General features: G+C 45.4%; 2 protein-coding genes and 1 pseudogene across 2 annotated transcripts; 2 read left to right on the top strand and 1 right to left on the bottom strand.

Moving 5' to 3' along the window:
- Window positions 1-8,337: 8,337 nt before the first annotated feature.
- LOC8028826 (glutathione S-transferase 1) lies at window positions 8,338-10,141 on the top strand. Its single transcript, XM_040208699.3, has 5 exons — window positions 8,338-8,652; window positions 9,051-9,109; window positions 9,173-9,314; window positions 9,390-9,554; window positions 9,956-10,141. The coding sequence occupies exons 1-5, from the start codon at window positions 8,512-8,514 to the stop codon at window positions 10,085-10,087; spliced, it is 639 nt and encodes a 212-aa protein (XP_040064633.1). The 5' UTR covers window positions 8,338-8,511; the 3' UTR covers window positions 10,088-10,141.
- A 9,838-nt stretch (window positions 10,142-19,979) lies between these two features.
- Window positions 19,980-22,650, top strand: LOC115318296 (annotated as a pseudogene).
- Window positions 22,651-28,014: 5,364 nt separating this feature from the next.
- On the bottom strand, window positions 28,015-52,321 carry LOC8033980 (calpain-A). The gene is made up of 19 exons (XM_029977974.4): window positions 51,961-52,321; window positions 49,989-50,168; window positions 49,288-49,357; window positions 42,178-42,436; window positions 40,999-41,167; window positions 39,392-39,457; window positions 39,223-39,311; window positions 39,050-39,127; window positions 38,026-38,198; window positions 36,291-36,454; window positions 35,221-35,432; window positions 34,454-34,496; window positions 33,392-33,593; window positions 32,719-32,777; window positions 32,070-32,138; window positions 31,242-31,320; window positions 29,668-29,781; window positions 28,744-28,802; window positions 28,015-28,110 (listed from the first exon to the last, which is right to left on the bottom strand). Exons 1-19 carry the CDS (start codon window positions 51,991-51,993, stop codon window positions 28,084-28,086), a joined length of 2,145 nt encoding a protein of 714 aa, XP_029833834.2. The 5' UTR covers window positions 51,994-52,321; the 3' UTR covers window positions 28,015-28,083.
- Between the last annotated feature and the right edge of the window lie 19,582 nt (window positions 52,322-71,903).

The following is a 71,903-nucleotide window of genomic DNA, read 5'->3' as shown; positions in this document are numbered from 1 at the left end:
CGGTACAGGCTCGTGGCGAGTTTACTTTCGTCTATCTTAACGTTGACGTCTAGGAAGTTTATTTCGGTTTGAGAGTACAAATGTGTAAAGCGGATGCTCGGATGAGCAGCATTGTATCGACCTATGAAGTCCACCAGCTCCTCCTCAGTGTGCGACCATACAATAAATATATCATCTATAAACCTTTTGTATATTAGCGGCTTTACGGGACATTCAGAAAGAAACTGAGATTCTAATTTTCCCATGAATATGTTGGCATAGTTCGGGGCCATTTTGGTGCCCATCGCGGTTCCGCTAACCTGCCTAAAGTATTTATTGTTAAATTTTGTTAATTTGTTTGTTTGTTAAAATTTGTTAAATGTTAAACTGCCCTACGCTTCCCTCTCTCGAAAGCTTCAACCGTCACCCCTCCGAAATTTGGACTCGACCGTAGCATTGTATAAATACCACCCGCGTTCATCTGTAAAAGTTCTTCCTGACGAAGGCCGGACTCCGGCCGAAACGTCGAAGATTAAATCGTCCGCTGGTGCTGTTTTTCACTAAGGGTTTTTTTCTTCTCAGTTTTATACCCACGCCTTCGGCCTCCCGCCACCATGCCCGTTGTTTCCAGACCGGCCCCCGGCGCACCCAAGGTGGAGCAGCTAACACGGATGTACCCCAAGCACCTGCCGACCTCCGCTGTCATCGGGAACTCGCAGACCCGATATCTCCACCAGCACTTCGACCCCTACGATAGAGCCGCACCCGCCTTCATCACCATCCGTGGCGCATCCACGTTCGACATCGAGAAGGAGCTCGCCAACCTCCCACGTTCTGTCACGACGCTCGTCTTTCACGTAGGGACGACCGAACTGGAACGACACGGCACCGACGAGACGCTACGACGGTGCTGTCGCCTGGTCAACAACACGCTGCGAGCACGTCCGGAGCTCCACAGGCTTATTGTGTCCCTCGTGTTGCCTCGGCACACCAATCGACGCCTGGATCAGTCGAACCACCGCTTCGTCCACTGGTTCAACACCGAAGCCCGGAAGTTCAACAACACTGTCAAGGGCTACTGCAGGAAACCAGGCAAGGTGACCTTCCTGGACCACGACTTCACGTCGCTGCCGCCTCTTCGAGTCCTGGCGGCTGACGGGCTGCACCCGAGCTTCACGGGAGTCGCCCTCCTCGCGGCAAACCTGAAGTCTATCTTGCAACGTGGAGCAAGTACGACGTCGCCAGGGTGGTCATCGGAGATCCCCACCGCCGCCACCGCCAACTGCACCAGGAGAGCCGCATCAGAGGAACCCAGGCGCCCCGAGGGTCCCAGGTCCCGCCACGCCAGTCCAGAGAGCCCGGCTGCCCCTGTGGGGATCGCGGGAGCACCGTGCCCGGCAGCCAGCGAGAGCATCGAGAGCCCAGCTGCCCCTGTGGGGACCCCGCGAGCACCGTGCCCGGCAGCCAGCGAGAGCGTCAACTACGTCGATGAGTACCCGACACCTGCCGAGAGTGTGTCACCGATGCAACGCCCGCAGCAGCCGAGAAGTACCCCAAGGCAGCGCTACAACCTGCGAAAGCCCGCCGTGGAGAGCTCCCCGCACCCGAAGAAAGACGAATGACGACAGTTCGGTGAGTCCAGTTCCTCCACTCCAAACTACAGTACCACTTTTCTTAAAGTACGAAAGCTCTCAGATAAACGCATTAGGCACGAACTCCATAAATCAACCTTGCTAGTGTACCTTAACGCAGGCATTACCCCGAAGGGCATGTCGCTTTCCCTTCCGCCCGCCTGCACAAACCTCGACCAACATGACCGATCGGAATGGCAACAAGTTCTCCTTGAAGGTTCCCTTAAACTGGTCCAAATAGCGATTCAGCATAGTGACAAGCAAGTGAAACAGTTAACGACCGCGACCGCTACACTTCTCCGTTCAAATGGCCCCTTATCGACATCCGAAATTAGCGCCCTATCTGAATTTGATAAAAAGAAACACCATGAACTCGCAACAATCAAGCTACGTAAGCTACAGCGCGATAAGGTTCCTAACCCTGTTTTACCTCAGCTCACGACATCTTTTAACTATAACGAACATACTCAACCGGCCATTAGCATAACAGACGATAGGTCAAGCACTAGTGCCCCTTGTGGCACTACAATTGTTAATCTATCTGGCGTGACTATATCAACAGAAGAGGAAAGACTCCTTTCGAGGGGATTAAATTTCTGTCCCGCCACAGGTTTTGTTGACGAATTTCAATTACTACGCGACCTCGACAACTTTGCTCGAAATTTAAGATTGCGGGAATACTTCTTGGACAAAACTTCTAGCTTTAACACCTCTCAGCAGCGTGCAACGAGCGACTGGACGCCAAAAGCTAACCGTGATGATTGTCTTGACTTATACATAGCCGCTGTGCAAAAAGACATAATGTGGGAATATCGCAGGCAGGCGGGAAGACGGGATAACCTCACTAAATCCGAACGGGCTAGCTTAAAAACCCTAAGCAATAGGACAGACATAACGATAAAACCAGCCGATAAAGGAGGAGCAATTGTGATTCTTAGCACTTCTGAATACATCCGAGAAGGAAACCGCCAACTAAATGACTCAAAGTTTTATGAACCTCTCGCGGATGACCCTACGGCGCACCACACTCAGATTGTGACCTCGGTTCTTAAGGATCTCCTAGACGAGGGCAGAATAACTGCTAACGAACATAAATTAATGAAACCGGTACAGCCTTCTCCGGGCCGCTTCTATATGCTCCCTAAGATTCACAAACCTGGTAACCCAGGGCGTCCAATCATATCCGGAATAGGTACAGTAACCGAACCCATATCAGGATATGTAGACAGTTTAATTAAACATATACCTACAATTCTTGATTCGTACATTAAAGACACAACTCACTTCTTAAGAGAAATATCAAATTTATGCATACCAAAAGAATCATATCTCGTTACACTCGATGTGTCATCGCTGTATACGAATATTCCACATGATGATGGAATACTCTCTTTAATTGACATGTACGAACTCCACAAACAACCGGATACCCCAGATGGACACGTCGTCGCTACTCTAGCGAGGCTTGTCTTAGAACTAAACACGTTCGAATTTAACAATAAATACTTTAGGCAGGTTAGCGGAACCGCGATGGGCACCAAAATGGCCCCGAACTATGCCAACATATTCATGGGAAAATTAGAATCTCAGTTTCTTTCTGAATGTCCCGTAAAGCCGCTAATATACAAAAGGTTTATAGATGATATATTTATTGTATGGTCGCACACTGAGGAGGAGCTGGTGGACTTCATAGGTCGATACAATGCTGCTCATCCGAGCATCCGCTTTACACATTTGTACTCTCAAACCGAAATAAACTTCCTAGACGTCAACGTTAAGATAGACGAAAGTAAACTCGCCACGAGCCTGTACCGTAAGCCAACAGATCGGCAGCAATACCTTCATTATCAAAGCGACCACCCACACCATTGCAAGAACAGCATTCCCTATAGCCAAGCTCATCGTTTCAAACGAATTTGTTCAAAAGAGACAGATTTTGATGCGAGCAGTCAAAATTTAAAGTCAGTGCTAGAGAAACAAAAGTATCCACCCCGTATAATCGACGATTCAATCAGAAAAGCCAAACAACTGAACCGCGCAGACCTCATCAGCCCGCGCCCCACGCAAAGCGCCACACAACGCACAAATCTCTGTCTAACTTATAGCATAAACCATCCTAATGTAAATAATGTCTTGAGACGACATTATAACATTCTCGAACAAAGCGAGCGCCTTAAACGCGCGTTTCCATCCGCCCCGGGGGTAGTCCACAGACGATCGCGTAACCTCAAAGACGCGCTAGTAAACTCTCGGATAAATTCATCGCCACCACCTAACGAATGTAGGCCTTGCAGGCACCCAGGATGTCTAATCTGTAAACAGATGCAGCACACAAGCACGGCCAGCAGCACGCACTCGCAGTTCTCGATCAAAATTAAAGGAAACTTAACATGTGCCTCGTCGAATGTCATTTACTTATTGGAGTGTACGGTATGCAAAATGCAATACATAGGGCAGACTAGAACGGCATTTAGACTGCGCTTTAATAATCACAAATCTCACGCCATAAATCTTCCGGCACTGCCTTTATCCAAACATCTCGCTCTCCGAAAACATTCTTTTGATAAATTGTCAGTGACGCTCCTAGAATCTGGATTTAAATCAAATCGCGAACGTGAACAGCGTGAATCCTACCTAATTTACCGATTTAACACTATTAAACAAGGAATAAATGAAAGCCCCGGTACTCTGGCATCGATTAAAATGCTAACAGACGAATAGCAACAACAATCCAAAAACATTTTTTTTTTTTTTTTTGTAGATTTTGTTGTTAACAGTGGTACTGTGTTTGGGGCCGGAACTGGACCATCAACTTCTCTTTTATTTCCAGGTTCTGATGTCTATTGTATTTCTTTTTACTTCTAGGTTTAACATTGTTCCCTTCCAGGTTTGACTCATGTATGCCGGCATGCACACAAGTGACCGTGCCGCCTTTTTTTTTTTTTTTTTTTTTTTTTTGAGACAGCACTTCAGTTTGCGCGTGTAACTTTCGTCTATTGTACGCTATCGTCTATATAGGTCACCGCTGCCGGCCCGGACACAAAGTCACCCTGCGCCCCCTCTCAAGAAGCTACAACCGTCATCCCGCCGTCCTTGAAACTTGGCACCGACCGTCAAGCTTCTTCACCCGGATAAGAACTGCCCTACGCTTCCCTCTCTCGAAAGCTTCAACCGTCACCCCTCCGAAATTTGGACTCGACCGTAGCATTGTATAAATACCACCCGCGTTCATCTGTAAAAGTTCTTCCTGACGAAGGCCGGACTCCGGCCGAAACGTCGAAGATTAAATCGTCCGCTGTTGCTGTTTTTCACTAAGGGTTTTTTTCTTCTCAGTTTTATACCCACGCCTTCGGCCTCCCGCCACCATGCCCGTTATATATATATATATATATATATATATATATATATAGTATCCAACCAATAACTTGGTTATTTTTTAAGTAGTTCCTCAGTTTTTCTACGAGCTTTGCATGCGACACCTTATCGAACGCTTTCGCGAAATCGATAAAGATGACATCTACCTGACTTTTCTTGTTCGGGGCGGAGGTAAAGTCATGAACTATCTCAAGCAATTGAGATAGTTCATGTCGGAGTTACTAATTCGAAGTTTATTACGACGTTTCGAGCGGGGACCGCTCTTCATCACCCGCTCGAAACGTCGTAATAAACCCCGACAGTACGCATCTTTCACTTATTAACTTTTCCCGGTCCATTGTTTTTATATTTACCTTACTTTACCTATATATATATATATATATATATATAGATATATATATATACAGGTTTTTTTTTAAGCTTAACAGATTTGTTTAAAAAAAAGCCGTGAAAGTTACACTTATGCCGCTTGTGGAGGTGAGTTATACGGCCAAGGGGACATATTATAGGGGGCTAATCGTAACGATCAGTCACCTAATTAATGAAAATTCGTTAATTAACTTTTTAATTATTGAAAATAGACACAAGGTTCCAATTAGAAACTTGCTCAGCTTCATCGAAAACCACTAAATCAGTCGTTTTCAGAAAGACTTTCGGCGCGTGAGAAGCGTAGTATTGTACTAAAGTTACCACTCGTGGAGCAGATACAAGGCTGGGGCTAGATAAGAGACGAAAAAATCGCGCGGGCGCCTTATCGCAACCGCTAGCTTTGTGCCTGCTCCACGAGTGGTAACTTTAGTGCACTACTACGCTTCTCACGCGCTCAAAGTCTCTCTGAAAATTACTGATTTAGTGGTTTTCGATGACGCTGAGAAAGTTTCTAATTGGAACCATATGTCTATTTTCATTAATTAAAAGTTAATTAACGAATTTTAATTAATTAGCAGACTGATCTTTACGATTATCCCCCTATAATATGTCCCCCTGGCCGTATAACTCACCTCCTCAAGCGGCATAAGTGTAACTTTCGCGGCTTTTTCAAAACAAATCTTTTAAGCTTAAAAAAAAACACCTTGTATATATACACACACACTCCAGGTGTTCTATTTTAATTCGAACAGATTTATTACAAAATATTCGTGAAAGATGCCCTAATACGGTGTGTGCAGGGGAGTTATGTGGCCAGGGGGACATTATGTGAGTGGCTAATCTTTGTGATAAGTCGGAAAATTAACTAAACTTCCTGAATCAACTATTTAATTAGTTAGATAATCACATGATTTCAATTAGGAACATGCTCAGCATAATCGAAAACGACAGTATCAGTCAATTTTAGAACTACTTGAAGCTCGTGCAGGGAACGGGGAAAACATAATCGTTATGTCGGTGCTTCTGTCTAATGTTCTTAAGCTTGGCAGCTTCCTGTATCAATCCGTTGCCTGATATTCTCAGTGGCTGTTTCTCTTCGTGTTATCTATTTAAACAGTATTGCAGGCCGGTGGAGACTGTGGTAGGAGTGGGGTCTCAAGTGTAACTTAAACAGCAAACGTATGAAGACAAGTTACAAAAAAAAAAAAGGATTAAAAACAAAACATGCAGTCATTCAGCCAAACATAAGAGAAGGAATTAAGAATCGAGCAGCACGATGCTACACCACACTCATGCAAACAAAATTATATAAAGTTAAACGAATGAAGTACTGTCGAAACATATATCATAATCCTAAACTGAGCAAACAACAAATTAAATTTGGGAGTTTTACGCGCCAAACCAACGAAGGGCATCTGGCACGCCCCGGAAGCTCGGTTGCACGGCGCCTTCTCCACAATAAGCCTCCGTCAAATTGCGGGCACCTCGGCCGGGATTCGAACCTGCCACATGGGTATCCGTAGGCCGGCGCTCTCGCCTCGGAGTCACCGAGGCGGCTACTGAGCAAATATACGCACTTCAAACAATGACCCTATTTACGAGACAAAACTTTCCTGTACAATTTGTCCAAGAAACAAACCATAGCTCACACGAATTATTTATTTATTTATTTATTTCAATACCCTCGGGGCCCATAGGGCATTACAGAGGGGGTGGGGCATATAAGAATTCACTCAAAAGAAAATACAAACGTAAAAGGCAGCGATTAAAACACAATCAATTCGACAAAATATTAACAAAAGTGATTAGTAAGCGCTTCTTTAAATAAATCAAGTGATGGGATAGCTGCTAAAGATGCTTGAAGGTGGTTCCACTCAGAAGACGTTCTTGGTATGAAAGAGTCGTTGTATGCTGATGTCTCACAGTGAGGAATGCCGACCTTGAAACGATGATCAATGCGTGAAGAGATATATGCGGGGTTAAGGAATAACTTATCCTTTAGTGAAGCGTTGAAGTGATAAATTTTGTAGAAAAGGCATAGACGAGATATTTTTCGCCGTAAGGAAAGAAGAGGCAGGGACAATGAGGTTTTCATAGATGATAGAATAGATAAAACGTACTCCACGATTTTGAACAGCTTCAACGTTAGTCACAAGCGTTGCGTGACCGGGGTCCCAGATTGATGAGGCGTACTCTAATTTTGAACGAACTAGAGTTCTGTACAGAAGCAATTTTAATGATATTGGGGTTAAAGAGAAGTTTCTTTTCAGATATCCAAGCATAGAGTTAGCGCTAGCGATAATAATATAAGAAAAGTCCCGATATTTTCTTATATGTTGTGAACACATATTTCTTTGTTACAAACTAGGAGCATGGATATATTTACGCAGTCAGCGAGAGGACTTCGAAATAGATTAGTATGAAGCAGTTCAAATAGTAAGGAATTAGCTAAATATAAACATATTAATCAAACCGTGGCCTGTTCCTCAATGATAAACTGTAATTAATGTCGTCTTTATAAATCTTCTCAGTGTTTTTCTGCTGACGCTTTTCCGGCGTCTAGAGGGCTCAGAAATTCTCGCAGCACTGTCGTTTTGTTCTTTAACATTCAGATGACAGTCGCACTATTATAATCAATCGGGCTTCTCATATACGATGACTCTTTAGGACGGGATTCAGCGATTCCGCGCGCACGAGAAAGAAAAACAACAAAAGGCTATTTGCGATATTTGTGCAGTGTATCAGGCATGTTGTTCCGTAAATTCGGCATTGTCACTGACCTGTACACAATAAGCCAGTACTAAGAGCACTGGAGGGGTAAGATTAAATAAACAAAAATTCAATTGTTGAGTCTGGTGTGCATGCAACCAACCTTTCTGATGTCGCACAAATTCTTCAATCAACACATCGCTGATTCACGAAATCACTTTTTTTTGCTTGCTACACGGTGGCCCTCTCCTCGCGCGTGCAGTGACTAATGAATATGCAGCAACGAGCCCAGTCGTTTCGCAGGGATGCTCCTTCCGGTGTACATGTGACTTCCGCTACCAAGACGCCTACAAAAGCGAGTGCCTGTTGCGTTCTTTCCGCAGTCTTCCTGGAATCAGTCCGACGGTTGTGATCCTGTTCTCCCTGACTTCTCGCCCTTGTCGTCGTCATGTCTGTGATACTCTACAGCTGCGAGCCCAGCGCGCCTTGCCGTGTGGTCAGGATGGTGGCCAAGCACATCGGCCTTCCGCTCACAATTAAGGAGGTCGACATTCCTGCTGGTGACACCAAGAAGGAAGATTTCCTCAAGGTAAATCAAGGCGAAAGTCCAGCACCCTTCCTTGCGCTTTGAGGAACCCTTCATCGTTTCGTCTAAAGGAGCCTGCCCTCGGATACGTTACAGGCTGTTTTCTAGGATTGTCGCAAGTCTTCTCATATCCTTAAACGTTAGAGGGTTGAGAGGATCCAGAAGTGGCTGGAAGGCGTCATTTTCTTTCGTCATAAGCGCGTAGACAATGAAAGACGGATGTACGCGTGTCGGCGAGCTGAGGATCAAACGCAGTTGGACGCTGTGTCTGGAGGTGCCCGCTGCTTGAAGAGCGAGCTGTTGCTTTTTTAAGCATTGTTTTTCGTTTCCTGGTACCCGAATGGCCAATTTCATGTTTCGCTAATAGTGATATTATTCGCCTGTTTGTTTCTGCTTTCTAGCTTAACCCAGCCCACACTGTCCCTACTATGGTCGATGGCAGCCTCGTACTGTTCGAAAGGTATACTTATTTCCGACGTTCGCCCACCTCCCCCATGCTTGAACGGTGCTCCTTTCGTCGCAGCCGCGCCATCGTTACCTACCTGGTGGACAAGTACGCTGCCGGCAGCCCCTTGTATCCCCAGGACATCGAGAAGCGCGCGGTGATCAACAATCTGCTGATGTTCGACATTGGCACCCTCTACAAGACTATGTCTGCCTACTTCGTGAGCACTTTTATCTCGCCTCGTTTTTGTTATCGTTTCTCTGGGCTTATTTCTATCTTTATTTCTTTGAAATAGTACCCGGCCCTGCTTTTCAAGAAGGAATACGACCCCGCTACCGAAGCCCCCATGAATGATGCTCTGCAAGTTCTCGGAAAACTGCTGTCGGACAAGCCTTACCTGACCGGCTCCGACATCAGCCTTGCCGACATCGTTGTCGCTGGTACCCTCTCCTTCGTTGACGTATGTCACCTTTTTTGTTCCGATTATCCTTATTGGTAGGACCTGCCCGCATTTCCGCTCTTGGGTGATCTGTGTGCCGTCTAAAGCGTAGGGGTCCAGAGCTGCGGTCTCGTTTGTAGGAACTCGATCGTGTACTTAGTTCCTTTTCTTACATTTCTCTTAAGTCCCTACGCTACTGCTGCTACGAGCTAATGCATGGTAGCGATGAGGTGGTGTCTCTACCGGAAATCGCTAGTCTCCTTGCTTTTATGCTTTGCTGAACAGTGGTGGGCCTCGTACTGAAACTGTGCACGTTCCTTATTTCCCGATAGCTGGCTTACTGCAGGTATTCGGAGGCCGAGGTTTGGTTCTTTCTGTCCTGCTTTGTCCTGCCGCTGACGACGGTTATTCCCCCCTTTCAGGTCGCCGATTACAGCCTGGACGCCCATCCCAAAGTCCGCGACTACTACAGTGCCCTCAAGAAAGACCTCCCGTACTACGCCGAGGTGAACGACAAGGGCATCGAGATGTTCCGGAAGTACTCTCAGAAGTAACCATGTACCGTTCTCGGTTGCAGTGGCAAATAAACATCCCCCTCGTTTACTTTCCTTCCTTTGTCTTCGATCCCTGCTGTTTTCGCCCTTCGGTGGTCTGGCTCCTGCCTTCCCTCAATGGAGTACCGTCCGTCTTCAGATTCTTCTCCCTGGGTGCCATGGCGGTTTTCATGCGTCACTCCGCGGTGGGCGTCCTGTGCAGTGCATCTCGCATAACATAAGCTGTCGTTTTTTTTTCTCCCTTCGCCTGTGCGGATTACACTCCGTCTCCCCTGCTGTTATAAGAACTGTACCAGACGCGACAAGCTTCAGTGGGCACGACAGCTTCGCAAGGGTAAAGTCGGTTGATATGCCAATGTTATTTACCATACAGGTTAGTACTGAATCCTACTCGTAGAAGCGATAATCGGTACCTCATTGTCCTACCATGCCCCATGGTGTTTTAAGGTTGTGTCTTGCATTGATGTGAAATGATGACTTTCTGCTGATGTCGAGCTGAACCCGGGCCCAGAAACAAGGACTGAAAAATTATCGCCGTACTGCTAGAAACCCCCCAAAAAAGAATAAGCGATGACACCATAGAAAACCAAACTAGCTTCAATGGAAGAGTAGACGAACTTTCAGAAAACATTAAACGGCTTGAAACTTTTGTCTAGAACAGTGACGCCAAAGTCAGTGGCCCTGAAGATACCGCCAAAAAGTTTAATGCGACCATTCAAGCACAACAGGAGAAACTTGTCGACATTGAAGATCGTAGTCGAAGAAACTTGGTAATCTTTGGCATCCCTCAGAACCAAGACAAAAAAACAAACAAACTAAAAAAAAACAACAAAGACTTAAAATCGAAAGTAGTCTCAGATGTTCTCTAAAGCCGCCTGGGAGTTACAGTACAGTTGATCGCACAGAAGCAACCCAACAGAATTCGGCCAGTTATCATGAACTTTGCTCACTTCAGAGAAAAAAAAATATAAATCTTTCCAAACTGCGGAAAATTGAAGGGCTCAAGAATATCTATTTCAGACGACTTTTCACCGACCACGATAACCAGATAAAAGATGCTCGGGAAAGTGCGAAAGCAGCGAGGGATGATGGCGCGCATGTACAGCTCGTTAAATATTACAATAGGATAAACGATGATTTCTACTCTCGGTATGACGAGGAAAATTGCCGCTTCAAACTTAATAGGAATATATCCAACAATAATAAATGACTCGCTGAAAACAAAAAAAAAAAAAACAACAAACGAGGAATTACGTGTGATTAATCTAGACGCGCGCAGTCTAGCTAATACTCATTGAACTCGAGCAGGTACTAATGCTTTATAACCCCATGTTGTCGTAGTAACAGAAACATGGTTACACCCATAAATAAGTGACGGAGAGTTACAACCACCAGATTATAAGATGGTAAGAAAAGATAGGAAAACCACAGGAGGCGGCGTTGCATTGATTCTTAAAAATAATATCGACTACGTAGTAATGAAAGACATTCAGGAAGTTGAATGTAGATGGTGTAACATGAACTTTTATAATACACACTACGTTGTCTGTGCATTTTATAGTCTCCGGAGGCTCCTAATTTAGTCTTGGAAGCATTACACGATTACCTCAGTGCTAACGTTAGACTCGGAATCAGACTAATTACTGCTGGGGATTTCAACTTGCCCGGAATTAATTGGGATGAGCTTGATGCAGGACATGGAGATGGCATTAATTGCGAACTTCTCAATATTGCATTTAAAGGGACAATGAAGACGATTTTATTTAATTTTTTTAAATGGTGTTTTTATGCTTCTTGGGAACATAGCATGCTGCCCAATTTTTTGTAGACATTTGTGACGCGTATTTCTGTGCCTAAGAAAGAAGTAAAGATACAGAAACTGAACAATCTTCATTCTCGTTTCTGGGCCTCCGAAAGCGGAGGTGACGTAGGGAGTGACGTCAAGTGTGAATAGTCGGTATCGGTGGTATTTAGGAGATCGAGACTCTTGTTACCGCGGTGGGTTATAGCAGCGCGCTGGCGCGGTGGCGCGGCCGTTTTGTCGAATCTGTCAACATAGACGGCAATGCCGCTCTCGCGAGCGAGTTCGAGCTTCCCTTCTGTAACCCAACACAAACGGAACGGGAGTACGTGTGTGGCGGCCTCCGCCATCACCCGAGGGAGACCGCCCAACCGATAACGAGCGGCCCGCATGCCGAAGTGCCCATAGTTGCTCGGTGGCCGTTTCGCGTCCAGCGTAGCAAAGAAAAAAACAATTATGCTGCTTTATTTACGGTTTAGTAATCATTTCCGGTCCGATTTATACTTTTCATGGCTATTCAAGCGGAAATTAGAACAGTATTCCTAAAAACTGAGAATCAAAACGTGACCGAGGGCGCGTCTCTCGTTTCAACCAATCGCTGAGGCGTCTCTTGTGACGTCGCGCTTCTTGGCCTCGCATCGGTCACGTGAGCTCCGCTTCTCCTGGCCTCTCCCGCAACTCTCGGGGCGTCGCTCCAGTCGATTCCGGTACGATTATTACGGCGACTGTTTAATTGATTTGCGCGGCATACAAGCGCCGGTTTCGGCTGAAATTTGGGCAACGTGGCCTGAGATGTGCCTGGAACCCAGTTGAATCGCCAAAAAGATTTCCGAAATTGTCTTCATAGTCCCTTTAACAATTGTCTGACGCAACTTGTTACGGGTTTCACTCGTGACAAAACGGCTTTGGGACATCCAGGCTGAACCCGTATTCTTAGAAACGAAAATGATGGGGCTCTCGCCAGCGGACTGCGCCTGCGGGAACTTTGACCGAAATTTTAGGGAAAGGAAACACAGCCCGAGGTTTTTGAAACCAAACAGTGACTCACTTAGACACTGGAGTTGCGAATCCGCCTGTAAACACGAGGAAGACATGGAAGCGTGCTGTTCACTGAAAATATATATATATATTTTTTATAATTTCTAGACTGGCAAAATTTGTTCAGCTGAGAGATTGTGCATTAATATTTCGTGTGACGTCTTGGTTCTAATAGGGTTGGTGATCAAGAAAGAATATCAAGTGGGTCATTCGGTCGGATAACTACCCTCATCAACCAGGAGTCTTTGAAATGTACCCAGACGCAAGTACCGCATCTTGGTCTCACAGCCAGTCCGTTTTATTAGGTAAAGCAGCCCCTCTTTAGGCAACATGCAGCGAACATAGAAAAACCATACCTTCAAGGGAATCGTGTTCTGAAGCTCGCCGATGCCAAACTCGGACTAATTCGAATGGTGTGCGTGCCTCCACCGCCCAAGTGCATTCGTCGCATGTTCATGAAATTTAGTTCTGTCCCGGTTGGACAGCGCAAGGCTCGCTTATTTCGAGCAGTTGTACTTTATAGAATCGTTCTCCTAAAATTAGGAAAATTATGAAATTATAAAAATTATGAAATTATTAAAATTATGAAATATTATGCAAATTATGAAAATTATGAATGATGCGTAGGTAGTACTGAATCTGTTGTATTTCCGTTTTAATTTTGATGGGCCCAAAAGTTTTCCATTCAAACGCTCAGTAGTTATGTATGCCTTTTTCGTGTTTCTTTTGAGCATCGCATTGGTAATCGAGTGAAGTAACGAAGTAATTAATCGACTACCTCTTACGGGAAGTAATTTGTAACGGTAATCTATTACTTTTTAGGCCAAGTAATTGTGACTGGAATTAATTACTTTTCTTGAAATAATGGGGGCGTCTGCCGCAGAGGCCGGCGGGCGGCCCGCCTCTGCGGAGGACAGCGGGCCGCGCTACTTGTAGGAATGCGCTGAGTGTACGAATGCTTTCGCATTCCTACACGTAAACAGCTTAAGCATCCTCATGGAATTTTTTGTACTCACAGTTAAGCCCAACGTCGGCGCATGAACTTTCAAGAAGACGTAAATAAAAAGTAAATAGATCGGCTGTACGACTGAGGCCCCAAAACCGTCCCCTACTCCTCGCTAATCCTTTTTGGACGAGCCTTTACCGACGCCCAATGGTGGGTTTAAAATTATCTCGGCATACTCAGTCAGGAAGAAAACAAGCACATAACAAAGCTTATGGCCATTAGCAACCGTCAAATACGCTTGGAATGCTAGTTAGTTTGGCGCATCGCATAGGGGTTCACGCCCGTGAACGTGCCGTCCGGCGAACGGTGCGACACTCTTCACGCAAGTGCTCGCTGTTGCTTTCTTTGAAACGGTTTGTATGTGAAAATGGCGCCTATATATGATTCAATGATTGCAGGATACCTTCATGCGCACACGCGATATTGAATTTGTAGAAGGCCAAGCGGGTGGGGACTTCACTTCGTGCAGTGCTGCGGGTCAGTACAGATAAAAGATAAGCAGTGCGTTCGATTTTTAGCTTTTCAATGTTGTCTCCGAGTTTTACCTCAAACAGTAATTTCAAAAGGTAATTTGGTCAATGAACGTACAAAACAAGTGACAAACTTGCTGACCAGCAACACTAATGTAAAGGTGCGAGCTCGGTGTACGCGTACTTATTGGTTGTTACAGCGTGTTGTTTCGTACACAAGCAAGATCCCGGAGCTTCCCAGCGTCGAGATTCCCAGCACTGGCTCGTCCACCCCCCATACATCAACACTAACAGAAAGGCTCAAGTACAAAAATGCAACAAGCCTGTGGTAATTGACAAACTTTACATATGGTTCGTGCTAGAGCTTCGAGGTCTGGCCATTTAGGTTATTTTAAAGACCAAAAACAAGGCTCACGGGAGAAGGAAACATGAGATAACGACGATAATAAACCTGGAGAAGGGTAACAAGGGGGACAAAGGACAAACACAAACCTCCAGACACATAGGTGACTGGTGCGCGACCGAAAAAATCCGCCTGATCCTTATTATCGTCTTTCTTGTCCAGCTCGCCTGCACCTTTGCATTAATGCATTATCATCATGAGCTAACGGTTGTTTACAGTCCACGTTCTCTGTAAGATATCTTACCGACGTTTCGATCGAAACCGAAACCATGCAACTTTCCTCCCTGATCACCTAGTTCCCAAAGTCCAACGTACGCAGTGCTGTACGCTTGCAGGGATTTATGGATGTAGTTTATTTGGGCAGGACTGCACAGCATAGCAGGGCTTCCTTGCGTGTGGCTCCTTTTTCCTATGGCTGGCAAAAGTGTTTATGTAACTATAAAGCAAGCAATTCCGTTCTCGTCACAACGATTGCGCCGATATTTACCTTTTCTTAAGAAGGTCGGGGTCAGAATGACAATATTTTTCCCCTTACATCTCGCGCTTAAGTATTACGTTTGGTGCACGGTCGCTGGTGCAAAAGAAAACATGGATCCAAAACCACTACTAAAACTGATATGAACTTTTCAGCACATTGAGATATAATGTGATACCTGAACGAATAATTCGGCATTGACCCCTTGACGTTGAGCTACCAGCTGAGAGTATCCCTACTGAAGGGAGCAGCTACACACCTTTGCTAATCTCGAGCTCTAAACTAATGACAGCAAAATGACAAATGAAGAAAGAAACCCGCCTTCAATGTAGTAGTGAAAGTTTCGGCTGACTGCTTGGCGAGAGTGAACTGGCATTTCGTTCGCATTCAGCCCGTTGTAACCAATCCTGATTAACTTTTACCGGCATCGGCGAATTTGGTTGCGATTACAGGTGGATATCGGGCATATGAAACTATGACATTGTCACTTTCGATATATAAAGTATGACAACCTCGTAACCCTTACACAAGTGTTAATTGTTTCTCGCTCCCTTCATGCCTAGGCTACATTGGCCCTGGAACTCGTGGTTTTCGTGCTTGCCAGTTTGCCCCCGCAGTACGTCCTAGCAAGTATGCCCGAGCCGTACTCTTGCAATTCTGGGGAAAGTTGCTACATAAAGTGCATAAATGGGATGTGTATAAGCAAAACGCTGCGCGTTCCTGTATACGTCTCCATGGTGTGGTTCCAACGGCCAGGGGGGTTTGAGGAGTTTTCAGAGGCCGCTATATAACCTAACCTATCGCTGAGAAATGGTGTTTTCCCATGTCTTTGGAAAAGGACATTGGTAGTGCCAATACACAAAGCCGGTGACGTGTCTAGAGTAAATAACTACCGCCCTGTGTCTTTGTTGTGTTTTATTTTCGAATGATTTAGGGATAGTCTTACATGCCCGTCTTTCTTTTTACTTTCGTCGAAAACTAAGCACTGTTCAGCATGGATTTATAGAGGGGCGTTCAACTGAATCGAACTTTCGTTCTCTCCTTGATTATACTGTTCCATTTGTTTTTACACGTGGGCAAGTTGATTTTGTGCATTTTGACTTATCAAAGGCCTTCGATAAGGTAAATCATGACCTACTCCCGTATAAGCTCTCTTCATACGGTTTTTCGTCGTCTCTTTGAAACTTGTTTTATAGTTCTCTGTCGGATAGGAAGAGTACAATATAAATCTTAATAGCTTATCAAATGTCTTTACTCCAACTTCGGGAGTCACTCAGGAATCCAATTTGGGGCCGCTTCTTTTCCTTATATTCATCAGTGATAAAGAATTGTCCATACAAAATGCAAAACTGCGCTTATTTGCGGACGATATTGAGCTTTATCTGAGAATCCAGTCGGAAGATGATTGTGTTCTTTTGCAAGAAGATGTATCACGTATCTCAAACTAGTGCTCATGTAACTTTTTTCTGGTCAGTCCAGATAAAACAAAAGTGCTGTCTATGTGTAGAAAGTGCGAAAAAAATTTCAGATCAATATTTTATCGGCAATTCTACTATCGAACGTGTGGAACAAGTTCGTGACCATGGTGAGCGCATGAGTCCTTTGAGATTATGTACTGTTTCCTGTGTTTTTTCGTGCGCGTTTTTTTCCTGTTTTCTTTTTTAACTTTTTATGTGCCACCACACTGTAACCAATAGGTTGTTCTGGGGCATGATACAAAAATATTATTATTATTATTATTATTATTAGGTCGTCTCTAATAGAGGCCAACTTGATGTAATCTACTTTGATCTAAGCAAAGCGTTTGATCTTGTAAATCACGACATGTTGCTGGCAAAGCTGTCAAGGCTTGATGTCCACAGGTCGTTACTTTTATTGCTCAAAAGTTACTTGCGCGATAGACTGTGTTTTGTCAGCTCGAATGGTAATTCGTCTGCTGCTTATCAGGCTACGACGGGTGTACCTCAAGGTTCCGTTCTCGGCCCCCTTCTGTTTTCAGTTTTTGTGAATGATGTTTCGGCTGTGATCCGTCACTCTTCCTTTCTACAATATGCAGATGACATTAAGATGTTTATAGAGGTACGAGACGAACGCGACTGTGTTCTGCTACAAAATGATGTATATGCATTCGAAAACTGGTGCAATCAGAAAGCCCTAAAACTAAATAGTTCGAAAACTAAAGTCATGTCCTACACTAGAAAGACATATAATATTATATTCTCTTATGACATTCAGTCAGTTCTTTTGACACGTGTGAATGAAATCAAAGACCTTGGAGTTGTATTTGATAGTACATTACGCTTTTCGAGTCATGTTGACCATATTGTGAGCTCAGCTTTACGAACGCTTGGTATCACGTACCGCATTACTAAAGAGTTTAATAACCCTAGTACTTTTGTGACACTGTACAGTGCTTTATGTCGACCACACGTCGAGTATGCCTCTGTTGTATGGAATGGAATCTGCGCGACAACCTCGGCTAGAATCGAACGTGTTCAGAATAAGTTCTTATGTATCTACAAACATCGTTTCTCGTCGCGCAATGCGTCCACCTCAAACGATGATCCAGCAGTCCCAGTCCAACATAGCTTGGCATTGCCCACCCTGCGGCGTAGGAGAGAACATGCCGACATCCTATTTCTGTACAAACTTATTCATGGCATCACTGACTGCACATCATTGATATCAAATGTGCGTTTGAAAATTCCCGTAAAAACTACAAGGCAAAATGCATCCTTCTACAATGCTCCCGTAACTAATCTTCACGACCCCGTGTCGAGAATTGGGCACACCTGCAATTCCTCTTTTACAGACTCTATTGATATATTTAACAATAACACACCGGAGTTCATCAGAGCGCTAAAGTTCCTCACCTAAATTTGGCTTCCCATTTTTTGCACCTGATTAAGTTGCTCAGAACCAATTTTTAAACTCTCGCTTTCCTTTCCTTTCGCTATCGTGGTGGTATAGCCTAGCGAGTTTATGTGACATGTGATCTTTTTTAAGTATTTTATTGCTTACTGTTTGTTTGTTGTGTGTAGTGTTGTTTTTCATGTTTCCTGAGTGCACCTGTACTAAGACCGCAAGGTTGTTCCTGGGCACTTCAATAAAAACATTGATTGATTGATTGATTGATTATCATTATCATATAGAAAAGAGTGTGAAAACGTGGTTTGCCTCGTGGCCGCGAATGTGTAGCAAGTGTCGGACGAATCATGGGCCGTAGCCACGAACCGTCTTCTTCCTCCGACCTCAGGCCCGTCTTTATAACAATGCAAGCAGTTCAATTTGTTTTTCGCCCTTGCTATATCTCGTCGTCTTATCATGGAACGGAGCTGCAGAATCACGGAAAAAGGTTCTCGACGCCGACCCCCGACTGCGAGAACATAATCGTATATGTTATTGCTTCTGTCTGCTGTTCTTAAGCTTGGCTGATTCAGGCATCAATCCGTTGGCTGATCTTCTCAGTGGCTGCTCCTCTTTGTTTTGTTTTTTGAAACAGTATATATTTGAAAGAATATCTCAGGCTAGTGGAGAGTATGGTAGGAGTGGGGTCTAAAATTTAACTAAAACAGCAGACATATCAGTACAAGTTAAAAAAAGAGGATTGAAAAAACAAAATATGCCGTTATTCAGCCAAATATAAGAAAAGGAATTAACAATCGAGCAGCACGGGGCTACATCACACTCACGCAAACAGAATTATATAACGTTAAATGAATGAAGTACTGTCGAAACATGTATAGCAATCCTAAACTGAGCAGACATACCAACTTGAAACAATGACTCTATTTACGAGGTAATATTTTCCTGTATAGTTTGTCCAAGAAATATACCATAGCTTGTACAAATTATATAAGAACAGTCCCGACATTGTCCTATATGGTTATTGAACACACTGTATTTTTTCCACTAGTTATGAAAAATAATATATTCAACCAGTCATCAAGAGGACTTCGAATAGGTTAGTATCAAGCAGTTTAAATAGGAAGGAGTTAGCTAAATATAAACGTATTGATGAAAACATAGTTTGTTCCTCAATGATAAACTGTAATTAATGTCGTCTTTATAAATGTTTTTAGTGTTTTTTTGCTGACGCTTTATCGGCGTCCAATAGGCTCAGAAATTCTACTCGCAGCGCTGTCGTTTTGTTCTCAAATGACAGTCGCATTATTATAATCAGTCGGGCTTCTCGTATACAATGACTCTTTAGGACGGGATTCAACAATTCTATGCGCACAAGAAGAAAACAAAAGGCTATTTGCGATATGAGTGCCCTGTATAAAGCATGCTGTTCCACAAATTCGGCATTGTCACTGTCCTGTACGCAATACGCCAGTACTAAGAGCACCCGAGGGATAACAATAAATAAACAAAAATGTAGGGGTTAAGTCTGGTGTGCTTGCAAGCAACGTTTCTAATGTCGCACAAATTCTTTTTCAATCAACATATCGCTGATTCACGCAATCACGTTTTTGCTTGCTACATGATGGCCCTCGCCTCGCGCGTGCAGTGACTAATGAATATGCAGCAACGAGCCCAGTCGTTTCGCAGGGATGATCCTTGCAGTGTACATGTGACTTCCGCTTCTAAGACGCCTACAAAAGCGAGTACCTCTTGCGTTTTTTCCGCAGTCTTCTTGGAATCAGTCTGACGGTTGTGGTCCTGTTCTCCCTGAGTTCTCACCCTTGTCGTCGTCATGTCTGTGGTACTGTACAGCTTCGAGCCTAGCGCGCCTTGCCGTGTGGTCAGGATGGTGGCCAAGCACATCGGCCTTCCGCTCACCATTAAGGAGGTCGACATTTGTGTCGGGGACAACAAGAAAGAAGATTTCCTTAAGGTAAAGCAAGTCGAGAGTCTAGCATCCTTCCTTGTGTTTTGAGGAACCTTTCATCGTTTCGTCCAAAGGCGCCTTTCCTGAGATGCGCTATAGGCTGTTTTCACAGACGATCGGAAGTCTTCTCAAATCCTTGGACGTTTGAAGTGTGTTTTAAAGGATCCAGTAGGGGCTTTCGTCATAATCGCGTGAAGAAGGAAAAAGGGGTGTGCGCGTGTCTGCGAACTGATGATGAAACGCAGTTGACAATGTGTCTGGAGGTGCCCGGTGTTTAAAGGAGCTGTGCAACGATATTCAATTGAAATGTTTTTCTCTCTACACGAGCTTACTGGCACACCTGGGACTCAAGGATACTCACACGCAACGCCATTGGTCAAGAAACTCCTTTGTTGTGGTGTAATTTCAAGGACAAAAGCGATTATTTTCATTCAATCTCTCCTTTGCAAAATTTGATGACGTAACTCGGGGATCGCAGTACACCCAAGTGACGATATTTAAATGCGGTTCATAGATTGGACCCGAGCATTGCGTGGGCACTCGACTTGGGCTCGTGACAATTGCTATCTCGAGAAGCATTCGGGTTGTGACCCGTGTCCAATCGCTGCAACGACGACAACAGCCGAGCCATAACAATGTCTGGAACTCAGCGCGTGTCCTGCGCTTTGCCAACCCCAGCGCGTGGCTATGATCAACATTGGCGGCATATAAAGGGGTATTCACACGAGGGAGAAATCCCGGGGATTTCTCCCCGGCACGCGCATCCCACGACGAAAACGTCAGGCTTTGCGATGTGCAAAAGCCTCGCGCTTTCATCTCGTGATGTGCGCGTGCCGGGGAGAAATCCCCGGGATTTCTCCCTCGTGTGAATACCGCTTAGTCGGCTCCAGATCGCGTGGCCGCTTTTTCTGGCTGCGAGTTGAGGGGGTGAACGCTGCTCGTTTTTCTTTAATTTTTTTCGGGGGCTTCTATTGCGTGGGGTGAAAAACGAACGCGTGTTTCATAGGTCATCAACGTTAGGGATCCGTTTTAAGCGGTATTTGCGCAAAGTAGAAAATGCATCGCTCCTTTAAAGAGCAAACTCAGTTGCTTTATTCGGCACTGTTTGTTTTTCGTTTGCTGGTACTCGAATCGCCAGTTTTATGTTTGGCTAGTAGTGGTATAATTCGCCGTTTCTTTGTTTCTGCTTTCTAGCTTAACCCGGCCCACAGTGTCCCCACTATGGTCGATGGCAGCCTCGTACTGTTCGAAAGGTATACGACTCCTTATTTCGGACGTGTGCCCACCTCCGCCTTACTTGGACGGTGCTTCTTTCGTTGCAGCCGTGCCATCGTTACCTACCTGGTGGACAAGTACGCTGCCGGCAGCCCCTTGTATCCCCAGGACATTGAGAAGCGCGCGGTGATCAACAATCTCTTGATGTTCGACATTGGCACCCTCTGCAAGACCATGTCTGCCTACTTTGTGAGCATAATTGTCCATCTAGTTTTTTGTTGACATTTCCATGCGCTCAATTCCATCTTTCTTTGAAATAGTACCCGGTTCTGCTTTTCAAGAAGGAATATGACTCCGCTACCGAAGCCCCCATGACTGATGCTCTGCAAGTGCTCGGGCAACTGCTGTCCGACAAGCCTTACCTGACTGGCTCCGACATCAGTCTCGCCGACATCGTTGTCGCTGGAACCCTCTCCTTTGTTGACGTATGTCGCCTTTTCTGTTTTCGTTATCTTAATCTGTAAGGCTTGTCCCCCATTAGCGTCACTGGGCGTTCAGTGGGACGTCTGCATCTAGGGATCCCGATAGCTGCGGCTTTGTTTATAAAAGCTTCATCGCGGACTTCCCCCCCCCCCTTTTTTTTTTCATTTTACTTAAGTTAAACGCTACCCATTCCACGAGCGAATGCCTGGTACTTTTGAGCTGGCCTCGTTGGCGCAATTCAGTAGTCCTCTTGCGTTTACGAGTGGTTCAACAATGGTAAGACGCGTAAAAAGACGAGACAAACACAATGATAGCTGGCTAATGGCGCTGCTGGGTCCCTTCAGCTCGTATAGTCTGTTGCAACTGAATGTCCAGAGAGAAAAGGTCGGGGATCGGGAAGCAGACAGAACGCTGGGGAGACGTTCCCTCGTCTCCAGGGTTGTGTCGCTGCCTTCTCTGCGGCCTTCCTTTCCCTCGCCCTACGCTCTGGAGCTGTAACTTTCTATACCGTTGGCTGCGTCTGCACTTGAGGTGGGACGAATTCTATAGTGCCCCATCTATACTACTGACTAAATCTTGTGGTCGTTTTTTTCATGTCTCTTAGTTCTCGCGCATACGCGAGACGTACGGTCTCGCGCAAGGTGACGTTTGGTTTTCCTGTTCTGTTTTGTTTTACCCCTGACGACTGGCTTTTTCCTCCTCTCAGGTCTCCGGTTACAGCCTGGACGCCCATCCCAAAGTCCGGGACTATTACAGTGCCCTCAAGAGAGACCTTCCGTACTTTGCCGAGGTGAACGACAAGGGCATCGAGATGTTCCGGGAATACTCTCAGAAGTAGCGTGTACCGCTTCTATACTTCCAACAGCAAATAAACATCCCCCTCCTCGTTTACTTCTTATTTTGTCTTCGATCCCTGCTCTAGCTTTCCCTTCGATGGTGTGACTCCTGCTTTCCCCCAATGGAGTCCGGTCCGTTCTCTCATTCTTCTCCCTGGGTGCCGTCGCGGTTTCCCCGCGTCACTTCGCTTTGGCCGTCCTCCGCAATACATCTGAGATGCCATAAGCTGTTGCCGTTTTTTTCTTTTCTTCTTGACATGTGTGAATTATACTCCGTCTCACCTCAACTCTCAGCGCTACTAACGTTACGATCCAGCAGTCCAGTTGGACCAAAGGCATCGTATACCGGCATGCTTCGCAGATGTTGCTGCCAAGTTGATCTAATCTCGTCAGTGGAGTCTGTGCACTTGTTTGTTTTATCACTAGCACTTTACCCCCTTCAGACGTTAGATGAAACTAATTGTAACGCCATCGTTTTTGAGTGTCTTCGTGCGTCCTGCTTGGACTGTCTGCAGCGCAGTGTGGGGTGGTTTCGATTTTATGTATTTATCGAAGCTATAATATTAATAATTAGCTATATTATTTAATGGGAATAATAGCTGCTCCCATCAGCTATGAGCTGATGGGAGCAATGAGACTGCGTCAGAAGCGCCGATCCTGGTGATGGTACTAATTTTGTACCTGTTCCATCATCGCTGAACCAAACAAAAACTGTTGAGTGACTTGCGCTTATTAATTGGTCCCATTACCTCGTAGCGTCGGTTGTTTCTAAAGAAATATAGAAGTTCGGGAAACAATCTGGCGTTTATTGTAAAATCGATAAAAAATAAAAACAAACAGTGTCTTCGACCTTGACGACGACACTGACGATGACACATGCGACGACTCGAACGACGACATCGCGGTAGCGATCCCGACTACGACTTCGACGGCGACTGAAGGACGACCCGGACGATGACTTTAAAGACAATCCCGACTGCAGCCTTGACGACGACCTTGATGACGAACCCGATGACGATACCGACGGCGAGTGTGATGTCGACAACGAAGACTAACAGGACGACGACGCTGGGTTGGTCACTCAACGAGCGGAGGAAGTCCGCCAGCTCAGCCGCATTTTGATTCAAGCCGCACAACTTGCTCACAATGGCCGGTACCATCTTTGTCGCCACGACGCCGAGTTCCTGCCCGGCTACCGAGTATGAGTCTGAACACCAATACAGTCTTCGCAGCGAGGATCTGTTAAAGTGGTGCTTTGGCCTCAAGATTATTCGCTGCCTGAGGGACCTAAACTGCAAGCTGTTGCCCGACCGATCATGAACATTGTCACGACGCCCCCCGCGACCTGAAAGTGGTTCACGTCGTCCGACTCTAACTGAACTATGCTTGATAGGACTGTGAAAACCTGTGTTTTAGGTGACTCTGAAGTTTGGCCTTCTCTTGTTTTGAGTTTTCAATTTCATTTTGTGTTGCATCGTCCCGATGCGTTTTTTCAATAGGGGAGTAATGCCGCATGCGAATAGCTGAGTCAGCAGCGTGCTCGACTCTCACGCCGCTGACTGGGTTTCGATCCCCTCCAGCGCTTGTCCTTTTTTTGTAATCTTTGCTTGCACGACTGGAATGTTCCAGATGACTCGATAATCTTGTTTGTTCGAGCTCGAAAACTTGTAAATACCCACGCGCTTACTAAAGAAACTTCGCATAGCTGTTTGAGTCAGGGTTTCTTCTCTCGCCGTCAAATATGTACGGTCTTTGTTACCTAAATGTTTTTTGGCACAAGTTCGCCGTATTAAACGTTAAATTTAAGTTTTGTTGATCAAGTTTCTTTTTATTTGTGACAATATTAAAGCCCACGACCACTAAAGTCCTCCGCCAGAAGGTTCTTTTTACGCAAACCCAGTTTTCGATAGTGAATTTTCTTTGGTCTTTAGAAACGTGAAAACTTGGCAAGGGATAAACCGTTTGCAAACCAACTTGAACAAACAATCACGGGGGCACATCAGAAAAACCAATAAATAAATAAAGGACTAAGGAAGAAGTAGATGATATATTATTGTATGTTTAACACAGGCGAAATTGCTCGTATCAATCGCATATGTAACGTAATTTTGTAAATTTCCAGGCGTGCTTGTTGCAACGCTTACGTAAATGCCATGAACTGAAAGTTTTGATAATGTGAAGAGCCGCTCATATATTGACGACGTTTTGGGTAAGATATACCAGGTGATTTATTTTAATTCGAACAGATTTATTACAAAAAATCCGTAAAATATCCACTAATGCTATTTGTGCAGGTGAGTTATACGGCCAGGGGGACATTATGTGGGTGGCTAATCTTTGCGATAAGTCGGCTAGTTAATTAAAATTCGTTAGTTAACTTTTTAATTCGTGAAAATAAAGATATGGTTCTAATTAGAAACTTGAAGAGCATCATTGAAAACCACTAAATCAACACTTTTTAGAACGACTTGAAGCTCGTGGGAAACTCGGGGACGCTCCAAAGTTACCACTCGTGAAGCAGGCGCGAAGCCAGCCGTGGCCGAACGCGGATTAGATCATTATCGCGTTCAGCAACTGCTTGCTACCTTTCCGCCTGCTTGACGAGTGGTAACTGTTGCGCGTCCCCGAGTTTCCCACGAGCTTTAAGTTGTTCTAAAAATAGTTTATTTTTTGGTTTCGATGACGCTCTCGAAGTTTCTAGTTTCTAGTTTCACCGCTTTATATATATATATATATATATATATATATATATATATATATATATATATATATATATAAAGCGGTGTCCAGGGGCTCGTTTGACGTGCGATCGAGCAACAGGTGGTCAATATTAGAGCTCGACAGAGCTTGGTCATTGTGAGGTGCCGCAAACCCACCCGGTTTCTTAGTAAACAATTGTTTTCGCACTCTTCTGTTCTTGGCATTGAGACTTTGCTGATGCAAGGGTTGAGGTCAAGCGGTTACGTGAGATGATTACGGACGATTTCTTTTTATTGAGTTTCTAGCTGACGGGGAGTAAAGTTTCAATTTGCCGGTGCATAGTTGTCCTAGACACTTTGATACGCGAGTCGAGCACGGTTGCGCTGCCAGCTCTATAGAGACAACGACATGTCTGTCTTTTTTTTAGATTGGACTCCTCTCGTTTTGTGACAAAAATAGATTGCCGCCAGTGCCGCCAGTCTACGCTCAAATGCTTTGTTTCCGGATTTAGCCGGGGTTCGAATAGCTAAGCCGGGTTACTATGTTCAAGCCGCTCCGACGTAAACACGCGGACCAAGGGTTCCGGTTTCTTCTGGACCAGCTCCAAGATGTTTGCGGAATTTGTTGGGCGAAGGACCCGCTCACAGGCTCAAATGGGCGGGTGTAAAATTCGTCATGAGCGGTACGCCGAACTTAGCCAGGTCACGAAAAGAAAGCGCGAGATCGGGTTAAGCAGAGAAGCTTTGAGTTTGGAAGGGCCCAGAATGTTACTGTTCACCTTCCTGACACGAGAATGCCAAGTTTCTGACAGAATATGCTCGACAGTAATTGCCCGGCTCAAGTTAAAATACATTCCGCACGCCATATGATCTTTGAAATGATAATATCAAGGTGAAAATTGACTGACAGAGACGCCGGGTGGTAGAAACTTGCTCACAACTGAACACCATCTCGTGCACTCCGCGACACTGTTAGCTTGAGCAAACCATTGGAGTTTTTTTTTTCTGTTGTTGTTTCAAAATCGAGGGACTGTCATAAAAACTGCTGTAGTTGTGGAAAGTACTTAGGTCGTTGGGGTACTAGATTAAGTGGTAAATTTTCGTGCCCGCGCCAGTTCCCTTTCGAAGTAAACTTCGAACAAAGCACCAAAGTCGTGTTTGCGCTGACAGTGCCGCGCTGTTTACAGCCCAGAGGAGCGCCTAAATCGCATTGCGGACGCTGCCCGGAAAATCCCGGTGAAGTTGTGGTAACGCAAGAATCATGGTCGGTCAATTCTGACCTGTCCTTGCTTCGACATTGCGTACGGTAAAACAGAAGTACTATAGGCACGTGGCTTACGTGACGTTTGAAAATAGCCCCGAATTCGTGTCTTGTTGTACCTTAAAAACGGTTACACAGCATTACATCGTACACAAAAGACAGTAAGGAAACACTGCCTTCCTTGTGTGACGATCACATTGGTTGCATAAAAAACTGTCCGAGGACGTCTTCTCCAAGCATGTACGAAATGCACATGTGTCTAACGTTCCCGCAGGTAATTCTTTCATCTTGATCTTCACTGAACTCCCCGTGTTTTGTACAATGTGCGAGTAATCTCACCCCTGCTTCAGAGACAATGCGCAAAGCCCCAAGCCATCTTAATTTCTTAGTTGTACAGCGTGTGATAACCCACTTGGCGTATAATATAAATTTAATCCTCGGCTCGGAAGTCATCTGAGAGCTGGTGGAAATTGTCACTGGTGTGTACATTATCTTCCCCTTGCGTGTCTGTAATAAAAATAAAAATAAAAATGGCAGCGAGTTTTAAAGTTTTATAACGCATGCCTTTGAAGGATCGATTTTCCCTCTAAATTTAGCGGGGAAAGTACATTGGGGTAGAGGTCACGTGACGACAGGTTATGACATTTAATTTCTCCGCCAAATTTAGCAGGGAAATATAACTGGTGTATAGGTCACATGACACCAATTTTGCCGCTAAATTTAGCGGGGAAACTGAACTGGTGCATAGGTCGCGTGATATCAATGTTTCCGCTAAATTTAGCGGGGAAACTGAAGTCGTGTACAGGTCACGAAACATCAATTTCGCCGCTAAATTTAGCCGGAAATGCAGGGACGGACGGACGGACAAAATTTTGGGATTGGGGGTATAGCATTAAAAAACATTTCATACTTTAATATGGAGTCTGAGGCATGATAAGGTTCTCCATGCAGCATATGTCATTTATTCGATAAATGATCAATAATAACAACTAGAGTATAGACTACAGAGACAATCCTAGGCACAACGAGACATCTAGGGGCTTAAGACCCGCAGCGCAGAGAGATGGGACAGTTTTCCCACGAGATGTGACCTTGGCGAAGTATATTCATTTGGTGCGTTCCACTTCGTATATTTGCAAAACATATCTTACCACGAATTAGATACTGCGTATAACGATCTTGTAGTTAGTGAAGCAGTTTATAGGAACATCCTTCATAATAATAAAAAAAAAAAAGGTTTTTGATCAGACATTATGATTTGATGAAAAGTTTGGCTCTAAGTGACTTTCTTGCCTGTCGCGCCTAGCTGCTACATTGTTGGTGGTCAGTCCTGCTTCCTGTGATTTAGCAAACCGCCGGCTTTCGTTGCGAGGCTTTTCACAAGAAGCTTTTTGCGTTTCCTAAACTATGTAAAGCTGGGAAATTCTTCTTTTATTTGACGTCGTCTTCGTAGGATCAAAATGCGGTTCAGAGAACTAGCAGTACATGGTGATCTTGAGCCACTGGAAATAGAGAAAACAAGCTTCAATGTCGGTGGCATGTGCACCTTGCGACGGGTTCAGTAGAACAATATCAATATTTTCAAAAATAAATTGACTTGCTCCTGTGAAAGCCAATGATTTTATTCTTGCGTATGTCCTCTTTATCTTAAACACTCCTCCTAAATGATTACATATAACAGTAATTTCTGTAGCGTAGATGACAGATTGACATTTGGAATTAACTCATTAGCCAGAAAATATTAAAAGAAGATGCGAGAATGTCAATATAGGAAAATTACACACCAATTATCGTATTTATCTAGAAAAACACAGTTCTAAAATTGTTTCAGACACTGTACGGAATCCAGCTTTCCTCAAACAAACTCTTAGACATGTACGTTTCTTCCTATTTCATAGCTTTGCTCCTTCAGGTTCTACAAACAGTTTTGAAGTATTCAACAACTGAAAGAAGATAGACTTTGACAAAACCCGGCCGTACTGCCATCAATGAGAATTCTAAGAATACAGGATATTATAAAATTCGGAAGTGACGTGGTGGTGATTAGCAGGAGACGAGTCCGAGGAAGACTAAAGTCATTTAACTGTCGTCAATCAAAGTAAAAACCTAAATGTTTACACAACACTCGTTCTTACCTCATTCCTGGTGACTGTAACGCTGTTCTCTTTGTCTGGATCCCACTGGTCGTAAATATCTACGGAAAGGAACACACGATCGAAACGAAAACAGTACGCATTCGCAGCTCTGTGGTTATCTCAGAGAAACATCGCTTCAAAATGGTGGATACTTGGGCTAGTTGGTGGTTGCTATTAGCGGCGAGATGTTTCGGTGGCGCCCTCCTATGGTTCCCCCTTGTGACGTCATTACCTTGCGAACAACAAGTTCGATGGTGTTTTTAAATAGCATGGTGGAAGCCTGAAATCATTGCGCACTCAAAGCAACACTGCCAACACCGTCGAAATTAAAGTTCTTTCATTCCTCTTATTTCCGTCGATGACGTATACCCTTTCCGACGTCATAGTCAGCTTTTGGGCCAATCGTGGAAGGCCGAACACAGCGACGCTTTCGGTCGCGCACGTCGCTAATACATAATTAAACAGCGCACAAGGAGAGGGACAGAAAAGGAAGACAGAACAGGCAAGCGCTGACTCGCAACTGACGATTTACTATGAAGAGGAGAAGGAAGAAAACTACACACATGAACATATATCGGAAAAGGAAAAAAATATCGGTCAAGGCTTCGGAGTGCCGGCACTGGACATGCCTAGGACTTTGAGAGATTGATTTTCATTTTATTTTGTTTTCCTTTTCAGCTATAATTATTTTAGGTGTAATTTTATTTAATGTATTAGCTTTTTCACATCTTTCTCTTTTCCGATATATGTTCATGTGTGTAGTTTTCTTCCTTCTCCCCTTCATAGTAAATCGTCAGTTGCGAGTCAGCGCTTGCCTGTTCTGTCTTCCTTTTCTGTCCCTCTCCTTGTGCGCTGTTTAATTATGTATAGAAACATCGCTCTTCATGCCACGACCAATGATAAGTTACAAATATTTTCACTGACCGATCATGCACTTGAGCTTCACGGCGCATCCAATGAAGTCCTGAAAGCTGATCTTCCTGTCGTGGCCATAGCGAAGCACCAGTCCCTTGAGCACGTGCTGGTTGACGCAGTAACCTGGGAACCGTTCAGTAGCCGTTGTGTTTCGAAGTAGTAGATAAATGACTTTAGTGTACCATATACATTCTTTTCCAAAACTTCAACAAGCAGCTACAAAAAAAAAAAAAAGAAAAAAAAGAAAGAAAAAAGCTGGAGAAAGTTAACAGAAGCATAGATTGCCACGAGAAGCGGCCGCCGAAATGGAAAAGGTGGAGGAGCGGCAGACAACGGATGAGAGGACAGCCACGGCGCCCCGCGGCGGCGAGACGCCGAAACACACTTCTCCCAAGCGAACAAGTGTGTTTCGGGTCCTCGCCACTGCAAAAGCTGTGCGCTGACGTCCAGGTTCTTCGAGAAATGGCTCTTCAATGCTTTGTGCTACCAGATCCTCGCGCTCCGAATCGGCGACCGGGCACTCCATGGCTCCGCCGTTGAACTGCTAGGCTTTGTGAGAAGACAAATGTTTCCCTGTGATGACGAGCCTTAAGACGCGGTCGCACCGCTTAGTCGTCTTACAAAAGAAGTCTGCAGCCATTGTGTGGAGTTCCTTGTATGACGGTCGTATTGGTCACGCATAAACTGTCTGCCGAGATGTTCGGAGCATGCACGAAGCAGCTTCGAACTTGCTCGATCTGCTGATACTTCTGTCATCGTCTCTGCAGCGAACACTGCGTCTTCTGTATGATGAGTCTGACTGCGGCTTTAAAAAAGTTATGGTTGCAGCTGAGTAAGCAATGACATTCACTTCCTCGGCTGTCCGAACGGGTAACGGTACACCATAGCTAGGTACCCAACTTCCCACGTTACCTTAACAATTGTAGCGATCTTTCAATTTTTTTTTAAGACATGGTTTGATAGGACTTATGTGTAGCAAAATGAATTTTCCGAGACATAAAGGTTTTTGTAGTGCACCATTTTCGACTTTTGAGTCTCGCGGCTCGACGCCCCGATACAGAAGCATATATGTTACAGATTCGCTCCTAATTCAAAATCTATCTCGCGACTTAAATATTGTCGTATATATATATTGTTAGGGTGATGCTGTCGGCAGCAGAAAGGACAGGACAGTACACGATGATAGAACATACAAGGGATTTACGGAGACCGAGCCGGCCCGTGGGGCCTGGCGCGAGATGGTCGTGCGCGCCACTGCCCCGTCGTCGTCTTCACCTTCCTGACAATATATATATATATATATATATATATATATATATATGTTTTTTTTTAAAAGGGGGTTGAACTATTTTTTAAAGAATTCTTGTATCATGCTCGTTCGTGTTTAATTGTTCGCATTGTAATCGTTTTATTCTTAATTATTTTTAGTAACGCGAACAGACTGAACTAAATATTTGATGCTGGGAAGTGAAAGGCCCCAATACAAAAACAAAAGAATCACTAAGAAAAAAAATCCTGACAACCTTTTTACTTTTGTGGCACGACGCCATACTTTTTTGTTTGTAAGAATGCACAATTCTCACCCGCGGACTTGAGCGCCTTGCGCAGTTCATAAATGCTCAGAAAACCGCAGGAATCTTTATCGTGGGCCTTGAACGCTTCCTGAAACAAAACATTGGACTCGCGACACTGTGCCGTCACAACACTATCACATGACATTGTGATGTCATGGCATCTGATACCATTACGTCACATGAAACCATTCCGTCGCGTGACATCCTGAATGTAAATCGCCATCACGGTGGCACGTGACGCGATGGTGTCACGCAAGTACGTGACGCCACGTAACACTATTCCATCACGTGGCACGTCGATGTGAAGCGACACTGCGACGACATCTCATACTCTGACACTAATTTATCAGCGTGGCCAGTGCGAGGGCTAACCTTAAAGTGACAACTTCGTCAAAATGCAGACACTTCAACGTGTTTATTCTGGTTGAAAGAGTAGCTTAATTCTTTAATACGTAGATTCAGAAAGTAAAGGCCACTAAAAGTCGACATATATCTGCTAAATATGGCTCGTTTTTATGCAACTTAGGGTAACAAGCTCACGTTCAAGTAAAAAGATAAAAAGGTTACGGTTGTGTCAAGAGTACTTTTTTCACTGGGAGTTACTGCTACGTCTGAGTGCTGCGAGTTTACTAGCTAGAAATCCGGGCTAAGCAACAAACACTCTAAAACACACAATGCGCAGCGTATACGATTTTCAAATATTTAATACATTTAAGTCGTGTACTTGTTAAGGGGATTTGATATTCATAATGCGATAGTTACAATGCCTATATAAAAGCTGCCATGTCAAACGAACTTCAGCCGTGAAAGAAAGGACATGAGAAATGATAGACATACCTCCCACTTCTTGATGTGCTTGTGCAGCAATGCAAACTCACTCAGATCTAGGGTCCCGGTATAGTCGTCCTTCAAAACAATATTTGTCAAGGCTTCTTCGTCACAGGATGGATTTCATTTTGAAAAGAAGCTGAAGAAGTTCTTGGAAAGCGAAAATAAACACACGAGCCAGATATTAATCGCAGCGTATTTTTCTACCGTGAATTTGAATACCCGATCGTATCGATAAACACGAGAAAAAAAAAAAAGCTTTTGGGTGTGACGTCATTCCCAGAAGTTTCAGCTGCCTTGAGCGTGAAGCTTGTGAGGGAACGCGTGCAGTGGTTTTGACTGCGCGGATATTGCTTGCGGAAAGCGCGAACATGTTGAAATCTCTGTATAATACGTCATGATTCCCTCCTCGTGCCGAACGCGACGGGAACGAAGGGCTTCAGCGCTATTTTAAGGAGCTGGTGTGGCTATAGTTGACGCATCGATCTGAAATCGAATTTTGATATTCGTAATGCCGGAGGCTCAATAAAAGGCGATTAAGGTATATATTTTTTTCAAATACAGAACTGCTTCAGTTCTCCTTTAAGTATTGCGTATCACGAGACGCGATTTAAATACAATTACAACAGATAAAGAAAATGAGTAGCAATAAGGATACATCAATGAGGGCCACCATGCTTCGGCACAAATCCAGGGAGAACTCCATGGGTTTGCCCTCTGGAAGTTCGCAGTTTTAGAGAGCGATAGTTGAATATCGTAGAAGCAATGACACTTTTTTTAGTACCTTCTGCGTTTCGAACAACAAGAGAAAATGAATATTACAAAAAAATCTATACTTTTTCACAGAACCCTTTGTTCTCCCGACGTTTTCTCACAAACATTTAACCGTAGACTTTTTTTGAAGGCTGTTTTCAAGGAGTCAGTTAAAGTGTGCTATACTACCTATGGGGAAAAATAGCGCCCGAAAACATTGTAGCTGATTTCTTTTTTGTGTCACAGCTATAGGTTCAACTTGTTGAGCCTAGTTTGTCAACATTTTGACTCTTTTTTGCAAGAGGCTGAACGGCAGAAAATAACGTTCATGGGATTCCCGCAACATTTGAACTCAGAAACATACACACATTAACAAAGAGTGGCAGAACGCAAAACAACAACGACCACAACAACAACAAGAAAAAACAACAACAATAGTAACAGCAAAAAGAAAAGCAACAAAACAACAACAGCAACAAAACAACGACAGCAAAAGAAGAAAACAACAACACGACAACATGAACACAACAGAAACAACACAACAACAATAAAACAACAACAAAAGTAAAAGCCATAACCTCTCTCGAACACCTTCTTCAGAAGATTCTGCAGCGACCAGCAGCAAACGGTCTCCTCGTCACCGGCGACTTCCGTGAACAATTTCTTGAGGGCCTCGTCGATCTCCTCCTCGTCGGGCTCTTCTCTTTCTCCATTCACTTCGTTACTTTCGTCCGGTTTCTGTGCCTCTCCGTTCTGATCTATGGGACATTGATCCAGGGTCTTCGGAGAAACGAGAAGAGTGACCAGTTAGTCAAAGCAGGTGAAGAATGTGAGTGGAAGGACCAGTCAGTATATAGACGCTTTCAGGCAGCTGTGCATGGGCGCCGCCATCACCGCCCTTTAGTTTTTGTTTACGCTTATTCCGTTCGCTTCACTTCTTCGTCGCCATGGCAGGAGATGTTATTGCCACTTTAGGTGCTACTGCGTCCTTTTCCCGAGCATAGGCCTCTGTGGAGGCTGGTAAACGCCCGCTTCAATTGCTCGGCATCACGGCAAAACAAGACAAGGTCGGCTAGAGTGGCTGAATATGGCGCGTGTTTGAAGCGTCTATGTATATACTTTGTTGCAGGTTAAGAATAGCAGAGCGTGCTTCTTCGACAAAGCCATTCACTCTTTCCACTTTAGCAGAGCGAATGCTGGAGAGGAGTCGAGTAGAGTGGAGGAAAGCACCAATCATGGCGAGCAGAGAACTATTTTGAGCCTGCAATAGACCATAGCTATTTACGGCTTCAGGGGCTTGGCGGTTCGTCAAGTGACTCCTATGGGGTTCAAATTACTCGTAAATGTTCTTTATTTTGTTTATATCATGTCATGTGTATGCTCTGCGAGCTGGCATGTAGCCAGGATTTTGGTTCGGAAAGGGGGGGGGGGGGGGGGGGGCCCGCCCATGACACAATGCTGTATGTGGGGAGGGGGGAGAGGATGTCCCAGCAAGATGAAAGATTTCGGGGGGGGGGGGGGGGGGGCCCATGAGCCTCCCCCCTGGCTGCGTGCCTGCCTGCGAGAGTGTTTTATATAGAAAAGTAACAACAGGAGGATAAAATAGGGGCGGCAAAGAAAACAAAAACGACCCTACTCACAAAAGGTGCTTTCTCCATGACAGTAGCAACTTCATCATGCTCTCTGAAATTGAAAGAAAGAAAACAATAAGCTTCATGAATTTTATCAGTGAGTTAAGAAACCGCTAGCAAAACTCAGCGACCTTTTCAAAGTATCTGTGCTTTGTCGAGGTTTTTGTCACCGAAATTTTCAATGTCGTGACGTCATAAAAACGAATTGACGCAACGTCATAAACAGCGCCAGAAGCACCACAGACTTTCTCAAAGTCCTGAGTGCGGACGTAGTGTAAAATTTTCAAAGGGTAGAATAAAGTTAGAATTGCTAGAGGAATTATGGTTAAATTTAAGAGAAAACTATCTAGTTCAAACGCACTTTCTGTCATACTGGAAACAATATTTGCCTACTTGATGCAAGCCATGGTTTAGACTAAAAGAAACAGCCGTCCTGCGTGCATCCATTCATCCTTCTTTCCGTCTATGCATCCGGTACTAGCTCTCTCTTGTGTGAGTTGAAACGTGGTACCACGAGTGCGGAAATCGGCCCCAACCACTTCCGGTTCTCAATTAGACGGCGGGTTTCGCAGTATTGGCGAAATCAAATACGCACTCTATCTTCTGTAAATCACGACCCATAGCACTGTCAGACTTAATTCACTCTTCTGGTGAAAGAATGATGACTAAAAAAATAGGAAATATATGTGAGCCGGAAGTTTGCCGGGCTACCCAACAGATGGCGCCATTTAGAGTGGTGCCAAACAAAGCGCTGTAGTCCGAGCAGTCCTGATTACTTGGCCATGCTTTTCTTCTCGGTGTAAATCCTGAGCAGGAACTCCCCGGCCTGATCGGGCTCCTGGGTGCACGGGATGACGCAGAAGGTTCCCGGCAGAAGCCGGAACCTCGCGGTCACTTCGTGGTTTTGGTCGCCGTGTTCGGCCACCTTGGTGTTGTCCTCCAGGTACTCTGGGGTTAGTGGGACCGGACACTTGCACGGGTCTTCAACCTACATTGAACGAGGTTCCCGTTAATTGACTGCTTTCGTACTTGGACGTTTTTTCTCCTTCTCTTTTGAAAGTGTACGACCCCAGGCTCTACCAGGCCTATTGGCGAGGAGATCGAACTATTGGCGATGAGATCGAACCATAGGGGGCGCTCTGATTCGTTTGTTGTCACCACACCTCGGTGTTTACCCAAAACTAGACATGTGGACATGCCCATAGGCTTTGTGGGCATGTTGACGTATCAGCGTAAAAATACTAACAATAAACGAAGTGGAGTTTATTGTTAATGCCGGATGTCTTCCGAAAGTTATCGTCAAAGAATGCTAGCTTTTGGGCTGAGTTGGGCATAGGCACCGTGCTTGATGCATTGTTTATGCCCAAGCATCCATTTTAACATGATGCATTGTTTATCTCTAGCGTTTCATATGCTCCCTCCTCCCCGGCCTTCCTTTCACTCGTCCTACCTTCTGGCGTTCAGCACGCTATAGCATGTGTAACAGCGGCTTAGGAAGCTCAGGGCGAGACTTATCACACTTCTTGCTTTGTAACTGATTTTTCCGAATTCTTATCGGCTACTGACTATTGAGCGGTAATAAGATGCTCGAGACTCGCCTCGCCCTGCGTTTCTTAAGTTGTCGGTGACCATAGACGTTTCTTTGCAAGTACGGCCTCTGGGCGCTGCCGTCTCGCTGCTGGTGTGGGTAGATCGTCTGATAGTCAAGCACTGCCGAGGCGTACCCACGGCATCTGCAACGCTCACTAGCAGAAAGATTGCGGCTTCCGGAGGCCGTTCTTGCAAACGGCTGTAGAGCAATAGTTGGTGAGCATAGCTAGATCGTATGCCCTCCAGAAACGTATACCTCATAGAGAATGAAGCCGACGGTGCGCCACCTGTCCTCTTTGATCCCAGCTACCCTGCGGTTCTTCTGCAGGAGAGCCACGATGACTGTGCACTCTCCATCCTCGTTGTCATCGTCGGGTTCGTCCAGTGTAAACAAGTACTGCGGGTTGGTCGCAAACTTTTCTGCGAGCGTCGAGACATGAACAGGCTCAAGAATGCGAACGACATCTTCAACGAACAAAAAAAAAATCGTAGATAAAAGAAAAATAACCTCGTACAGGTTTATTCTTTTCATCGTCCCGTCAATAGACCTACTGCTAAATTCCTTAAGCATCAACGAGAATGCAGGGATTGGTGTTCCACGCGCCACATGTGCACGCCTTCCCCGTATAAAATATTCAAAGTAAAAACCCAAATAAAGCGTTGATGAACGCACGTGAAAGACGCAATACGTTTTAGGCATTTGCTTTATACTTCGTCTCATCCTACGATGGACTAAAGGCCAAAGCCACGGGCCGCCAGGTCCAATCACGTTCTACGCTTAACTATGACACGCTTAGCGTTGCTTGGGTTTGAACGAATAATGCTCCGAATCTAAAAACGCTGCGTTATTTTTATGGCTTCGACACTCCAAAGAGCCAGTAAGCCGTGGCGTTCTTTGCAATGTAAAAATCGATGAGTCACTCATTGCTCGATCTGAACCACTGTCGGCCCATTCCCATCGGTGATCCGAGGCGCGGGCACCGATACGTGCTTTGAACGAAATACCACACTATGTCTAAGTGGCTCGTGATTGGATCTGGCGGTTCGTAGCTTCTGCCTTTAGTTCATCGTGGGGTGAGACAAAGTATAGAAATGTTACTACTGCTGAGGCCAGCACGTGCGGCGCGTGGAACACCAGCCCCTGCATTCTCTTTGACGCTCGGGTGATAGACCGATCTCACCAGCCAGTTTGACTACGCCACCGCTGCCGCAATGCATCGAGGGAACTTTAGTCTTTCTGCGCGTGCGACAACCGCGCTGGAGCTCTGCGCGTGCAGGCCACGAACAGTCTCGTGCACTGCCGATTGTCTCCTGTGAACTAAAGTTATGGCTGCCTCGCGCATGCGTCGAACGCTTGGTGAGATCGGTCTATTTAGCAACAGGTCTATTGAGTGAGTCGGCCGGATTGACGCCTAGAGTTGTAACTGCCCAAGAAAGTTGCAATTAGTCTAAGGTCGTAGACGTCCTCTTTTAAACCGTCTTGGGGCCGGTATTTCTTTTATAGGAGGTTAATCTGCTAAGCTGCGTCTTCACGGAACTGGAAAAAAACAATTATATCTTTGATACCGTTTTTCCACAAAACGGGTTGGGACACCAATTACTATAGCTTTGTTCAACATAAATTATTGCATCAAAATAAATGCGGTGACAACTGCAAATGCTGTTTCTTTCTTTTCAGCCCTCATCCCCCATAAAAACAAAACACTGGCCATAGGAACAACATTACATTTGTAACTATCAATTAGTATTTTTTATAACTTATGTGTCGTGACGTGCGCCCGCTATGGGTTTATGGGCTCAATTCGCGGTTAGCATCATCTTTGCATTTGTTTGTATTTTTTTACCCCCCTTATGCAATACGTTCGAACGAACGTCTTTGAGGCGCATAAAACTTAAACTTGAACTCGAGGCTAAATGTGTGGTATATTGTGCGACTATTTTTTTTTTATAGAAGCGATCGGTGCGAGGAAAGACCTGGCGATGTCGGTTACCCATGTCGTCGTCGGAGCCTCCAGCACTGGAGCCCGCAATCCAGGCTCCTTCGAAAGTGGACACCTCCCATCTCTTAGGATTTCCTCCGATCATCTCGTCCGTCAACGAAGCTGGGCCCAGATGACAGAAATCGAGCATTTGGAAGATCTTGAGAAAATCCCTGAGGAGTATCCTGTGGAAGAATATGGTTATGGCGTATACAACGCTCAGCACCTCTTAAAAAAATATAACAATTGTGTATTAAAAACGAACAAAACAAGAAGTACACTGCAGGCAACCTGACGGAATCTCAAGTACCTTTTAGCCCAAGTCACACTGCTCGTACCCCATTCTGTTACACATACAGACATGATGACAGAATTATCTGCACACACGCCTAAAGCATGTTCGATGCACGTTTGTTTCGCCCATGCTCCGAGCATGTCCAAAGACAGTTTTTGTACGGCCAATGTGACCGTCCATACAATGAATAAACCCTCCTCAGACAGTAGAGTTTTAGAGAACCGTGTTGACGGTACGGTGGGCCCTCCGGTACAAACTGCGCATGTGCGAGTCTTCTGCGGTAGCGCATGCGCAGTGCGTACCGTATGGCATCTGGAAAAACGGTTCCCTAAAACTCTATTTTGTCTGCAGACCGTCAGCAGACACGGCTCAGAGAGCAGTGCGACTCCGCTTTTAGAGATTTTGAACGGGAAGGGAAGTAGCAGATCAATTTAGTCAGCCACGCAGTTGCACCACAAAGCTATATATAGGCTCGAAATCAATTTCACAAACTGGTTAAATGAAAATTGAAATTTCTAATTAAGTTGGACCAGACATGGTAATACATTTTTTTTAAATTCTTGATCAATTTCTGCATTTTAAACATTTAAACATTGTCCCATCTCACGCGGTCTACATCTGCATCGTCTATGTGCCGTCATTCCACACTGACTTCCGCATCGTGCGACATTTGAAACACTCCAACTACCCCTTACTTTTTTAGTTTTACTTTGTAACAGGGGGATACACTCGAACACATACCAGAACTCTCCATCATTTTCCACCGCCAGGCCCATTTCTCGTCGTTGCTCTTCAGTGATCAGTTCCCACTTGCTGGACCTAAATTCGGAAGGACATTCAGCAATGTACAAGGGTCTAGTACGAATATGTGCTAAATATTCGAGCCTCACTGTTGGAATGGCTGGTTTTCTTACCCGTCGCTCCAGGCTCCCTTCCACTCCTCGCTGCCCCACGGGTTCCTCAACCGAATAAGTTGCCTTTCTTGGCCGTCGGTCGCCATAACCTGCAATGTAGCACGAACGGTTTGGGAATTGTATTATTTTAATAAAATAAGGTACAAAGTACTGGACAAAAAGCGCTTGCCCTTTTCACGCCGGTAACGCTGTACTCGTGGAGCGGAACGATGCCTTCAGGGCAGTTGTCTTCATCCTGTTGTGTGAAACACCGAGCGTGTGCTTGCCATCCTGGAAACTTTATTTCGGAACTTCTAAAGGTTCTAAAACAAAACTATACTTCGTTCACCCCTTAGCTGAGACTACAAGCTTCGCGCGCCTTCAGCGCGAGTTTTCTCCCCTTCCTAACACAACTATGAACGTGCAGGCCACGCGCAAATAAAGCACTGCGGAAGCCAGCGAGCTCGCGCTGAAGACGGAGCTTCTGGTCTCAACTTCAGGGTGAAGGGAGTGTACTAGCGACGCTTAGAAGCTTGGCGTTCCTACTGCCAGCCCTTGCTTTCACGCACGCACAAAATTCGCATAAAGGCTGCTTTGGCAGGCTTGCAAATACACTCGCGCGCTCACAAAAGCCAGCGCGTGCTACATTGTCTGCAACAATTCGGCGCCTAGAACAAAGGATTATGAGGCAAGGACACCACAAAGCGTCGTCCTGTATTCTGTTCCCTGCAATCTGCTGCGAACATCGCGCTGACTATATTGCCACGCGCATCGCCGAGCGAGCGCGTGGTTGACGTGCTTAGCTTTCGCGCGGTGACGCCAGGTTCGATTCCTGAGAGTGGACGCTTTATTTATTTCTTCGTTCAATTTAGCGTTCTCGTTAGTTCGAGAACCTTGTCATTTGATCGAGGTACGATTGTCCTATGCGCCGAGCGTTCTACGCCAAATGTTCCGGAAACTGTATTAAAACTGCGAGCTGGGCTAGTTGGTAGTTGTGCATGGTGGAAAATACGCCTAAAATCCTGTGTGCTTCTTTCTTTGTCCGTGTTTTTTAGGCGTGTTTTCCACCATGTTCCAGAAACCCACGTGGGTACAAAAGGTGCTCCGCGTGGCGTGGTGGTCCGGGATCGCTCTTGCACTCGATCGTGCTGCTCCGCCGAAATTCGACGCCTGCCTCTATTTTGTTTTGTTTTGGGCACAAGTTAGCCTCATTAAACGTTTAGTTTCTCCAGTTATTCGCCACCTCACAATTTGTCATTCGCGGCAATATTCAATGAGCCAAGGTATGCACAGTGTCATATCATAGTCTAGGTGGCTGAGCTTAGTTCCAGCAGAAGAAATTGTCTGCAGGAGCATAGCATGACAGAGAAGCACAACCGAAAGCGACGCGCTCGCGCTTGTACAAATTATTCAGATTGAAAACGCCCCAAGTTTTATGCACTCACTTAGCCAGCATTTCGGTACTCTGGAAGAGCAAATTGCTCAAGTGCTAAGCTCGTGAATAAGAAGCTCTTCACTTTTTATTCATTTTTCTTCTACTTTGAAACTTTCCTCTTTTCCTGCCTCAGTCTCGGGCTAAGAACAAAATGGTTAATACCCACCAGCTCGCCTGCGCACTCACTACTTTATCATTGAAAAAAAGTGTTAGTTTGTTCATTAGTACTCGTAAATCTGGTTTCAAAGAGACGCGCACCAAGAAGCATCAAAAACTTGGTACGACGTAGCACGTATCAGTTTGTCTCGTTCAATCCCACCTAGTGCATACTGAAATGATACGATCGCGAGTTGAGTTCTCACAATGTTCGAGCAGGTAAGAAGTGAAGATCTTTCGAACGCCTTCTCCATGAGCTTGAAGAGGTTCTTGGGCGGTTTATTCAACATGATTTGTTCCGTGAGTCCTCCTGTGTAGACGGCCATGGACTCGATGCCGCTACCGCCTTCCAGCGCGGTGTAACTTCCGTGAAGTCTGGGGAAATTAAACAGTGGAAAAAGTGGTCTGAAATTTGAACAGATGATAGAGCTGGAATTGTTTACTCCGTTATGCCGTCTCGACAGTACAGAAAAATGCTGTTGCTTGCGTGCATACCATTTTGAAGTAAAAGGCCCTATTATTTTTTTTTAAATGTCCTTTAGCAGAACCTGTATTAAGAAGTTTGGTAGCTGTATTTAGATTTCTTGATCTCACGTCAATTCAGAATTGCGAAATTTGAGAAACGTTAGGTTTTCATGACATCCATTTTTTGGCACGTCCTAAATATTTATATCACGCGACGTTGTTAGGTTACGTCAAGGTGTCAAGTCGCGTCACGTTATGTGACTTGACGTCACTTAAATCGGTCACGCAGCGTAGCGTAACGACGCACCACGATTTGACACGTTAGTAGAGTTATTAATGTTGTTAACTGACACCGTGTGACACCACGGCGTCGTCGCGTCGTGAGTCACGTGGCACCGTGACGTCAGGTCACGTGACGTGCCACACACGCCAGAGACGAATACGAAATCTGGGTTAGCTTCTATTAGAACGCCATTTTGCATTAGTACTGAAATGTTTGCAACAAGTAGGTTACGTCTTTCTTGCTTCCTAGTCAAAGAGGGACTAGCGTTCTAATTAGCCCCGTGCGCGACCGAAAGCATGGCCTTCCACGATTGGCCGAACGCTGACTATGGCGTCAGAAAAGGATTTATCATTAACGAAAATAAGAGGAATGAAAGAACTTTAATTTTGACGGTGTTGGCAGTGTTTCTTTGAGAGCGCAATGATTTCAAGCTTCCACCATGCTATTTACAAACACCATCGAACTTGTTGTTCGCAAGGTAATGACGTCACAAAGGGGAACCATAGGAGGGCGCCACCAAAACATCTCGCCGCTAATATTCAACATAACTGGAAAAGAATAGAAGGTCCAGGAAGTTATGCGCCATGAGCCTATTGCGATTACGGCAGCATCAAAAGTAATCGGCGATTGAGCTCACTTGGCGTATGCTTTCTCCAATAGTGAGCTCCAGAACTCTTCCTTCGTGTTTGACGTCATGAAGACCAAGTCGCCGTCCTCGTCGACGGGCAGCCTGTCGTCGACGACCACGTCCACCCAGCGGTTGTCTTTCCACATCACGAAGTGGAAGATGCCCGCGTACTTGCCGTCCTCGAAACTCTGACCGGACGGCACCACCCGGTTGAGGAGATCCTTGTGGATGGTCAAAATGGCCGTCGAGGCCACCACCCAACAGTTGCCTGCACGCAGAAAATAAAACAAACATATGGCGGCCGCCTTCGCGATCACACTAAGGTCATGCCTTGAGCGTTTTGTTTAGAAACAGAATATTTTCTACTCAGCTGTGTACCCTATTAAGAGCAGCTGAACTGGCAGAAAAGACCGGTATCAACCCGTAATCAAGAAAGTGGAATCGGGCAATAATTGTTTCGCAGTAGCTTGGCTATTGGAACAGTAAAGAACACCAAACGTAACTTTGGTTTCAGTTCCTTATATCCGCTGCACTTATGGAGAACTTTACCCGCGATAAAGCAGCGGACAGTAAGGAGGCTCGTGATCAGGAAAAAGGTGGCGGTCTAGCGTTTGAACGTTGAGGTTATGTAACTTAGCTTATCACATGTCAAAGCCCGAATCGAAGACCTTATGTTGTTCTGTTGTCCTTCGTTTTTCCCCAGTCTCGGAGGTTTTGCCTTAACATATGTTGAGCCATCACCAGCCTGTTTGCGCTCTAACATTTTCTTAATCTTATTGGTGATGACTGCTGAAGATGACTTGTGACTCGACCGAATTCGTTGTTAAGGTTAGTTAATGTTTTCGAATAAAAAATGAAAGCCGTTTACAAATCCCTGTAACGCCGAATTGAAGCGCAGCTCTTGAGGAGGAGTAGGGAAGGGTACTGAGGGGGGTCACGTCACCTGCGGGTAGTCACGTGACCTCGGGGGGGGGTCACGTAACCTCGGGGGGGGGGGGTCACGTGATCTCGGGGGGGGGGGGGGGTCACGTGACCTCGGGGGGGGGGGGGGTGTCACCTGATCTGGGGGGGGGGGGTCACGTGACCTCGGGGGGGGGGCAGTGTCACGTGATCTCGGGGGGGGGGGGAGGGTCACGTGACCCCCCCGGTTACGCCGACGCCGCTCAGGCTGGAAACGGGCCCCTAAGAGCTGCGCTCTAAAACTGATCGGCAAACGTAACTGCGCAGTTTTCGTACTAAGCGTTCAATACAGTACGATCATTGTTTACAGTATGCTGAATAACTCCTATTGCATGATAAAAGGAAATGAGAAGAGCAAGCATTTGGCAAATTTTACTGAGTGCGGAAGCTCCAATGATTAACATAAAATACATTCTTGAGATTTCCTCACGCCACGGTGTTTGCTCAAGTAATAATTTTGTTAAGTTTCAGCCAACACGAAATGTACTGGAGCCAAACCCTTACAAAACAAAATGAAAGCCGTTTACAACTCCCTGTAACGCCGCATTAGAGCGCAGCTTTTGAGGAGGAAAAGGAGGGAAGGGCACTGGGGTGTTGGGTCAAGTGACCTCGGGTGGCGGCGGGGGGGCTCACGTGACCTTGGGGGGGGGGGAGATCACGTGACCTTGTGGGAGTCACTTGACCTTGGGGTGTCACGTGACGTTGGGGGGCCACGTGACGATGCCGATGACGATGCGGATGCCGGTGACGTCATCAGTGACGTCGCTGATGACGTCATCAGTGGCGATGACGTCAACGGGGTGTCACGTGACCTCGGGGGGTATCCCCAGGCCACGTGACCCCGGGGGGGTCACGTGACCTGGGTAACCATCGTGACTTTCGTGAGGGTAACCCTAGTAACCCTTGTGAGGGCAACTCTCGTGAACCTCGTGAGGCTAACTCTCGTGACCCTCGTGAGGGTAACTCTCATAACCCTCGTGACCCTCGTGAGGGTAACCCTTTTGAGGGTAACTAACCCTCGTAGCCCTCGTGATCCTCGTGAGGGTAACCCTCGTGAGGGTAACCCTCGTGAGGGTAACCCTCGTAACCCTTGTAACCCTCACGAGGGTTACGAGGGTTACTCGCGGCTACGCCGACGCCGACGGCGACGGCGACGCCGCTCAAGCCGGGAACGGGCGCCTAAGAGCTGCGCTCTAAAGTTATATCTGGCCAAAATCGGGAGATTTCAGATATGGCACATATAAAAAATTGGTCACATATAAACTGAGATGGTATATCTGCCAGATATAGGCTGACATCCCTGGAGAGGTATGGAAATCTCAGATCTGCCTAAATATGGAAATTCCAGATCTGGCCAGGCATATCAAAAGGAGCACACAAGCCTGAAATCAGCACTTTATATCTTATTATTGTCTACAATAGACCATTTGCTAAATCCCCCAAGTGGCCCGTCCCGCACTCGAGGAATCATGTAACGGTGTTCCTTCAGCTCCCTATAGTGATCGGCAATTTCGACCAATTCCATGGTTGCACATTTCCTCACGCCGCGGTGTTTGCTCAAGTAATAATTTTGTTAAGTTTCAGCCAACACCAACTGTACTGGAGCCAAAGTAACGTCCGTGCCATAACCCTGTTATAAAAAACAACATTGACAACAAACAAACACCAGTGAGGTCGCTGAGTGGGGCATCAACGAGTTAACCTAAAATTAGCTCATCAGAAACAAGACAATTTTATGTTAACTGGTTTCCCTTATAAAAAGCAATGGTGTTATACTATGCATGCTTCGTGTCACGCAACAGCTTGATAATTACATGAAGGCACAAAAAGGAGGGGGGGGGGGAATAATGCCTAGGGAAGCCATGTGACTGAAGTCAGAATTATGATATACATATTTCGCAGTTGCTCGGAATATTTATTGCGACCGATGAGCCGATATTCTTGTAGCCTTCAACTTTGTTTGACAGTGTCTGTACGCAACTTAGATGTAGTACCATTTTAACGAAGTGCCGCACTTAAATGGGGGCAAGACAGTTTTTTATTACTTTAATTTCAGTTAGCCACACCGAATTCCACTCCTATTGAAGACCTTACAATTACCGACAGCCGAGACTTGTGAGCTGTTTTGTACTTTCTTCAGTGAAGTGTTCACTGATGAATTACTTCCATTACCATTTCACTGCCCACAATATCTTATAACCACCCAAATGGATCAGATCATTATAACAAATGACGGAATCTCAAACTTAATATCAAATTTACCATCTAACTTGTCTCCCGGTCTTGACCTCATATCTACAAAGTTGCTGAAGATTACAAGGGACATATCTAGTGTGCTCTTATCCCGCATATTTAAACAATTCCTTGACTCTGGTGTTGTTTCGGCTGACTGAAAATCTGCAATGGTTGCCCCGATTTTTAAAGATGGTGCAAAGACGCCCATACAAATTCTAGACCAAAATTTTTAACTTCTGTTGTAAGTAAATTGATAGAACATGTCGTTTATTCTAATGTAATAAATTATTTATTTGTAAACAATATACTCTTTACAAACCAGCCCCACATTGCCGTCTTATCTAAAAATTAAAAGCACCTAAAATAGAAACGTCCGTTATAAACTGGATTGAAAACTGACTTTCAAACAGAACCCATAACGTTGTTATAGACAATAATTGTTCGTCACAAACGCTTGTTAAATCGGGAGTACCGCAGAGACCCGTGCTGGGTCCATTATAGAAAAAAATGAGTGCAACCGACTGTACCCTTTTGCAAAATGACTTGTCCCAAATTCAAGCATGGTGTCGAGAGTGGGAAATGGAGATCAATGTTGACAAAACGAAATTCATTAACTTCACTACAAAAAGAAATTACCCAAACTGACTATTCACTTTCTACCATACCCAATTGAAGCCGTAACATCCTACAAGTATCTTGGCATCAACTTTAACCTTAACTTGTCATGGGAGCCTCATATAAACTACATATCTGCGAATGCAAACAGAAGTTTAAGATTTTTAAACCGCTATTTTTTAAGGCCACGCAAGAAACAAAACTTATCGCATATAATTTTCTTATCCGTCCTCAACTCGAGTATGTATACATTGTCTGGAACCCCCATCAGTTGTATCTAGAAGAAAAATTGGAAGCTGTACAGAACAGGGCTACACGTTTCATTTTCCGCAATTATCAGCCTGCAAGTGTTGCCGTAATGAAAGGTAAATGAATCCTCTCTATTTTAAAGCACAGGAGAAAAGTATCACGTCTTACCCACCAGCACAAAATGTGTTATAATTTTCCTTTAAAAAAAGATGAACACTGCCCACTGGCCTCCCAGATCTCCCCCCCCCCCCCCCCCCCCCCCCGAAACGATCATCTACTCAAAATTCAACTGACTACACCTAAAACTAACCTATTAAAATTTTTGCCCTTACAATTGGATATCACTGAATATTACTATGAGCTTATTTTTTTTTGCCCGTCATTCCCAATATGTCAACATTGTAATAATCTAAAGTCTTGTGCTTATAATGTTGTGATAGCGATCATTTTCTGTACATTTGTGTTTCTCTTTTGATTGGTGCATTATTTCCTCACTCTGTTGCTGCTGCTCTTGGCGGTCAGGAACCCGTCAAGCTGTACAAAGCGCGACACTGTTAGCGCGAACAAGCGATCGCCGATTTTTTCAGTTTTTCTCTTTGAAACCAAGGGATGTCATCCAAGTTATTATTTCTACGGAAAGAGCTCTCTTAGTTTTATATTGTAGGCGATAAAATTTCGTGCTCGCTAATACTATTTAGAAGTAAAATGCGAAAATGCGCCGATGTCGTGTTCGCGCTAACAGTGTCGCGATGTGTACCTCACAGCTTTTTTTCCTGATCGCCACCATCATCTTATGTTGGAAATGAACACTATTATTATTGTATTATTATGAAGCAACCTTCCGGAACCTATTGTGAGCATCCCAGAATCCAATAACTTCAGATCCGCAGTTTCCCCTCTCGTCACCACCTAGCGTCCTGTTTGCACGTGTTCACAAACATCCTTTTTTTGTTTGTCGTGTTACTTTGATTGTCTAAGTTTGCCCCCCTCGCCTTATGTAAAGTCCCTGTGGGTATTTAAGAGTGAAATAAATGAAATGAGAATAAAGCAATCGTCTATGATGTTTTTTCTATCCCATGTGTGAAACCAGGCACGTAGCCAGGAATTTGGTTTGGGGGAGGGGGGGGGCTGCTTATGACGAAATGCTGTATGAAAGGGAGGGGGGAGAGGAGGTCTCAGTGAAATTGAAGATTTCGGGGGGGGGGGGGGGAGCTCTGGCCCCATAACCCCCCCCCCCCTCCCCCCTCCCCCTGGCTACGTGCCAGTGTGAAACAAGCACATCAAAATTCGACTCGAATTCCGTCATTGCAGTTCCGAGCAGCAGCGCAGCTAGGTTCTTGAAAGTCGCACGCTTTTTCGATATTACCGCCTTCATTGTTGAGAAGAGTGCGGCCTACAGCAGTACGTGTATAGTGGGGGCACAGTGTTGGTAAAATGCAAGGTGTCTTATTTTATAACTCTTTCCTTCTGATCTGGCGGGTTAGGTGTTTGGGGAGGGGAGGGGTGTGTGCTTCGAGCCACACTTGGACTCGCGAGCCGCTGTTTGGGCATCCGTAGTATAAATCATCCACACGCACAAGACGAACAATACCAGTGTGAGACCACCTGCGAACTAAAGGCATGACAAATCATCATACGTTCCAGGTGTCAGTGAAAACACCTACCTATAAGGCGTATTCGCTGTACGCCACTTTTGAGGGCGGTGTTTACAGCGCGTGCTCAGAACGAGCTCACATAAATAGGCTGCTAAGACCGGCAATCTTGATGGTGCGGAACGCACGTTGCAAAAGAACTGGAAGCTCGTCGTCAGCACGCGCTCATGACCGCGCACAAAGCTAGGGCCGCCAGACCGATCTCACAACTAGTATCATGACGCCACTGCTACCACGATGCGTCGTGGGAACTGTAGTCTTTCTGCACGAGGAATAACTTCGCTGAGGGTGCCGCTACAGTGTTGTGCCGCCTGCCTCCTATTGACAGTTATGGAGGCACCACGCATGCGTGGAACGCTTAGTTAAATTGGCCTATTGGGCAGGAGATCGAACAGTCACGCCTCTAGCGGTACGCTTCAGCTGTGTGGACAACAACAAAGCGCATTTTCTTGTTTCTTTTTGATCAGAGAAATCCAAGATGACAATTTGAAGGCCGCTCGTCGTGCAAACAAAGAACTGGTCATAGCGAAGCGCGCGTGCCCAGACCGTGCTAGGCGAGGCTAATTTTTTTTTTTTTTTTTGTGATTCTGTATTGGTAAATACCGGGCTGTGGGGAAAACAAGCTCTATAAAGGGGCCCCCCATAGTTCGATCTCCTGCCGGAATTTCAAGCATGGCGCCTCGACTGGTGCCCCATGCGTGCAAGCACGTACAGCGTGTGCGTGAACGTTGTTTTGACAAGCTTGCAATTGCACGGGCGTGCACCCCCAAATCAGAAGCATGGCGGCGGCCTGTCGCCCTGCTTGCAATCGTCTATGTGCTTCCTACAAGATTGGAATAAAGCGCGTTTTGCACGCAATATTTGTTACAAATATACAGCGGTAACCTTACGAGGTGTGCTACTCTTGATACTAAATAAAAGTAATCGTGTTGTGTGTAAGTTTATACAGCCGGAAGTCAGCCACAATGGGCATCTGCTGTCTCGGCTGTAGATGAGAAATTTAGCCAGGTCAGTGCAACCGCTAGCCTGGGGTCTTTAACGTGCACCACGCGGTAGTGATACACGACTGCACGCCGGTACGATCCTCATCCAGATCGAAACGGGCAGGGATGGGGATTGAACCCAGGATCCCTTTGTTCTGCGGCGCGAGCTTTGGCTTCGCGTGCTTCGAGCTGGTACAAGCTAGTCCACTCGGCTACCCGACCCACTCCGAGACCGCTCAATATGCACCGTTTTACAATGAATGAGCAAAGCAAGAACGTTGGCTGATGTGATCGTAATTGGTCTAGAATTTCCAATGTGATTTCTCGTTCTACGTCTTTTAAAGTTTGGCTCTCCGTTCTTTGCGTCTTCTTTATTTCCTTTATTCCCAAGGACGCTCGTATACAACAGTGAAACATATTCTTACCGAGACTGCCTTGCTTGACATCGAAGCGACTGAAGCCATCTTTGCTGAACACAGGATTCTCATGGATTTCCTGCATGAGTACACAGCAGCACCTTAAATCTTTAAACTTATATGGAGCGACACCCTTAAACAATTTTTTTTTTTTGGTTACAAACGAATAAGGAAGGAAAATAAGTTATACAGTAGGGAAAAATTAAACGTGCATTAGTTTTTCTAAGGGAAACTAATTTAGTTTCCTTCCCATCTCTAAATTGAAGATAAATAAAACAAGATATTTGTAAGTTGAATAAATATTGACCACCTCCGCTCCCGCTTGTCGCCTCGTCCATTTTTATTATTAAGTGTTAGCATTGAGGGCAGGCATACAAATCAAGATGATTCAAATCGTGATTTAAATAATAACTGTTTTACTATGGTGATTTAAGTGAAACTTTTGCCGCAAAAATATTAAAAAAAAAGTTTTTCTTGACCTTATGTTTGTAATTTCACGCTTTTCGTGGGCATTTATTTTGTACATAAATAAAGACCAATGAAGCAAGAAATATTTATATATGATGAACACGAGCAAAAGGCGGTGCTTTTCTTATCGCCTGAGTCTGGCTTTAAGCTGCAGCGAAAAAGGGCATAAATGCGCTCTTTACCCTACCGTGTGTGAAATATCGAATCTGGGGCCCATAGGCCAATCATTCGTTCATGCTCACCTTCGGTCTTTTCCAGGAAATGTTCATGTTAGGTTCCTTGCTACCGAAGACGGAATAGTCCTTGCACTGGAACTCAGGATCTTCGAACAGTTCCTTCTTCTGGAGGCACTCATTGAGTAGGACCTCGTAGTCTTGCGCATGTCCGCTCAGGGTCTTGGTGCCAGAGAAGCGTTCCCCGAACTGCACGCCCAAATGCAAATTTGCAGCAAGGCGGCGTATATCACCGAACAGTCCTCAACAAAACTAATATGTTCTGTGCTTCCAGTTCTGATTCTTCTCTTGCGCTCTGATATAAACACCTTCGCATTTTTTTTTATCTGCGGGCTTTGTGCATCGGTATATGGCGGCAAATTTTGAAATAGTTCATTATCACATTCGGGCACTCGACGGCAGGCAAGATTTTAGGCCAGCGCTGATTGTTTCTGGGATGGTCTGGTCGCCAATAGGTAGTGATAGCTGACACAGAAAATTTTCACACACAAGCGAAACGTAATCCAGGAGACTGGACCCAGTTAAGTTTTCCATTTGAAGCTTTTATTCCCGGTGTCCTCGTATACCAATTCGTTGTAATGACATTCAAGTCAAGATGTAAAATAGGACCTGAACTGCAGTCTTACAATGATAACGCTATTGAGCTTTAATGTTTTCCTGTGTTGATTGGCATTTTCAGTCAATAGTTTTCTAAGGGTGTACCTTGTTGTCATCTATGATGTCTTATATGTAAGTTACTAACTCAGAAGTGACAGATTGTTAAGGCCATAAAAAGGCGAACTCATATTCCATAGCAGAAGCGAAAGGCACCACACGTGAACTAAAAGTGAGTCAAAATTACGACTAAAAAGAACCATATCACATGGTTATGAATTCTTAACATCGTTGACCAATTCAAGCTTTCTGTGGTCAACGGGTCGGAAATGCGTTTGCTCGGGGCTCTACAACCAGAGATTCAGGAAGGTGTGGTTAGCAACGTTTGACGAAACTCACAATCTCAAGAGACGCCTGCTTCGTTTCTGTTACTAGCATCGGGCAAAAATGCTACAAAAGCTTGTACTCATCAATATTAAAAAAAGAAAAAAAAGAACGCCGACTTGCCTTAACAAGAGTAACAATATTCTTCTTAGCGCTGGCCTTCATTGCTAAAATTTGACGGCAAGTTTCATGAGTGCTCGGTGTAACACTCGGACAACCGAATTGCTCGTTTGTTGTGGCAAGTGAGGCATATGTGCTTTTAGGTGAAGTAACGTGTTCTTTCCATGTTTTATGAACAGTTATTGACAAAAAAAGGAGTAATCTCCAGCTGTCATAATGTAACGCAGCAGTCTCACTGGCCGTGGTGTGGGAATGGGAAGCGTCCGACTTACGTGCGACAAGACAGTGGCGCCGCGGTGCGGCTCCCAACGGAGTCATTTGGCGTGCACATCAGTAGGACTGGCGTACCCCCTTTAGGTGCCGCACCCCTCCCAATACTTCCATTACGCAGTAGGACATTGTTTTTGAACACCTCTCTTCATTTGCTACTTCGAACCCGATGCACGTCATTGTACACACGTTGAGAGTTCTTGGGAAAAAACAGCAGTCTCCCGCACGCTTGCTGTGCTGAGAGACATCAGTATCAAGGTATCTTTTCGTTATATAAAAATGCAAAAAAAAAACCAACTAAGTAATAAAAAATAGTATTCAATAAAATTTTTTTTTTGAAGCGTCACGATTTTTTTTTATATAAAAGATGGTAGGAGGCAGTGATTCAAAGATAGTATATCCGAAAGGAACGCACTGCTTATCCGTACAACCTAATGACTTTCAGAATATATCGCATGCAGGTCTTTATGAACTCCAAGAATATGTATAACTCGTTTCATCCTCCGAAAAAACAAACAAAAATGCCATGGTCACCGAAAAATGCTAGTAGTATTCAGATTCTCTCCCACGACGTAAATAGTTTTGCATCATTGAGGGTTGTGGTGAGACCTACCTTGTACACCTTGTTCCTATCGCCTACGGTCATGATGGTCGCTTGTCGAGAATAGTTGTGGACACTCAAGGAGACTATGCGGGCTTCCGACCGTCTTCGCGTGTCTCTACCGACACAAGAACACTTCGGGAAGCCTTCACTGTTGACGGCGGAGTGAGCGATCAAAATAAACCTCTCCGTCGGAACGCCACCGCCCCTTGTCCCTTTTGTAGTCCCCCGGAACGGGTGCAAGGAGGGGGGTGGGGTTAACTTTCTTTTTTAGCTAATTATGCCGCAGCCCATGGCGCGTGTGAGACGAGACATGTCTCCTTGAAGGAAACAAGACGGTGACTTCAACGAGGCGTGCAGTGCGGTCTCCTCGGGGAGTCCACCCGACCCTAGCTGAGGTGATAACACCGCGCTCACTTGGCAAGACAGCCGGGTTGATGATCCCTGGCCCTCAACCGTCAACATCACGTGCCGTTAGTTTTCCTCCTCCCTCGGACTATTTTGAGGCGCGTTAATGGCGAGAGTTTGGAACGTGTGGTCGTCGTTCAGTTGCGATCAATATAACCTATAGACACTATTTCTAAAAAAAAAAAAAAAAAAATGAAAGTCAAATTTGTGTAAGTGGAAACGGTTTTAGATGTTTTGTTTTTTGAGAAAATTCAACGTAATTCATTATCATTTATAGATATGTATTTTATACTTATTACCTATATGGGACGCGTGTGAAGCAGTTAAAACGGGTCTCTGGAATTTTCCGCGACAGCCGATCAGAAACCCGTTGTGGGGTTGATGAATGAAAGTGTGCGACGCGTACCATTTCTGTCTTTTCTGAGTAAAGGGTTCGCAGTATGTTAAATAAAAAAAATGAGAACTTAAAAAGGCATCGGTAAAACCAAAGTTCACATATAAAAAAAGGCTGGTGTAGAGAAAACGAACAGAAAGCATAGTTGTATAGGTTAATATAGGCAACTATAACTGAACTCTAGTCCTTTCGGTATTTAAGCCTGCCTAATCGCACACTAAAGAAAAATAAAAACACCGCCATACCGTGATACTATTGTCGGTATTTAAGTATAGCAACTCTAGTGCCTGCATGCGAGATATTTGAACAGTAAAGAAAAAAAAAAGAAGCGTTAATGTTATGTCACCATTTACAAACAAGCTAGGACAAAGGGGGAGAAAAAGAAATGGATCAACGAACAAAACGTTAGGAAGCAAACGAGCTGGTGAAGGTTTAACATACTTTTAGACAAACCCCCGAGGCTGGGGAAAAGACGAAGGACATCACAACACACATAGTCTCAAAATTGAGACTCTGTGTGTTGTGAACTTGTGTTGTCCTTCGTGCTTTGCCCAGTCTCGGGGTGTTTGTTAAAAAAAAAAAGATGCATTAGGTGTCATCATTTTTGTCTATCGCCGCTGACGGCGTGGGGCCGTTGAAAGAATAACGAATAGCTTCTTTTTTTATATCTATATTATTTCACAAGCACGTTTTATGAATCGGTGTCATTGCAAAGTTCAAACCTCATATTTTCATTGAGACAGCGGGAGGGAGCTGAAAAGCATCACCATCATTTGATAACGAATCAATTTTTTTTTTATGGGACAACGGAGATGAATCTATAAAGAAGTCGTGTAATAAACAAAATTTAATGTCAAAAAGTGGGCTGCACCAAACTCAAGTGCAATGAATAATGCAAGCACAAAGGGTACACACATAGCTGTAAAGTTGTGAGTAATACCCCTGTCAGACGGGCTAATTTAGTGCACTTCAACGGAGTGCACTTTGCCTTTAGTGTAATTTGTGTAGTGTGTCACACGGCTTCTTCCTGGAGAACACGCTCGGCTTCAAGTGAGTTTGCTTATTTTTTATCTTATTTTTCTTTTTCTTGGCTTGTGATGATCGATCAAAATCATCCAATTGGCGTAAATATTGTCACTTGACGTAACGCTGTCTTGAAACATGTCTTTATTAAAAAGACTAAATATTGCTGAAAAATGTATGCCTTTACTTTAACGTTTTAAGTGTGAACCAGCACTTTACCTATCATTATTGCCATAATTTCCGAGTGACGCTAATTTATCCCGTGTGGCACCTAAACACATGAAGTGACATTCGGTGAGCTGAAGTGCACTTCGTTGAAGTGTTTTACTTAGCCCGTCTGACAGAAGTATAAACGGGCCCATCGACAAACGGTCGATGAGCTCTCACTTTCTGCGAACTCCACCGTTGAGCAAGGACCACGGATGCAGTCACTTGGCATAATATTTACCACCTCGCTCTTGTCCTAAGTCATTTCTCCGGGAAACCTATTTCGAGTCTCGTGAACGACAGGGTGCCGGTCCGTTCAGGCGTTTCCCGACGAATTGGCCCCGGGCCAGTCCATCGCCACTTTTGAGAGGAGGGTTGTTGTGGCGCCTACTTTGACACCTATTCGGTGGCTGGGTAGTTACGTGCGATCGTAACTTTTTTTTTTTTTTGGGGGGGGGGGGGGGGGGGGGAGGGGGGGAGGGGTGGACCCCTATTGTTATTTAGATTTGTTGGCAAATAATCATGTCATGATACCGAGTTGCCGCCCTGTGACAATGCGAGGTCCCAATGTTTTTGTCTTTTCACAAACAACAACAACAATAACAACAACAACAACAACAACAACAACAACAACAACAACAACAACAACAACGACAACAAAAATAACAACAACAGCAACAACAACGACAAACAAGCTGCAAAACTTTATAAAATTTCGGCATGTCATCATCGTGCTTAAGAAGATGCAGCGCCATGGATTTCTCTCAAAGAGAAGGACATTCACCCCTTTTATAGCGCCATGGCATTTCTCAGAAAATTATGCATGACTATATATGAAACACTACGACAGCATTTTCGTTCTCTAAAACATTGGCTGAGTGTAGGCAATCGTAAATGGTCCCTCGCATCTGACCAGTAGGTGTTAATTCGCATAACTTGTCGGTGGATGTTGATGTTCACTGAGACACGGCTGCTTCAATGAGTGTCAACAATCTCTTCGATGGTCACAATCTTAATGCCGTCGTAAATCAGAGCTATACCAGAACTATCGTGTACGGTTGACAAAGAGATCTTGAGTAATAACTTCAGTAAATCGCAGTTTGGAGGTTTGATATAATAAAGTGTAGATGTGTAAACATGTATTTGCATACGCGGACCTTGAGGGCGCTGATACGACCTCGAAGACTCCGACATTTCACTATAGAGATAATAAGGTTTAGTCTAAAGTCGTAGTCCCATTTTGCACCTACATTATAGAAGGCTAAGAAAGGGCACGGCCAGTGTCTACAAACAGCCCTTTGCATGATGTATTAGCGGAATTAAAAACAGCGCGAAAAGGCGAGGACCAGACGAAGAGCTAACACGGACGCTAAGCTGCCAACTCGCCCAAGCCTCAACTTTAGTATGTATTAGCGATGGAGCCGCGGCGTTAGGGTGAAACCAATGCACGCTTTACTCGTGCCATATGTTTCGCTTCTATCGTTGCTTCTATTGCAGTCTGCATTTTGCCTCGGGAGATAAATAAAGAAATGTCCGAAATGACAAAGTCGGGAATTATACTGTGAGCTTCGTGTCAGTGACGTGCCGCTGTGATATGAACTAAATATATGGGACAAACGGCATCTGGCAGAGAAACGAGACACCGCCATTCGGGGCCGCTCAAGATTTCAAGGGTACTTTACAGGCAGTAGCGTCATCCCGAGGGTCTGGCGGACGACGTAAACTCTGCGTGACGGCTCAGCTAAGATCGTTACTCTACGTTCAAGTCGCCGGACGATGTAGTAGACCTACATAGTGAGATGGCTCGGCTTTCTGAGATATCTTGCGTACGGTCCTCGTATCGTCCGGGATAACGTTTCGTTTTGGGCCTTGAACCCGTGCCGCTGCACTGTTGGTTTTGGAGCGCGGTAGGAGCTTTTTGAGTAGATGTATTGTAGACAAAATGGTACGTCAAGTACCAAAACGCGTGAAGGAGGTTGATATATTTAAAGAAACATGTTGGGTTGATGTTTGCTTTCAAAGCGCTTGGCGTGCTTGAAGGCATGTAAGCGTGGCATATTTGCGTGGCGACAATTTCTAATGTGTGGGGTGGGTGCGGTTTCTGCGTGCTTTATATTTTTTTGTTTTCCCTTTTTTTAATCTCCACGTCCCTTTTAGAAATGAGCATTCGATTGACAGCTGGTGCCTCGTGTGTGCACATCTCTTCCTCGTGTCCTTGGTCTATTGTAGCGCTTTCGCCATCTTATACTTTTATGAAATTTCGTGCGCCTGCTTTTGCGGGAACCATTTGTAAGAGGCAACCACTGGCATCTGCAATCTACGGAGAGTGCTAGGTAAATGATTAAATTAAAAAAATTGAGAGCTAAAAAAAACAAAAAAAAAAACAACAGTTTGTGGTGTGCCATTCTGCATAAGGTAGGCAGGTACAATGCGCAGTTTCCACAGCGCAGACGTTTTTTTAGGTGTAAACATATTTTCAGGCATTCAGTTTTTAGATGTATATTATTTCCGACTGACTGGATTGTTTCTTCGCTTTTTGTTCTTTTCACGGCGCAGAAAATGCTTACATTTGTGCAACTGCCACTTTCGAGAAAACGATTATATATTTCATTTTATATGTGTGTTGTGGTTGCGCATGTGATACCCACGTTGTGAAAAACATACCACTATAGTTCCACCAGAGTACTTTCTAATGCCATACGTTCGCACCCACGGTTAATACCGTATGGTGATATTGTCCCGAATGACAAGGTGACAAAACAACGAAATAACTGAGAAAACTGAAACGTTTCATGGGGCGAACTTGTGCCCACGAATAAAAGGCAAAAGAAAATAACAACAGAGCGTCGCGGGCGTCGAAAGCGGCGAAGCAGCAGGATCAAACTCAGTCCGGTTCGCCACGCGGCGCCCCTTATGTACATGCGTGAGCTTCTGGAATAATCGGCGTAGAATGTTCGACGCGTAGAACATTCCGACCTCGAACGCCCAACATTATTCTCGAATCTACCAGAAAACTAAATTGCAGGAATAGCAAAAGATGCGCAGCTCCCATGAATCGAACCCTGGCTTTTCGTGTGGGAGGCAGGCGCGAAAACCATTAGGCCACGCGCGCGCTGCCTACTTGGCCAGCTGCGCGCGCGGCAATATGTGGTGCGCAACACGTGAAACGAAGTATCACTATTTGTCGCTGTCAAACTTTGTAAAAAAGGAGCTTTGGCTAAATATGGATAGTGAGTGACTTGCCTCGAATTAGGTACAACACAATAAAGGCCCGTTCACACTCTTGCGACCGAGTACGACTGAGAGAGACGAGATCTTTTACAACTTCTTAAATGTTTCTAGAATGAGGGAACACACTGACATTGTGGCGCCATCTATGCGGTGACCCTAGAACTGCATTTCACAAAAGCGAAGGTTTTGCAGGATTTCCGAGGTCAAATGTGCGTAATACCCATAGAAAGGCTCGTTTATAACATTGACAAAAGTTTTTCGAGCCAAAAAAGGAAGGATATTGCGCGAGAAATTAAAAAAAAATATGCCGGACCGCCGAGTTTACACTGCTTCCCAATAGATGGCGCCAGTGTGTTCTCTGGTTTAAGAAGTTTTAAAAAACCCAGGTTTAAGAGGTCGCAAGAGTGTGAACGGGCCTTAATAGACACATCTGAACTAGGACGCCCCCCCCCCCCTAAAATAATAATAAAAAAAATAAGAAATAAAAAAAAAACTTGTTTAAGTTAGATTCTTTTTTTCGCAAGTTGTTAGAGTTTCAGATTTGTTCTCCGAAGCTGAGAGGCTCCGCTAGCAACACTGAAAACATGACGTCAGATGTAATATGGAGCAATTCGGTGGTAGTACAGCTTGTTCCTCATGGGTTATAAGGAGTTTGATGGTGTGAAATGAATGGTTAAAGGGCCCCTGAAAAGAAGAAAAAAGTTTTTCAAAAACAGTCTGGTTGAGACACGCGTGTCGAAAAATGAATTTTACGCGAAAAAAAAATTTTTTTAGAGCAATATTGACTGCGCCAGACGCAATTTAGTCGGCAGTCACCTCCTTTCCACTTTTCTCTCTCTCGGCATCTCGGGCGCGTGGAGGAGAGGTAGTCCCCGCCTCTTCGTAGTGGACCGGCTTGGCTGCTTTCCTGGCTTGGCTGCGCCCCGCACGAGAGCCATTGCTACTTCCTGGCCGTGTTCCAAAATTGACTCGATCTTACCCCAGGGTGAGGGTTTTGTACTCTTGGCGTTCTAAAACCTACCCGCGTACAGCGTTTTTCAATCTGTGCTGTCACGTGATACGATCCGCCGGAGAAACTCGGATCCATTTGGAGATTTGGAACACAGCCCCTGGCCGGCTGTCTGCCGGTCGAACGACATACCGCGTCGTATCGTGCACGTACCGTGGTCACCGTGGTCGTACACTCAGTACATAGTCGTCGCGGTGGACCCCGACCTGAAGCGTCGGTTGCTTCAACGCTGCCAGCAGCTGGGCCTTCGCCCGTACGAGGACACGCCTCGCCAGCCGGAAGGCGTCCGCTCCGATCGCCGCGAGACAACCGCTCGCGAGGCACCCGCTTCGCCGCGGCGAAGCGGGTGCCTCGACGAGTTCGTTCGAGCCGCACGATCCTTCAAGCCGCCGCGAAGACACGCAGTGGTAACTGATTTTTTTTTTTATTAAACGTTGAGTGCGGTGCCGCGTGCCTCACTAAACTCTTTACGGGAACCACAGGAACCGACATCTAAACAAACATTGGCACTGGCGCGCGCCAGAAAACAAACAAAAGATGAGGTAAACGGGACACACGAATCGCGCAAAGAAGAGCACAAAAACAGAAACCTGTCACCCCGCGCCACTTCCTAAGTACTTACTATGACTGACTAACTAACACAGGAAACAAGCCCTCTTCAGAACGCGAGACGCGAAGACGGCGACCACGACAGAAAACAAAATGGCGAAGCTTTTGTTTGTTGTTTTGTTGTAGTATCCGAACGGAAGTTACGATTTTGTAAAACGTTTGTAAACAATTGCGACATTCATTCGATGGATTGTTTCTTAAACCTAAAAATATGTAATTCAAAAGGCGGTTTCAAGAGATCACGAAGATTTTAGAACCAATATCTAAGCTGTCACTCATTCTCTTGGCCAATGAGAAGCTGAGTTGAATGACCATCACTACCAATGAGAAGCCGAGCTGAATGACCATGGAATTTGCGCGCAAAACTTCAAATAAATCTCTCGCCGTCAATATTGCTCTAAAAAATTTTTTTTTTCGCGTAAAATTCATTTTTTGACACGCGTGTCCCAACCAGACTGTTTAAAAAAAACTTTTTTTTTCTTTTCAGGGGCCCTTTAAGCTCACTCCAAAACAACGAAAAGAGATGCCCGAAATCCTCGGTCTTTTTAGATCGCGTTCTAGACTTGTAGGTTATACAATCTGTGTCGCGACATTACTCGAAGGTGCGGGAAAATTGGAATCTACGCTTTGTCATACCAGTCATTTGCCGTTTCCTCAATAACGCTCTTGAACTTAACGATAACAAATGACGGACCAGAAAGAGTAAAACCTGGGTATTTCGCAACTATCTTTCGTTGTGGTGGATAATAAAATGCAGTGCTATATTCAGTAAAAAAGAACGAAAATTAAACGCCGATGAAATTCTACGAGTTGAGTCCAAAAGAAACCTCGAACATTCATGCTTATGTTCTGTGCTTTGCTTGAACTCTCCAGCCGCTTAACAGCTCACGTGAATGTCTTTCTGGCTTTTTTTTAATCGATGATCGTAGTCGGAAAAGCTTAACGAATCAGTTTTTCTTGCCACGCATACGAATTACAGAAGCAGGAATGTTCGAAGCGCTCTAGCAGTTGAAAAATTGGTTCTATAGCCAGTTTCTGCATTTTCGTTGGCTTACCGAACCTTTAAAGTTTGCTTCGCTACTTTACAATATTGTGTTTGTGCTGGAGGTACGGCAGGGATGAACCCAGGCCATTGTTGCCCTACATGAGTTGTCATGCCAAGACGGTCGAGAGAGGTGTTGCCGCTTCACTGTTGAATAGTGCGCTCGGTAAATCTTGTGCGCATAAGGTTGCGGAGGCTGTGCAGGCGCAAGTGTCTAGATTGTTAGCGGCAGGATACGAAAGGGAGCTTGCGGAGGGTGTAGCCGCGAAGGGTTTGCAGCGTTTGGCGGGTACGGTCAGAGTAAAAGAAAAAATGAACAATGTAGTTTGCATTCCCTTTTACCATTCGGTTTCCCATAATTTGATGGCTCTTGCTAAGAAATTCAACGTACCTGTGGTTTTCAGACCGGACTTCAAACTCAGCAGACAAACCCCATTCACGGGAGGGGTGAGCGGGTGCCGAAAAAAAAACACAGAAATAGAGAAGTCGAGTGTCGGGACGGGGTAGTTTATGGTATACCATTGACATGATTCATGGTAATAAAACCCGAGACTCAGGAACACAGAAGGGGACGAACACAGTATTAAATATTATTTCAGCCATTGACATGTGGTTTTACTTACGTTGGCCAAACAGGAAGATGTGTAAACGACCGGTTATTAGAGCACAAAAGGGCAGTAGAAATGAGGGTTCAAAATTCAGAAATAGCCAGACATGTTGAAGAGTGCAATGGGTACAACCCGGAGTGGGCCAGAACAGAAATTCTCTACAGTGAAAAAGATGCGACTAAAAGAATACTGAGGGAAACCATTAGAATAGGGAGTATTGGAAACTGCATAAGCAATCCTTCCGTTTCGTTAGACAACCTAACCTGGTCCTATATCAGAAACGGAGTTTCGCCTCCATGACGGGTGAGTTCCAGCCAAAAGGCTAAGTAAAATTTTTTTTTTTTAGGTCATTGGAAGGAGGCGGAAATCAAGGGAAAGGGGGGGGGGGGGGGTTTGGGAAGGTCGGGGATAAGTAAGTACAAAACGAGCGTGTTGCTAACAGTAATTAAACATGAGGAAGTACATAAAAAGGGGGGACCGACGGTTAGCGGCACAAACTGTAAGGCTTTGAGATTACTTTGCGGCGCATTTGAGCTCACTGGGTGGCCCTCCCCATGTGTTTTTGAGGTTTCTGTTTACGCCGGCAACTGTAAAGGGGGGGGGTGAAGACGGGAAGGGGGTATATCTGTGTGGTGTGCTTGTGTACGATTCGTCGGCGGGGGGCAAGGAAGCGTTGCGAGAGAGTGGGGGATTAGCAGTGGTGGCAGTGGAGGGTGATAAGTCAACTGCGTGGACGTTCTCATCGACTCTGTGGCGCCTAGGGCATGTGGATGGATGGCTGTGTGTGCGAGAAGGGCTGCTGACGTGGACTGGACGGGAGGAAACGGCTTGACCTTCGGGACTGTGGATGTCGGGTGGGGGCACCGGGGGGGGCTCGCCTTTTTAAACGAGTGTCTGAAAAATAAACGTTCAGCTGTGTTTGAGACGTTGTGTTGTGTTCGTCCCCTTCTGTGTTCCTGAGTCTCGGGTTTTATTACCATGAGAAATATTCCTTGCACGGGAAGTTTCCTGTTGTTAATCTTCCCGTGTGTAAAATATATAAAAAAAGTAAATGTTTCGGTTTAGTGCAGTCATGGGCTAGAGTCACGTCTTAAAGGGGCCCTGCAATCATAATTAAGGGTCTGCCTTTTTTGCGGTTTCCACGTCTCTTGGGGTTCGGGCAAGCCAGCGGGCACGGAGAGAGTAACTAAAAATCAGTGCGTCATATTTTAACCGGACGACGCGGAAACCTCCTCCACCGACGGGGGCGACCTGCGGTACTGCAAGCGCGCAAAATGTGACGTCTTTGGTCCTGGGCTTACTACTGGTCAGAGCCGCTAAAAGCTTCTTTTTAGTCAAAATACAAAATATTGCCGCGCGCAGGGCTGAGAAAGCAACGCTCGGTCACGGACCTCCAGAAAGTTCTCGTTTATTCATGTACCGCTCGTAACTTCTATCATTTATTCCTGCTTTTGTTTTCTAGAAAGTGCGTGTTCATTCTCGCCCGATCACGCGACGCTCGAGCCGCTTTCGCCGAATCTTCGAGATAGCGACGCACTCTAGATAAGAGGCCGCCCGCGACCTTGTCGAGTCAGTTTCGCCCCAGCGTTCGACTCTGCGTAGACTATCGCCGACTGAACGCCGTAACAAAAAAGGACGTCTACCCGCTGCCACGCATCGACGACACCCTGGACCGGTTACGCCACGCTCGATACTTTTCGTCGGTGGACTTGAAGAGCGGGTACTGGCAGATTGAGGTCGACGAACGAGATCGTTAGAAGACGGCCTTCGTCACGCCGGACGGACTGTATGAGTTTAAAGTAATGCCGTTCGGGCTGTGCACAACGCCGGCAACCTTCCAGCGCGTTATGGACACCGTCCTTGCCGGCTTGAAATGGCGAAGGTGTCTCGTCTACCTCGACGATGTTGTGGTCTTCGCAAGCGAAATGGTGAGCTGAAATTCTTGGGCCGCGTCGTGAGTGCTCAGAGTGTAAGCCCTGATCCCGCCAAGACGTCCGCTGTCGCCAAGTTCCCGAAGCCATCAGACAAGAAGACCGTTCGAAGATTACTTGGGCTGTGCTCCTATTACAGACGTTTCGTTCGTGACTTTGCGCAAATTTCTGCACCGCTGACGCATCTGACGAAAGACGACGTGCAGTTCCAGTGGGGAGAGGAGCAAGAGCAAGCGTTCGACGAACTCAAGCGAAGGCTCCAGTCGCCCCCTATCCTCGGACATTTTGACCAGTCAGCGGAGACTGAAATCCACACGGACGCCAGCAATACCGGTCTCGGTGCGGTACTCGTTCAGCGACAAGAAGGGGCAGAGAGAGTAATCGCTTACGCAAGCCGGGCGCTGTCTAAGGCAGAACAAAATTATTCAACGGCCGACAAAGAATGTCTTGCTGTCGTCTGGGCGATAACCAAGTTCCGGCCGTACTTGTACGGGATCCCGTTTCGCGTGGTCACAGACCACCACGCCCTCTGCTGGCTCGCAAACCTCAAGGATCCGTCCGGACGCCTCGCCCGCTGGAGCCTTCGACTGCAGGAATTCGACGTAACCATTGTGCATAAGTCCGGCCGCAAGCATAATGACGCTGACTGTTTGTCTAGGGCTCCAGTCGAACCTCCAATCTCCGGCGCGGACGACGATGACGACGCCCGTTTTCTAGGCGCACTTGACGCTACCGACATGAGGGCACTGCAGCGCGACGACGCGGAACTTAGCTCCGTGATCGACAGCCTCGAAGGTCGAGGAGGCTCTGTCCCACGGGTCTTTTCTCGGGACCTACCGAGCTTTGTCCTGCGGCGAGGCGTGCTCTTCAGAAAGAATTTCGGAACCAGCGAAACCCCCTGGCTACTGGTTGTCCCCGCCAGCCTCCGAGAAGAAATTTTTCAAGCGTGCCACGACGACCCAACGGCCGGACATCTCGGCTACAGCAGGACCCTTGCCCGGATTCGTGACAAGTACTACTGGCCAAAGCTTCCGAAGACCGTCCATCTCTACACACGATCGTGCCATGAGTGCCAGCGACGCAAGAAACCACCGTCAAAGCCAGCAGGTCTCCTTCAGCCGATTACCCCGCCAACCAAGCCCTTCCAGCAAATTGGAATGGATTTGCTGGGTCCTTTTCCACCGTCGACGATGGGGAACCGCTGGATAATCGTCGCCACCGATTATCTTACTCGTTACGCCGAGACAAAAGCCCTTCCTTCGGGGACTGCTGTCGAAGTCGCCAAGTTCTTCATCGAGTCCATCGTCCTCCGCCATGGCGCCCCCGAAGTACTGATCACAGACCGAGGGTCATCATTTATGGCACAGTTGACCCAAGAGATCCTGCGTCTAAGCCACACGGAACACCGTCGAACAACGGCATACCATCCGCAGACCAACGGGTTGACGGAGCGGCTCAACAAAACAATCGCCGACATGGTCTCTATGTACGTCGACGTGGAGCACAAGACCTGGGACGAAGTGCTGCCCTACGTCACGTTCGCCTACAACACAGCCGTGCAAGAGACCACAGGAGTGACGCCCTTCCAGCTGGTGTATGGCCGGGCGGTGACGACTATGCTAGACTCAATGTTGCCGCACGAGTCAGTCAATGACGGGAGCGATGACGCCCAGGTGGTTGCTCAACGGGCAGAAGAGGTCCGCCAGCTAGTCAGACTACGAATTCAAGACCAGCAACATGTCGACGCTCACCGGTATGATCTTCGTCGCCGCGACGTCCACTTCCAGCCCGGAGACAGAGTTTGGGTGTGGACGCCGATTCGTCGTCGCGGTCTCAGCGAAAAACTCCTGAAGCGCTACTTTGGGCCCTACAAGATCATCCGACGCTTCGGCGATCTGAACTACGAAGTTCTACCCGACGGAACGCGCCCATCTGCAAGACGTCAGCCGCGACCCGAGGTGGTGCATGTCGTCCGGCTGAAGCCGTATTACGAACGATAGGACTCTCCACTCTCGTCGACGAGTGAACTGTGGACTGTGAACTCCGGCTAGCAATTCTGCTGTCCTTTTGTTTTTTTGTTTTCCGTTTTTGTGCTGCATCGGGACGATGCACTTTTAAAGGGGGGGATAATGCCGCGCGCAGGGCTGAGAAAGCAACGCTCGGTCACGGACCTCCAGAAAGTTCTCGTTTATTCATGTACCGCTCGTAACTTCTATCATTTATTCCTGCTTTTGTTTTCTAGAAAGTGCGTGTTCATTCTCGCCCGATCACGCGACGCTCGAGCCGCTTTCGCCGAATCTTCGAGATAGCGACGCACTCTAGATAAGAGGCCGCCCGCGACCTTGTCGAGTCAGTTTCGCCCCAGCGTTCGACTCTGCTGACACGCCGACTTCGACGCCCGCGACGCTCTGCTTTCTTCTGTTTCCTTCTTTATTTTTGGCACAAGTTCGCCACATTAAACGTTTATTTATTTCTGTTTATTTCTTGTTTATTGGTCACCACCCGTGACAATATAAGTGGCGCGAACCGTTTCAATTATTTATAAAAGTAGTTTTTGTTCAGTATTTTAGATCAGAAAAGAAACAAATGCGGTTTCTAAAGTGCGGAAACAAGAAATGACCTGTCGACATAAGGGGTGTCCAAACAGGACACTACAAAACCCGCGACTCCGGCAAATCGTGCCACGCTCTGCCGCGATCCGCTTCCGGCCGTCGGAGGGAAATTTCCCTCCGTCAATTCTTCCCGGGGGGAAACTTCCCTCCGTCAAATCTCCCCCTCGCTTCCTCCATGGCGGCCTTGCTCTGCTTATCACGTGGGTCTGGAGAGCCACTCACACGCTCTGTTGGCTGTCGGTCAATTGCTCAAGGCCTCCGCTCACAATACGGAACCGCATCGGACGCCATCACGACGAAAGTGAATCTCGACAAAGAAAGCAGATCCGAGGCGGGCGAAACGCACCCTTCGACGCAGGAATGTCCCAAATCCACCCAAAGCCGGACCTCCTTGGCCTTCGAGCCGAAGCGACGGCGGTACGCGAGGGCGTTGGCGAGGTGAGCCAGACGCAGGTGGCGTGTGACGTCAATCTGAAGAGGAGAGCAGTCGTGATCGTAAAAATTTTCACGACTCCTGCAAACATTTTCACGACTCCGACAGACCGTAAGAATAGAAGCGTCCGCTTCAATTTTCACGATTTGTCGGAGTCGCGGGTTTTGTAGTGTCCTGTTTGGACACCCCTATACCCGCCACCAAGCGGTGGAAAAGGGGGCGTATACTAGAAAGGAGTAGTGGGGTCACGCGCCGACACGGAAAGGTCCCGGATGTACGCGGCAGCGCTGCGGTCGTTTACGGACTGGAGGATCCGACCGGCTCCGAGCGTTCCAAAGGCCTTCAGTGAGCAGCTTTGTCTTGCGTTTTGGCCGTTTCGCGGTAGGGCAGTGCAAAGTGGCTCCCATTCTGAACTGATCATTACACCGTGTTTGCTGTTGTTTGTGGCCAATGAAGTGTCATGCCTAATTAGTGTTTAATAACGCAGCAAATGCAATGACAGCCGCCCTGGATGCCCGCTGTATACAGCCTATCCAGAACACGCTTTAGTGGCGCCCTCTCGCGCCGTCGACACGGAGTGCGGGAGCCGTTTGCGCTCGCTGAGCTCACTATCCCTCCTTCTAGTTCACGGCTACGGAAGCAACCAAGGACATCACGAGGGAGGTTATTTTTTGCTTGTTTTTGTAATTTTAATTAGCCTATAACTTTTAAAATAAAGCGAAATTCGAGAAAAGAAAAATTGCATTAAGGTACTGCGGTCAGCGCGCTCAGGTTCGGTGCAAATTAAAAACCATTAAAAAGTGCTTGCAGGGCCCCTTTAAGAAACGCAGTGTATGGCATAGCACGTCCGTCATCCGTATTGCTTCGCGACTGGTTCTTCGACGTTCTGAGTTGCCAATGCTGCAATCTTATTGGTTGAGGGGGAATTGCAAGAAACTACTCGGAACGTATCATGCCTTGCATTTATTACGATATCAGTAACTATATAATTTGCTTAAAAAAACACAAAAAACCTAGAATAAAACTGTAATAGCGACAATTAAGTGCAGTTAATCACATTTCTATCTCTAGCTCGCCAGTTTGTGCGAGAAAAATATATTTATGTTTAAGGCTAGTCATATTGCTTTGTACTTTACATTTGGAAAGGGATGGTTGCTTTGTTTCTTTTCAGCGAGGATGCTAAACTGTTCTGATTGTTGCATCAGAGAGAGAAAAACAGAGAAAGAGAGAGGGAGAAAAAAGAAAAAAGAAACTAGGCGATGTTGTGGACATTTTTATTTGGAAGAATTGAATTGCTCGTATTGCTGCGGTTTACGGGTTGCGTGGACGTAATTCTTGCTTTGCATCAAACCTTCCAGCCATTGCTGGAACGTCTTTGAAGAGAAGCATTTCCCATTCTTGCACTTTCCATCCATAAATACACCAAGGACCCTGTAAATAAAAAAAAATAAAAAAAAGGAACAAAAAAAACCACACGAAAAAACAGCAACAGAAGCAACGAAATAGTAATAATAATTAAAAAGATCGAGTCGTAAATTTGTTGAATGAGCAAGAGAAATGTCAGTAAAGCTAGCGTGTAAAATCCCAACTTTTTTTTTTGCTCTTAATTTCGTATACCCGAGCAACGGTTTAATTCAGTGTACACATACATCAAACCGGATATCGTGTCACCTATGGGAGAAGGATGCCTAGATTAATGTCGCGGTAAAAAATAAAATGTATTGATTGTTTTTTTTGGGGCACGTATATTCGTTGCTGAGGTTAATATATTTTATAAGAATATTGTCTGAGGGAAACAGTGCCAGACCTTGGAAATAGCCCTACCGTTGCACTTACACACTGTATGTGATACTCCAAGGGGTGACCAGTGGAAAAATACCAACGGTCAGAGACCATGGAATCGTCGAAATGGTGTTACCCGGTTTCCATGGCGACGCGTCCTATTCGCTAACCTTGCACGACGTTCCGCCCGCCACCTTAATGAAAGTGAACTTTACAGGCAACATTCCTTTTGTTTTTTCGCTGTATATATCTTGACACGAAAACAAAAATCGTAGAAGGTTCTGAAAGGAATTAGGTTATATTTTAGCAAGAAATTGCACGTCCTGTGAGACAGCGTCAGCTTACAAGTTAGGCTCGAAGTCTCGGCACTTCCTTCCCTAATTTTCTAGTGGGCACCGCCATTTTGGGGCTTAGTGCAGCCACAGCTGGCGCAATTGAAGATAGTTACAAATAAGAAAATGCGACTTCCTCAATATCGCGTCAACAAGTTCAGGCGACATTGTTTGCCCTTTCGGTCATCTCTTGAGAACGGATAATCATTTCTTGTGATATCAGGTAAAGCTTACAAGTTGAGACTACTGGCGGCAATGATATGAAGCACCAAGATGGCCGACGGGTCGTTATTTTGAAGAGCTTATTGAGCGGCTCTACCATTTAACTGTTAAAAGACTCGTGATGAAAATAAAATAAGAATGAAATGCCGCTAGTTGAATTTGGTTATTAGAGCTATTGGTGCGATCGCAGGCTCACCAATTATTGGCTGCAAGTTGCGGTTGGAGGAGTACTCTTGTTCCCTAGTTGCGTCTTTTCTCCCGATGATTCCGGAAGTGGCCTAGATAAGGCCTTTCAACTCGTTCTTTCGAATTTCACGTTAGCTGAAGTTTTTCCCAGTAGAAAGAAAAAAGAAGTTGCTTCAAGTTGACATCTATAGCTACGGCTAATCGCACATTACGTCTTTTTTGGCGCGCACGAATTAGTATATGCATGTGTCAACATAAAAATCCTGGAACTTCAGGATTAAGAGACATCAAATCAGAGCACAAAGCAGTATACTTTGAGCGCTGGACGCGATGCAGTATGTGTATGTATGTGTTTATGCGTCATATGTGCGTTTGAGGGCTTCTATATATCTCAAGCCACGTGTGCGCAAATAGTTCTGATGGTGTTTTAGAGCGCAGTTCCTAGGCACCCGTTTCCGGCTTGAACGGCGTCGCCGTCGCCTTCGCCGTCGGCGTAACCGCGCGGTGCATTACGGGTAAATTTCCCTGCTAAATTTAGCGGGAAAATTACCCCGCTAAATTTAGCGGATAAATTTTTCCTAAAAAACTAGCGGAAAAATTTCCCCGCTAAATTTAGCGGAAAAATTAGCGCACCAAATTTAGCGGAAAAATTTCCCCGCTAGATTTAGCGGAAAAATTTCCCCGCTAAATTTAGCGGAAAATTTTCCCCTAAATGGGAGGCGAGCAAGAGAGGAGGAGAGCATAGCCTCCTCTCCGTACCTTTCCCTCCTCCTCCTCATGAGCTGCGCTCTAATTCGGCGTTACAGGGAGTTGTAAACGGCTTGCATTTTTTACTTTGTTATTGCTAGGGTTTTTATATTGCCTGGGATTGTTAATGTCTCCATCTGTGAGGATTCGTAAGCGTTTTATTATTTGTCGGTCTGCCTTTTTCAAAATATTTTATATCGTTTTTTATATACTTCATTTCATACATTTATTTACTTTTATTACGTGCTTAGAAACAACCATACGGTCTTCATACTGACACACGGAAACATGCAGATACTGCAAATTACACATAAAAACTGAAACAAACAAATTACTAGTAATGCAACAAATACATTCACAAAACACACACAGACACATACACGCACATACGCGCCCACGCACAAGCACACACACTAAGTAAAATCAGTCTGAAGTACGCGGCATGAATATATAGGATGAATTATCCTTAAAACCTTGACGGTAGTGAATCGAAGGTATTTGCACACATCACAAGAAAGTTCAAGGCATTGCCTTGGATGCTTCAACGCTCAAAAGAAATAAAATAAAGTGTTGATTTCATTACCTTTTAGCAAAAGAAAGCAAGTCCAGTTCACTATGAAATATGAACAAAGTGGGCTTGGCAACACATTTTGAGGCTACCAGTTCAAATAATTTATGCTACTTAGCTGCGTCCCGACTTGAAGAAGCGTTCAATCTGTTTGTAAAGCTTCTGACGACAGAAGTTAAAAACATAATAGGTGCAAATTTGAGACTGAATTAGTTACATCGTTTCTGTCACAGTCTTAGACACCTTTTATTTTATTATCATAAAGCTTTAAGGTTCAGAAAGAGAATCTTGGTCATGCCAATTTGATAATGATACGCTTATACTCTCAAAATATATTTTATAAGCGTCAGTTGAGACACTTACCTATGGGGCCCACAAAAAATACGATTATTTTTCGCAGTGAATGCATCATTTTTTTTTTTTGCATTTTCTTCACTAAATATTTTGAATACGTAGGGTATGCCTTCCAGTATAGATTGCACGCACAATTACAATTTGAAAAAAAAAGGAAAGAAGAAAAAATTATTTAAATTTTTCGCGAATAGGCAATGAATAGACAACCTAAGTCACGATACGATCAGCAGTCGTTTGTTCCCATAAAATCGTGACGTACACAAAAGCCCGAGGCCAATACCCATTTGTTCACTGCCAGTATCTTTCGGGAATAGAATAGCTACAGCAATTAATTTTCTGATTTTAAAGATGCATACGGCTCGCTGCCACAAGTACAAACCTTTTTGATCATTATACAGTTTTACTAAAATAATTACACTGTTGATCTCCCTGAATTGTGTCGTGTCCTCACGATACCAGCGAGTCACAACAGACGCAAGTGTAGGCTGTTCTCTGAAATGAAAAGCGCGCTATAACCATCGGTGATATTGTTGCATGTTGGTTGAAAGCAGGATTCTCTCTTCGAACAGTCGTAAATTAACGAGCCCGTTCACGACGGTTACAAAAGCGATCACATCCGTGCAAGAAAACGAATATTTATTAAACAAAATCTCAAACGTATCATCGTAACCTACAATTTAATTATATTTTATAAGCAAAGTTTTAGAATATACATTGTGTCTCTAGTTGTGTGCAGTGGAGGCGAAGGCATCGGCGAGGCGAAGAGAGAAAGGGGAGCACTAGGAAGGCGGGACGGGAAAGGAGGCGATAGAGGGCGAGGGGAGAAAGGGAGAGCACTAGGAAGGTTAGCAAGGGGAGGAGGTTTCTCTCTTAATCCCCAACCTTCCTAGTGCTTGCCCTTTCTATCCTCACCTGTCGTTGCCTTCGCCTGTAGTGCAGCAACTGGTGACACGCAGAATAGGTAGCGCACGGCGCATTTAAAGGCACACCGAAACCCTTTTTATTTATTGCCAGGCGATCTACATAGTATGATGTCGGAAGACAACGCAATTAATATTTTGCTTCAGGGTAACGTATATTTCTAATAAAGTCAAAGCACGCAACTGCTCTAAACCCAAACCGAACCATGTGCCCGAAGGCCCTGAAAAGAGAGTTGTAGCGAGTGATAGCCACAAAATCAGGTGGTCATCGCTCCCTACTAGGTTGACCACCCGTCCCGCGACTCCCGGGAATGTCCCGCATTGACGGCTCGTGTCCCGCGTCCCGCGAAAAATTTTCGACTCTTCAAAGGGTCCAGCATTTCACGCAGTCGTAAAATTCACTCTGCAGCTCATGGTGCTGCCAAATAACGGGGCACGGAAAGCGCGGAAGTGTGAATCGCAATGGTACGCTCTTTTATATACAAGAATGACGGGAAGCGATCGTCGTTCTTGTAGGAGAACCGACGCGCATGCGCCGTTGTGCCCCTTCCTTTGGTGGCAAAAGGTGGCTGGAGAAAATTGTTCGCCAACAGTTTAAATATAAATTATTGTAATTATCTTTAAATTGCTGTGTCAATGCAAAAGATTGCCGTATAATTTTTTTTTTACTGAAGACAGCCACACAAGGCAAAAAGCCTGCAACTTACAAAGATCGAAAAGAACATTATGCTAAAATGTTTTGTACCAGAAAAAAATTTACTGTTTCTTATTTCCCTTTGATGCATTGAGTTCTGGTACAGTCGATTTTTATGTTTTCAACTTCGACACATTTAATAACGTATTTAGCATTACAAGTTATATTAGTGGGAGTGAAAATTATTTGAACTTAATTGCTGCTATACAATTTGCAGGTGTATAAACAGCACGGAATGTTAAATGTGTCAACAGAGCCACGGTTTGTGGCGTGCGTGTCGAAAGACTCTGCAGCCAACGCATCCAAATACTCTCCGTGTCGTGCTCGGGCCAAATTGACCCCATAAGTAATGACGTAACAACATAACACTCCGCTCAAAAAAAAAAAAAAAAGGGGAAAAAAAAGAAAAAGATACGTTGCTAGGGCCGTTGTATAGTGAACAGGTGCATAGGGGCTCGACGTGAGGTTAGAAGTTGTCCGATAATAAAGTAAATACTTTTCTGTAAACAGTGTGCCTTCTCAATAGATAATCATGAAGACATTTTACCATAAAGCGATCAGTACCTTGAAGCGATGACTAAATTCTGTGACAAAGTTTCACAACCGATTCTGCCTCGCTAGTTGACGACAAAAAGGCTTCGCG

This window comes from Ixodes scapularis, unplaced genomic scaffold, assembly GCF_016920785.2.
Source record: "Ixodes scapularis isolate PalLabHiFi unplaced genomic scaffold, ASM1692078v2 PGA_scaffold1__304_contigs__length_218370807, whole genome shotgun sequence".
Classification (NCBI taxonomy): Eukaryota; Metazoa; Arthropoda; class Arachnida; order Ixodida; family Ixodidae; genus Ixodes; species Ixodes scapularis.
This window is presented reverse-complemented; position numbering and strand designations above follow the sequence as displayed.

Excerpts from the sequence above, each read along its gene's own strand:
- LOC8028826 (XM_040208699.3), top strand. The coding sequence starts at position 8,512 with ATGTCTGTGATACTCTACAGCTGCGAGCCCAGCGCGCCTTGCCGTGTG. Across the intron at positions 8,653-9,050 it reads AGAAGGAAGATTTCCTCAAG|CTTAACCCAGCCCACACTGT; the intron begins GTAAATCAAGGC and ends TCTGCTTTCTAG. Across the intron at positions 9,555-9,955 it reads GTACCCTCTCCTTCGTTGAC|GTCGCCGATTACAGCCTGGA; the intron begins GTATGTCACCTT and ends CCCCCCTTTCAG.
- LOC8033980 (XM_029977974.4), bottom strand. The coding sequence starts at position 51,993 with ATGACCGTAGGCGATAGGAACAAGGTGTACAAG. Across the intron at positions 33,594-34,453 it reads TCATGGAGAAAGCACCTTTT|ACCCTGGATCAATGTCCCAT; the intron begins GTGAGTAGGGTC and ends GTTTCTCCGAAG. Across the intron at positions 28,111-28,743 it reads TTACAGTCACCAGGAATGAG|TGGCTCAAGATCACCATGTA; the intron begins GTAAGAACGAGT and ends CTCTATTTCCAG.